The sequence below is a fragment of the Calidris pugnax genome, unplaced genomic scaffold (genome assembly GCF_001431845.1).
Source record: "Calidris pugnax isolate Ruff unplaced genomic scaffold, ASM143184v1 scaffold18, whole genome shotgun sequence".
Lineage (NCBI taxonomy): Eukaryota > Metazoa > Chordata > Aves > Charadriiformes > Scolopacidae > Calidris > Calidris pugnax.
In genome coordinates, this window is record NW_015090812.1 from 11,968,386 (window position 1) to 12,034,839 (window position 66,454).

Genomic DNA, 66,454 nt, shown 5'->3' on the forward strand with positions numbered 1-66,454 from the left:
ACTTGGATCCAGGTTTGTGTTTCTTTGTAGGCTCTGCCTGGTCTAATCCCTCCCGTGTTTTCCCGCAGGAGATGGAGACTGTAGTTTCAGCCCTCCTCAGCAGGGAAAAGCCTGGAATCCAGGTCTACCACCTCCTAAGCAAATACTCTACTCGGGTATTATGCAAAATGCCATGGCTGTGAATAAAAACTTGGCATGCATTAAGATTGCTCAAAGCATACCAAATAAATCAGACTCTTCAGGAGGGACAGCTAGTTTGTAAATCCCAAACAGCCTTTGTTGACAGAGAAGTGCTTAGATTGTCAGCTCAGCTTGGATTTTTCAGAATCTAGTGCAAAATCCCTTTGTGTCTTCAGTTTTCATTACCCCCTGAGCTGTGAGGCAGAGTATTCGTGTTTGGCATTCAGGATGAGGTGTGTTTCAGTGCTCTGCCTGTCCTGTGCACCTATAGTGGCTGGGACCCAGAGCCTGGTTTCTGTCAAAGGTTTTGTGCCCAGAAAGCAGGAGCAGAGAGAGAGCAGGAGCAGTGGTAGTGCTCTTTGAGGACACCAGCCTGGCAGTGTGCAGGACCCGGTGAGTCGGGATTCAGCAAAGGAGGCTGGTGAAAGTTTCAACAGGGAACGCGCAAACAGACCCCCAGTCTCCTTGTGTGTTCAAAAGCTGCTTCTGAAAGAAAAGGAGAAAAAAAAGGTTGTGCATAAAATAAAGAAGTTAATTTTGAAAGATCTGTGTGAGCACAAACGGGTGGTTTGAGTTCAGCTCTGAAATGAAATAACCTTTTAATACATACTTGAGCAGTTATTGTCTGAACCTTACTAGTTTCCCGAAAAGTGATGCCTGTTCCTTGCTAACTGAGTGCTCGGAGCAACTGCCCAGAGGCTGTGGCCCATACCTATGCAGCCAGGAAACTTAATAACAAGCAACAGAGACTTCTTTCGTACAGCTGTGCTGCACTTGGGTAACTGCTCAGGATGTCCTAGAAAATGACGTCTTATGTCAATAGCATAGGTTAGGCATTTGTGTCTTGTTTCAGAAATGTGAAAACAGAAAGCTTGACATGACTGTCCTGGGTACTGTTCACCTCTACTCAGAAAGTTCTTACTACACCGGCATATCTTTCACTAGACAATATTAATTCTCCAGTTGAGCTACACAATGGCTTACATATGCTAAATCTATTTATGTGTTCACAGTATAAACCTTGCCAGGCCTTATTTGCATTTGTGGTTTATAAAACCTGAACATGATTTCCTGAATGCATGACGATGCCATATATCGTCTCCTGATATGCTCTGAAAACCAGACTCCTAATGACTTTTAGCCTATTCCTAAGGCTGCTTACATTATCGTAATGTTGTTGAGTTACCTCTAACAGAGCCAGCAACTCACTACAGAGATTTCATTCCCTTGTGAGATGGCAGAGAAACTCTATTTCTCAGCTGCATTAGTTGTCTCACTGCAGATAACTCGGCCCAGATTTGCATAGGTGTTGAATGTCACAACTGCATGTCCCAGTGGCTGCAAAAGGCACTGGGGAGTGCTCAGTGCTTTCTGAAAAATGAGGCTATTCGGATTTCAAATTTACCACTGCAAATTAGAGGAGTGGAAAGTATGAGGCAATGAAGGATGGGATTTATTTGCATTCTCCCGATTGCAGTATACTGGTGTGACTACTAAATATATTTTGAGATCTCCTGAGTCTTTGAGAGCATGTAATATTTTTGTCTTAACAAGGAAAAGAAGAAAATGATGGATGAAATCGGATCATATAAATTTTATTTAAACACGCTGTTGTTGATTTGCATTTTATTTCTTGGTCCAACTGGAGCAGGAAAATCCTGCTTTTTCAGCTCTGCAAGTTCTATGATTACATGAGAACCCCCTAAAGAGCTGATAAAACAAGTGTGACAACTCAAGATAAATAATTGCTTCTGGCTAATTGTTTCCAAACTACAGATGCAGTCATATAGTCAAAAATCATCATGGCCAGTTCATGGAACAGCTGTTTCATATAGAAATGCTGTGATTCATTTTAAATTCCTGTCCATTATGTGCTCTTGGTGAATTTAGTGTAATTACATGTAGAAAAAGTTATTGCATTTTTTTAAGAAGGCATTGGAAGCTGCCATTTTTCAACAGTGTATTTCTGTGCTGTATTATTCCCCCCAACAAAAAGCAACCAGAAAGGTGTGTCAAAAAGACAGATTATTTTCAAAAAGGCATAGAAGGTGGCAGTCTGGTTTCAACACAGTTCTGTGTAATTTATAATTGTTTTCTGTCACGTTAACTGTTAACTGTCCTATTTGGTAAAGATGCATGTTGGTAGGAAAAAAATCCAAATGAGGAGTGACAGGGTATTCTGAAGAAAATTGCTTCAGAGAAATTTTGCTGGGCTGTTCCTTCTATAGCAACAAATACAAACTACCACACAAATAGAGGAGATTCTGCCCAAATTTGGCTCTCTACCCGTGGGAAAGGATGTGGAACTGAAGCTGCAGTTATCCTGGCTGTTAATTTTCCTGGGTGTTTGCTCTGTTATCTCACTTTCCTCCCTGTAAAATGGGATATTAATCCTTCCTTCTTTCAGAGAATTAGTTAGGTTTTGTACAGTCCTTTGGCACTATTAATGAAGGATTTCCTCTGCAATTTAACGCACCTCTCCCACTTTGCACAGATACTCCTGACTACACCAGGAACCTTTCTGTGCAGACTCAGATTCAGTGTTTTGCATTAGGAGCTGATGAATGTAAAGCCGAGATTTTCCCTGAGAATCTGGAAGAGAAGCTGCAATCGCTTCAGTGAAAAGTGAGCTAGCGTGGTGAGTTTTATATCCCTAAATTAGCACTGAAGAGAAGGAGAAAACTTAAGAAGTAATTTCACAGTAAAGCCTCAGTATGCTGGTGAGTAGGAAAATAAAGTATTCTTCATCCATGAATCATGCTCACTCCTGGGAAGGAGAGATAGATACTTATTGCTCTTGCCATTTACCCTCTAGCCAGCTGTCTGAGGAAGAGTCATGCACCTATAGCCACACGTTGAAAATATCTTCTCTGCTCTCTCGAGTTGTTATAATGGTTAGAACAGAGAGGAATCGTGAAGGACTTCATTATTCTCACCATTTAATTTTGCAGGATGCCCTTTGGTGCTTCTGCTCTGCAGTACAGCAGAGTCATCCTGATTGATGTATACATCTGGTGGACACCAAAATAAGGCTACCACTACTAAGAAATACTGACTTTGATGTCATGAATTACAAAAAAAAAAAAAGAAAAAAAAAAAAGGCACTAAGACCATTTTGGAAATATGAAGTAGTAACGCCTATTTATTTAGCAGCTATAGCACAGAAGGAGAACACCAAAAAGCAAATAAAAAACCCCTAAAGTATGGGAGTCTAGAGCTAGCAAGCACCAGTTCAGCCTTATCTCCTATGGATACAGTTGGACACAGCAGCAGGAGTGTTATTTTCTCCCTGCATGATACGAGTCACTTCCACAGGAGACAATATGCAATCCTAAGAGCTAAGCACTAGGTGTTTCATATTTGCTGAATCTCTCGCTTTGAGTCATTGATTTCTTCACATTGAATCTCATCTCTGGCCCAGTTTGTGAGCCATTAAGTGAGGAGTCTACTGTGTTGATGAAATAATAATTCTGTTTACAGAGCGCCTTCTCACCAAGGCACTGTAGGTGCAGCACAGTATCTGTTTAATTCACACTCTTTTAATAATTAAAGCTTTTCTACCTAATGCCTTTGTGAAAAACTGAATTCTTGCGTTGTCTTCAACCAGAAGCAATTGTAGAGAGGCTGCTTGGGGTGCAGTTCCTAGAAGGTTGCCCATTTGTTTGGCACTGTAGCATTCTTTCCTCTAGAATGAAAAAAAGCATTTACTTCATTTGGGGAAGGTGCTCAGGCTACATACACAAGCACATCAGCTGAGAAGCAGAATGCAGTGATACTCCATTTCTGCCATACTTTTGTTCCATTAGGGACCACCATACTCTGAAAACATAATTCACGTGACACCTCAAAGTGTTTTTTACCCTTCTAAAAATTTAAGATATGCTGAAATGATACATATATTGGTTTGTGGGTGGGTGTGATGTGGTGGGGTGTTGTCTTTTTTGTTTTGTTGTTTTTGTTTTGTTGTTGGTGGTTTTTTTTTTGAGGTTGGACTCGATGATCTCAGAGGTCCCTTTGCTGATTTGGTGATGATCTCACAGAATCCCCCTGGTGATTCTGTGATATCCCTTAAAAAGCAAATTGGCTGATGATAGCAGAGAAAGATACCAGAAACTTTAGGAAGAGTAAGGGCTAGGATGACTAGTTGCATCCAGCCCAATCCAGAATGGCAAGAGTTTACCCATCCAGCTGAGAATTCTCGTAGAAGGGACAAAATCTTGTTCATACAGTTTCAGACAATCATCTTCTACAGCACTCACTCTTTCTATCTATCTATCTATGTATCTATTTTTAATTCTCATATCTATACAGGGAAAGAAGGAGAAAGGAAGGAATTGTGGTGTGCTGGCTAAGCAGCCAATGTGCTGTCTCATCCCTTAATACTTACACACTGCTGACTTAACTATGACGAGTTCCATAGGTGCACTTGCACAACCTGTCCAGAGATTTACTTCCCCAGCCCACCAAAGCACGTTTTTGTATGCTTAGTGAATCCAACTCAGGAGACAATAAAGGTTAGTTACAAAGGTAAAAAAAAAAATAATTCTTTAACCATAAAGGCTTGGTTCTCTGTTCCCCCCCTCCCAGCCCAACATTCGTGAAGTCTTTGTAAAAAGACACATTAGGGTTCTGTACATAGCTTGTGTAGGTGTAAAAATAGCATACACACAGAGAGAGGATGTAAAGGATCAGAAGTCATAATCCTAAAGTGCTATCATTAGTGATTTGCATCTCTAGATCTGCTCTTGGGCTAATACAACATCATTAATTTGTTAGATTGGCTGGATACAGCTCTGAAGTGACCATCTGCAGTCGAGATGTGAAAAATGAACCTGAGAAACCAGCTATGACATGTGGTGACTCCTGAAGCTGGCTGACATGGCTTCCCTTTACCTGTGGGAAAGGGTCCTGGAAGCTAGAGATCTTGTAGCAGAGTTGAGGCTTTAGGTCACATTATTGTTTGTGCTTGAAATACGCTTTGAGCAGGAAGAAAGAGTAGGAGAGAAAAGATGGTAGCCTGTGTTGACAGGAATGAATTAATTTGCCTCTTGCACCCATACGAACACTGGCTTCGGGAAGTCGTGTCCATTACTATTACCATGGCACGTCCCTTTATGGCTGTGTCAGGGGACTGCTGGCATACTCAATATGTTGCACTGGTTAAGCTGAAATATCTTGAAAGTATCCAGCATTCTCTTTATGTGCTTGTATTTCTCTGCCCTCCCTTCCTATTTTTGAAAGGTTCCTGGCTAAGGAAGAGTGTAGAGATAGACAGTCATTTCAATTCACATTGCAGCATCCCAAGCAGTTTTTCTGAAGGTAACAGGCTGTAGTAGTAGATGAATAGTTCTGGTGGCATTAGTCCACTTCTGAGTTTCCTTAAAGCCATCATGTGCCTGGGTGCTGACAGGGCTGGAGCTCACGGGGGAAGCGTCACCAGACCCCAGGAGAGGTGGTGGCTGAGAAGAAATCATCATTGGCCAAGCTGCACCTGAGCAGCACTATCGCTGGTGTGAAGGCATGGGGACAACTAAAATTTACAATCTCCTCAAAGAATGCCTTTGAAAATGTTTTCCTAAGATTTTTACTTTGCTTCTGTCACAAAAAGCAAGACTGGAAAATAGTTTGAGAGCTCTTTAAGATAAATCCTTTTGTGCCTTTCCTACAGATGCAGGTAATTGCAGAGAGATTTGGGATCTGTCTAAGTCAGATGCTGCCCATTAAAAAATATATCTCAGGGTTGGATTTGACATGCAGTGTTGACATCCTTCTTTCTATAGTAAGGCAGATGATATGTTTAGCAGACAGCTACTTTGACAACTTCCCTTCTGAGGAGCTGAAGGAAAATGCTGAAAATTTCCTGTAGCTTCTGATATTTTATGTGCTTGCTGGGCTAATCTTTATAAAATCCTGACGTTGGGGGGTCACACTTACTGGTATCAGAGGCAGATGCAACTCCAGAGACGTCAGTGGAATTGCATCTCATTGCAGTTATGAAGCTGGACCTCCCTTTGAAGAAAAATATTGCCTTGCTACTATTAAGGGGAGAACAGCCTCACCAGCTTCTGAGCTTTGATACCAGTTCTGCAGACTTGTATGACTGCAGGATTTTTCCAAACCTATCATTTCTTTCCATTAGGAAAATCACCTGCACAAACCTTTCAAGAAATTATCAAAAAAACCCCCTATTTCCTCCTCGTAGTTTAAATTACATCTTGAGTTTTTCCTATGCTTTCTGTGTGTTCTTTACTTTCTTCCTTTCACTTTGTTACACTAGAAACTACATTCTGTATCCTAACGTTATGCCCATATTATGTGATAATGACTAACTCCAGAAACAGACCCTGAAGCCATTATAAAGAGCTATTGAACGAGACTTGAACTGCCAATGTGCTCATTCAGAATGAGATGAAAGCCAGGCAAGTGCCTTGTAGAGGGAGTCAGTGTAGGTGCTTCATTCTATCACCTCCTCCTTTAATAGGAGATTCCCAGAGTGGGATCTCAACAGTTCCTGGAAACCTTCCGACTGATTACTGTGACTGTATTTTTCAAAATAATTATTTTCCACAAGGTGAGATGTTTCTCCTTTGTTTTCACTTGTATTAGTTTGAATCATATCAAGATGTATACCAGATTTTCACTTGAATAGTTGGGAAGAGTGTTTGACTTGCATATTTACAATGTTTGTAGGGCCACATGTAGTGAAGTGGCAGTATTTTTTGGCACAGTTACAACTGTGAATACTTATATTAGTGTGTCTGGTTAGAAGATACCATTACTGCGTCTTTTCTAGAGGGTACAGTTAGACAAAGAGGTTTTTTTCTTACACAATAAGCCATAATTAAAATTGATAATGTATTATTGTAGAGAGATTTCTTTTGTATGAATGGCTTGGTCACGTTTGCCCTCTAGCGGCAGCGAGTTTCCAAACGGTGGACCCCCAGGAGCCGGGTGAGAAGGGCCCTCTATGGAGACCATAGCTAATGGATTTTTTTTTTTTAACTCTGTTTGATTTATGGTTCAGTCTATTTATCAGCCTCTACTGTGAGCATATAACTGTACAGGGAGGGCTTCTTCTCACCTAGAGGTCAGGGTGAAGTTTGCGTAAACCTGCTTTCCTGCTGCTCCGTTCCCTCAAAGGCAAGGCCATAGAGGAGATCACTGATTCTCTTATCTAGAAGATAAACGTGGCTGAAGCTGGTAGAACAGAGGGGGCTGCAGTTTTTCCTGGGGATTTGCTATAGGAATCTGTTCAGCTTGTTGAGACACACTTGATTACATAGTGCTTTCATTACGCCCCTGATTTCTGCCTAACAAGGGAAAAAATAAGCCCTACAAGTAGCATAATGAAGAATTCAGGCCAAGAGAAGAACTTAAAGTAGGAAAAGTCTTTTCATATGAAGGAAATCTTTTGGGGAGTGAAGGGGGTAATGAAACCCAGTAGCTGTGAAATTGCTGTGTGATAACCAAGTAAGCAACCTCTCAGTCTGCCATTCAGAAAAATTATTGCAGTTTTCGGACCTGAGTCATTGGAATAGTATGGCAGACTAGATGTATTTTATTTCTCATACACTGTTTTAAAAGATCTACTAACATTTTTGCAGCAGAAGAAACTTTCTATTTTCTTAGAGTGCCCGTTGATGTGGAGGAAAATGGTGAGGTTCAACAATTTCAGTGCAACTATTAAGGAAATGATTGAAATTCGAGGATGATGTAATGTGGAAATTATCGGGTATCTTCCTGGGGGGCCGGCCCTGGGTGATCCCACTTCATCTGTATTCCAAACGCCCACTGACTAGAGGCCGTTAGTTTTATAAAAGTACTATTTTTTCCCATATTGATTTCATAGGATGAAATGCTTGTAGAATGGTGGGAGTGTAATGAGAGCATTATTGGATGAAGGAGTTCCTGAGCTAAAATATGAGTATTGGCAGCTTGGCTAACCAAACACATTTACAGCTAGCAGTGGTGAAAATCTCACATTGTCTGTAGCCCAGAGTTTATCAGAGGTTATGCAAATGTAAACTGTTGTGGCAGCGCAATTCTTGTCTCGTGTTCTATATGAAACTGCAGTTAAAAGGGGACTTGATGACTGGAAGGGGTGGATACAATTACAGAAAATATTTATATTGCCATTATATATGGGACAGGTCAGACATACAGTTCTGATCACCTAATCTCAAAACAAATCAGTTGCGTGTATAAATCACTGAAAAAAAACCAAAATGTTTTAAGGGAGACTTTTAAGGAAGGAATGTTGTCCAAAAGGATAAGACAAGAGTTCAAGAGGAGCAAAACATACATTTCAACCACTCTTCAGTGCCATGCTGAAAACATGCAGTAGGTGAGTGAAGGTGACATTCAAATGTTTGTACCATTAAGGATTTAGCCTTAGAACTGGTGGTAGAGCTTTGAAAGAAATGAGAAATCCTTCTTAATTATATTTTATATTGACATGATATAAATCAATACTGTATTCTGAGCTATGACTCTGCCTTGGCCGGGCCAAGATTCTCTCTGTTGGTGTTAGTTCATGAAAAGCTGCAGATTTGGTAGGACTGAGTAGCGCACAAAGCACAGAGCTTTGCCCATGCCGGTAACCTAAATCTTGACCTTTAATTCAGCTCATCTGTGCCTACCCACCAAGAGAAAGCTGGAACAGGATGCCGAACGGTGGACAAAAAAATTAGTGCTTTGGGATCCTTTGAAAAATATAAAAGAAATAATCTCATTGCCCCACACCTGAAAAGCTCCTCTGTCCCCTGCATGAGTGAAGACAGCGAGGCAGAGAGCAGCATGCACACGCTGTGAAAAGGAACTGCATCTCAGGGGAATTTCAGGCTGTCACATTGTGTCTCACTCTGCGCAGGAGGGAGATGTCGGCATCCCGGCATTTCTCATGAGTGGAGCAATCCATTTTGTCGATCCACCAGCTGGCCAAAAGGTGGGGGGAGTGCCAGGTTCCCTGTCTGCCTGGTGCTAACCAGCTGGCCCTGGGCACGCTTAGGAGCCTGCAGAGCCAAGCTGAAGGTAGGAGGCAGCGCGGGGAAGCTGGCTGGTTGCTGGACTTGGAGCTGGCAACCTTACCTGGCCCAGGAAGCTGTGTAATCCGTGTGGCTGCAGCTGGGGATCTGAGGACTTGGCAAAGAGGGTAACCTGCCTGCCAGATTTATTTTGGTCTGTCAGGGAAGGTCACCAATTAATTCCTCTGGAGCATTTCAGTTTGGCTGCCTCAGGATTTTCCAATGTGAAGCTGTAGCATTATAGAGACTGATGCCCAGCTTCACAGAGGAAGGTAAAAGACTTAGGTATGATGTTGGTGCTTATACTCAAGTCTGAAATCCCTAATACTCCCTTCTATACCTTTAAATAGCAAAGTCTATCTCTGTCTAATTTTCACAGTCTGTGCAGCTCTCCAGCATCCTAAAGAACTGCCTTGCCTCTCCTCAGAAGGGCTGGACAAACCACGGGGTTCAGTCCCTTCTCACACATAAGATGTCAAATAAGAACATCATACAAGATATTCTTCCCTCTACACCCCTTAATCTCTATCAGTGAGCTGCACAAAAGCACAGTATCTGTGATTGTGCTCATTCAGTGATGCAACTAGGGTTCCCACTTATTTTCATACAATGACTTAATGGTTGAACAGTCACCTAAAATGTAAGACTTCTCCCCATCATCCCCCAGCTGTGTTTCAGAAGGGGCAATGTAGCTGCCAGAAACTAGAAAGTGATTTCAGGTATGGAAACTTGTTCCAAGGGAGCCCAGGACCTGCAAAATGGGATGTGTATGATGACCTCTTCAGCATTTCCTATTGAATAGTCTAGGTAGCTATCAGGCTGGAGGGGGAAGATAGCTTAGATCCCATCTAAAGTGCTTAACTCTCCTTAATGTAAGGAATTTAGTACATCACTCTGGGGAGAAGATTGTACTCTGGCTTCAGACACATGAAAGTCAGGTCTTATAATACAGTGAATCATAATATCAGAGACAATGGGGGCACTATGACTCATAGTGTAGAGATGTCCAAGGTGGTATCAAATGGAAGTGGTCTAGACACATTTCACAAAGAAGAAACACCATTCAGTGACACCAACGTATCTGCATTGAGTCTGAAGTAATGCAGGCAGGTTAGTGTCACGGTGAGATACACATTTGACTGCCAGTTCTCATCCCAGCCTGAGCCTGCATCAATCTCTTATGCCCATAGTGAATCTAATCTGTGTATCATCACCCACGTCTCACGGTCATGAACAGGTCTTGACTATTGATAGTTATGTTTTGACCACATAAGCAGGAATCTAAGTAGAATTCTAGCATGTTAGCTTATTCAGCCCAAAATCTTGGCTGTATTTCTTTTGCTACAATCATCTTTTTATCAGCTGGGAAGAAAAGAAAGCATCAGAGCAGTTCTAGCTGGAGTAAATTCTCAACCACGAGACACAGATATCACCACTGTTAAACAAGGCACTAAAATATTGTTTCATATAATGTCTGTAAAGAATATTTAGTTACTTCTACTTGCTAAGGTTAAGATGATGCATGGGGAAATAATGTAAAAAGGTAGTGGAGGTAGGTTTGAGGGGAGCTAGTCACAACATTTCAGGTGTTTGTCACCAAGGAGAAGATTTTGAGAGTCATGAAACTGCCCTGAATCTTCAGAATGAAAAGAAACTGTGATCCATTTTCCCATTGAGACAAAAAAAAAGATGTGGCAAAAGCCTGAGGATTGTTTTTTCAGCACCTTTTTTAGTACTGTATTTGATATAATGACCCTTGCAGAGTTCATGCAGGACTCATAGTCTGATGGTGCAAGTTTCCGATTAGTATTTTTCTCCAAAGCACTCACAATTTGCCTAGAGGCAAAATGCATCAAAAATGATGGAGGATGTGTCTATCCAGTAATAGGGCCCAAGATTACTTGGACTAACAGTATGTACGACCTGATGAATCCCAGTTAGCTGCTACTGTAAATATACTGATTTAATATTGCCTCTGTCATGCAGATGGCAATTGGCATACTCCAGGATAATCCACAGAGGTCTTGGATGCTCCAACTCCTTCTGGCCCTAACTCCAACCTTGTCTAACAGCAATAACCTGCCTTTACAGCTACTACTGTGTCACATGTCCCTGGCCCTTAGCCTGTTTGTAATCAGAGATGAGTGAAAGATGCTGCAGAAGGAAAGTAGAGGGAGGAGAGAGAGCAGGTTTGTAAGGCTCCAAGGGTTTCAGTGGGCTGATGTTTTAACATGGGGTGCAATGTGAATTTTGAAGCTGCCTGAATAACTTCCAGGTGGGGCATGGTGCTCAGCTGCAGGGGTGCCTGCTCCCCCCAGGAGCTGGGTGAAGGTGTGTGGAGGTGCCCATGTTTGTCCTGCTGAGAGAAGCTGAACATCCTAGTAGACACAGATAAACAGGGAAGGGGAACTGGGACATCAGGAAGAAACAGGCTACGGATAGTGAAAGGAAGTGCTGGGATCAGAGCTATCTGTATATAATTCCTGCTTCCCAAAACCCATCTGAAAGTAAACTTAATAATATTAGGACATGTAAGCGTTCACTGTGAATTGCAGCTAAGTGAACCGCAAGGGAAAACCAGATATTTTTTTGTACATTAAAGCATTTTCAGGTATGAAAATAACAACCTTCTCACACTGATTGAGGAAGAACTGTAAGTGCTATTTTTGAACAGCTTTGGATTTTCATAGTAAACTGTTCTCCCAGCCCTGCTTGCAATGTAATTACTGCCTATCCAGCAATAACAGGAATGAGAATGTCTTAGGCAATGTCTTTTTCCTCCAGAGACAATGTGAAATAGTGTTCAGAAAGGTACAGAATTGTAATGTACTTAGAGGGAAAAAAACCACATAGTAATCAAGTATAGAGGTTAGAGGGAAAAAAACCACCCCAAACCTTGATTAGAATTTATATAAAACTGCCTGGAATGTATCAGACCTATAAATAAACCGAGGAAAAAGATTTAAACCATTGTTAGTAAAGAAAAAAAGCCAGTAGATGGCATGAGAGACCTTGAGATTCGACACAAAGCTCAGATGGCTACTAATAGCTACTCTCTCCTGCAACCTTCCGTGCTGTCTCTGGTTTTAGCCCTAACTACTGTATTTGCTAGATTCCCGAGGTTTCTTATTCATCAGCTGCACTTAGATCCACACAGTACATTTATTTTTAGGGACAACTAAAGTTCGTTTAATAACTCATTCAAACATGCTGAGTAAAAGCCTAGCTCTGTTGAGCTTAACCATTGACTTCAGTAAGGTTACAATTGTACACGTTATATTTTTTAATGCTCGTGCTGTGAAGCAAGCATTTCATTTCCAGGAGGGGTCTGATATTAACGGTTTTGTCGTTTCCTATCATGCTGTAGCTGCTTTCTCTGGAACAGAATGACCAAGCTTTCCTGAGAGTCACTGTGTCATTTAAAATTAGTGATTCAAAAGAGCCAGGTCTGATGAACAAAAGGTTTGTTGTCTTTGTCTAGGATACAAAAGACTGTGCCTCCAATAGCCTTTTGCCTAACCCACTGTAATAGCGGGATCCAATTCTAGGCTTTTCTGAATAATCCACTAAGGTTTAACCAAAGCTGACCGTGAACAAATTAAGTACATTGTTTTGATTTTTTCCAAATGTATAGTTATTTTACAGTTGGATGAATTTGTAAATGAAAACCTTCAACTTAGCAATAAAATATACTCATGTGGTTAGGAGATCTAGTGGAAAAATTTACTTTTCATCTCTAGAATCACTGAAGAACTTGCAAAAGACATATGAGACTATAAATTCATAAGCATTTCTGACTCCATCGAGTAGGTAAGTAGTCATATCCTTCTGATGGAGAAAATGAGTCACAGAAATCCCCAGCCTCATGCAAAACCGCATTACAGAGCTGCAAAGGCAGGATTAGGACTCAAGCCTGGCCTATGCTTAGGCCTGCATCTTTTTTCTGACACTCATATTTTTAAACAATACTGGATACTGTAATTGCAAGGTCATATTCCTTGATTACTACAGTGAAGTCCAGAGTTCATTAATTCATATCATTGAGAAGCACTAGGAATGAAAAGTAGAGTGCATAAAAGCTCAGACTGTGAAGTACACATTTTAATACTCGGTAGACTATATAACTTTGGTTTGCTTTATAAAATAGGACAGGCATGATTTCTAAATGAGGTTTAAATCTGGACTGCAGATATCCTCCCAGATGGGTTGGAAATGTCTATGTGGTGCATTAGAAACTCCAGAAGGGCTTTTTCACACTTGTACTGCTAATGCTCTTAATTCCATTGGCAAAATGAGCTGGTTCGAAGTGTTTTGCTTTGCCGTGCCCACTGCCAACCTCAGGCTTTACTAACTTTCATTATATTTGGATTTTACAGCTGCAACATCAGTGGAGTCTTTCAGTCAGTCAAAGGCATTCAGCTGTCTCAGCAAGAGGGCACTAACGAACAGGAACTGGACAGAAATGAAAGCTGCCCCTTTGAAATGGAAATAATAAGAGCTGTGTCTCACCTGTGCCCTGCACACACCAGTGAAAGGAGCGTGCCTGGGCTTTGTGAGCAACTGCTTTCCCTCTGGCTGAGCCCGTTTGCCAGCGGGCTGCGTTACTGGTAGGGTAATGGTGAGTGATTTACCTGGCTGTGCCCATTGTGGGGCGTTTTCACCATTTTTTCCTTGTGTCTGGGATGGTGTGTGAGCTGGGAGTTTCTTTAGGACTTTTGGGCACAAGCTGTCACATGCAGCATCTTGTTGTTGGGAACTTTATTGTCCATGAACACCACCACCAGTGGAAAGTGCCAACAAAGGAGCTTCTCCTGGGGAAAGGCATATGTCTGTGGTTTTAGCATGGGCAGAAGACCTTCTTCCAGGCATGACAATTTAGCAGAAAGTGATGTGTTACTGTTCTGGTGGCTCCCTTTAATTGGGGCAGGATCCAAAGTGGGGCTTCAGCTGGGAAAGGCCTGACCTGGCACATTTGCTTTTTTTTTTTTTTTTTTTTTTTATTGATTTTTAGCCTCATTTCTTGGTAATAACAAGGTTGTGTACTATTTTAGGGAGGTTATAGGCAAATACTTTTTGCTTTTACTTATCTCTAGTTACTGCTAAATCAACTGTAACCTTCTTAAACTTGCTTTGAAAAGCTTTCCTTTCCAGCTTACCTCCTCTAGCTGTTCCTCAGTTGCTTGCCTGGGTGTCCTTTCTATCTCTTTGTTACAGTTTTCTGAAGGTCTTTTGTCCATATTTCCCCTTCATAACCAAGTCCCCTCTTCAGCCTAGGTCGGCTGACTCACTGGCTCTTCCTTAGTTTCTTGCCAAAATCTTTTATCTTTTTTGGGAAAAGCCTCGCCTGGGCCATTTTTTTTTTTTTTTTTTTTTTTTTTTAATGCTGTACAGTATATAGTATTATTATCTATTGTCATTGTAGAATGAACTAATTTAGTACTGCTGATCACTCTCTGCCTTCAAGTTTTTTCCAATGACTTTAAGTCTGTAAATTGTTTCTGGGAGAAGGCGTTTGCCTTTATGAGCTGCTTGTATTTTTTGTACTGTACATCCCAGCTTGATCATTGTTAATTAGTGTCATGCTTCTGGTAGATGACTGTGTTTTACTGCGAGCAGAATTACTTTTCTTACTAATGGCTCTTTGCTGTTACTAAATTCCTGTTCTAGTAGTTGAGCATGAAAGTTCATTTTTCTTCTCTCACTACATCTCTTCAACTACCTTTGTCTTATCTGAAGTGGTTGACTGGCAAAAGTTTCTCTTTTGTAAACAAGAGGATTAAAGAGAAAGGTGTTGTATTAAAGATGACAGTCTGATCCCATGAAAGTCAATGGCAAATCTCCCATAAGCCACAGTGAAAACAATACCAGGAAGAAAAGGCCTCTCCAGTTGTAATATTAGTGTGATTTTAAAGGAAAGCGGAATGCAATATTTTTCATCTCCCCTCTTGTTTGGGGCTACCCTTTTTGCAGTTTAGCCCTTCTGATAAGTTAGCAAAACACAGCTTTTATACAGGGATTTTGTGAATGCTTTATTATGAACAAAAGCACAGTGCAAGAACTAATGTTACTGGTCTTAGTTTGGACATACCTGCATGAAAAAAAGCTGTTGAATAGAGCACTGGCTATCTGCATGGTAGCCCTGTACATATGAAGGTTCTCAAGTATAACAAATAGACTACATTAAGGCTGGGGGAAGGGAAAGAGGCAAGTAACCTGCTTTTGCTCTCTGTAGGTTATACTCAGGAGAGAGGCTTAGGGGCAGAGGCAAGTCGGTCTTTTGTAATTTCAGGTTGATGGCAAGCTGGAACTTGAGAGAGAATGATTGGGGTATGATACATTACTCATGTTTCTGCTCTGGAAAGAAAACCACTGAGAAATATTATTCTGTAATTGTTCAGCTATTTAGTCTTCAATCGTTTTTTTGATAGCTCAGTTTTCAATTAAAACGTATTTCCTTTAGTGACAGTTTCCTGACAGCATTTGGGTTCAGCAGTACCTTGCCCATGCTAAGGATTCTCTTGGAAGAGCATGCTGGCTGCTATTGCCTGTTGTGGAAAACATATCATGGCTCACTGCACGGCTGACTCGCATACAAGGTGAAGGATATTGTGCCATTGCTCAGGGTTTGAAGGTGCCACCTATTCCTGGTCCCCTGGGGTGGGAAGGAATTGCCTTTCTGCGTAGGCCTAGTAAAAGCTGGCTGATTGACACTGCACTGGTTAAACACAGTCTAACTGTCCTGCTTGCACTTTATTTTAGCTTTAGGGTGCTATTGATAGTACATATTTTTCTATATATTACTTTTTTGGAGTATTTGGAATGCTACCTGATGTATTATTGTTCCCTGAAGTTTTTGAAGGCATCATTTTCATAGATATACAATAGGAGATGGTAAACCAAAAAAAAGTTGCTATTCATACTTCTAGCTCATGAAGCAAGAGCACATCCATTGAAATTTAAATGAAAATGGGGACTGTGTCACACACTATAGCTCTCTGGAAAGCTACAGTGGGAGTCTAGCAGTCCAATTCATTCCTTTGTAGAATGTACTAAGGCTAATGGTCTTGCTGGGAGTAAAATGTATTTTTTTGCAGAATGGTTCCAAGAACAGACTTTACCGGAAAACATAAAAGAAAACAAATGCTTACTGTGTCTTTAGTATGCTAAATATGAAATTCTTTGCACAATGGAATGTTAGCAGTAGCCGTAATCATGTTTTCCTTTCATCACCTAGTGAACATAATTTTAAGAGAGGACTGCTGTAATTATATTTCAGATAAAAGGAAGCAGAATTTCTGGATAATATTATAGTTGGTCTGATTGTTTTGTTGATAGGGAAAAATAAAGAGAGAGACCACATGAATACTTATTTAATGAACAATATATTTATTAAGCAATGCAGACTGTACATAATGCATTTGACTTTGGATGCAATGCAGTAGGCTTATTTTCTTCAAGCACATTTCTTAATATTTTACTACAGCTATTACGTTCCCTTCTTATCTCTCCAGCTATTCAATTATTTGAATAGTATGTCTATAGCACAACACTAAAGCATTTAGCTTAACTACAGTCGCCAGTGCAGGTACAATCAATGTCAGCATCCACAGGCTCCACAACATCCTCAGATGCAGATTTCTTATCGCTGCTTCTCTGCCATTCCTGCAGGCTTACAGCAGTATCTGTCAGAAGAGCGAAACCATTGTTAACTAACATCAAGCAAATTAACACATTTCAAGGAAATACTGTTTTGATGGCTGCCAACTCCCTCATCAAGTAAAGAATGAAATCCTGCCCGCACAACTGACATCTAACTGACTCACTGACTTGGAGCAGCATTTTCATCCATGATATAATTACTATAATACTTCCCTAAAAACAAAATGAATAACATTTCATGAAGCAAAAAGACAACAGACAGGAGGCTGTAAAGGTGCTGGAGGTAGCCACCATCAATGTGACTACCACGTACCAATACACATCAGTAATCTCTTTTTATGTTAGTCCTGCATATCACTGTGTATTTCAGCTCACTATTTGTCGAAGTTCGTTCTGAAGGATAAGCCCTTTGGAGAATTTTCAGAGGTTCATAAACTTCTAATTAAAGTTTCCCATATATTGTGAAATCTGGCAGAGCATTGTCAGTTGCAGTATTAACCTTACCACACTGCTTTATCAACAGCAGCTTGAATAAGCCATATCCCTTAATGCTGAAATAATCTAAATGGAATAATGATATTCGTCCTCCCAATAAATATTCTTAGCTAGTTGGAAGTTCATCATTGCATCTAGAAGAATATTAGGACATCCATTTAGATTAAGTTTGTATAATGAGAATGGGTAAAGCTTTCATAATTTTACCTCCATTTGTTTTATCCCTTAGTTGGACAATACATTTATAACATGCCATCTCTCATCACAGGGAAAGCTGGAGACTGCTCTATGGGTTCAGTTTTTATCAGTCACTTATCTCCTGAAATACTAACACTCTCCTTGGCTAAATTACTGTCTATCCTGAAGCTCAGGTTTTGCATAATAAACTGGGTAATATATATTTCCCAGAAAGGTGCTGGAGATGCTTTTGAAAAATATATAATATATTCTAGCTGTGAAATGTTATAAAATGTCTAAGTTCTGTTTTTATCTACATTTATATACATTAATTCTTATTATGTCTCTTGCTCTTGGGCGTACTGTGGGTCTGATCCCATTCATATCTGTGTAGGAAATAGTTGCCTTGGCAAACTGGATCATGGCTGAGTAACTGTGATCCCTATGGGTAGGGCTCGTGGCATGTTTGAAATGTAAACTGATATGTGGACTTAAACTTGGAGTGATGTCTGTGTCAGTCAAGATCCTAAGACTATAGTCTCACTGATTTGAGGACGACAGGGGAAATTCTGCACCCTTGTACTTCATTTTATCCTTGCTCCACTGGTGACAGTGATGGGGTCCCTCTCTTTTCAAATGGCAGACTATCAGGTCTGAGTTCTCATATAAAGAGCGGAGAAAAAGTCTCTGTCTAGTGTATGCAAATACACATTCTCAGCTTAAGAAAGATGAGGATTTTGTTTCTGCTGCTTCTCCGAGTCATTGAACAAAGGGAAAAAAAAGAACAGTTTTTAAGGGCTGGCCTTGTATTCCTATTGATCCTTAGCCTGAGGAAAAGCAATCATCTTGCTAAAAAACCACAAATGGCATCTTTTACTTTCCTCCTCCTCCTCCCTTTTCTCCTCCTTTCCCCCTCCTCCACCTCCTCCTCCTTCTCCTCAGGATAAATAAATAAAAAAATCTCTTGATTAGGAGTGCTGCTAGCAGACTTCCCAGTCTCTGGTTCAGTAAATGAACCAAAGAAGCCTGCCGTTGCTATAAAAGCAGCACTGGCTGCGACAACTAACATATCTTTTTTTCTGATTTTCCTCTTTTCTCACACATTTTTGTGAGAGAACGAGACAGCTTTATTATAGCCTAATATTCTGAGGCAGTGAGTGGCCTGGGGTGATGACATTTCGGAGATACAGACTTGGATACAGAAAAGAAATCTGTGAAATATGGATATGACAAGATTTTGGAAGGTTTTTTTTGTTGAGGGTGGGCTTTTCTTTTCATAAAAGGATGCATCTATTCACATCTCAGGGAGCCATCATAAAACTATTAGCACTCTGTGCTACTTGTTGAATAGGCTGTTGTAGATGGCTGACTATTATAGAATGAGACTCCTTGATTTTATGGGCTGGTTCAGCACATTGCAGATATTAATAACATCAGCGAACTGTAAAGTTCTACACAGATGTTGTTCAAAACCAGACATAAAATACTCTGTTCCTCTCCAGTATTGCTCAACACAGGGGTCCATTGGCTTCTGCGAAACTGCACTGGATTATCCCAGCTAACAATGGATTTGGCCAACAATGGTTAAAATAGAGAACAGACCACTTCAGTAGATACTCCCTAATGGAAGCTTTCGCTCTAAGGTATATGTGTACTGAGTAATTCGTTAAAAGATGTTGGAAGAAATGCACCAGAAATATCTGTAGATCCCAGGCTGGATTCTCCTCTCATGCCTTTATAACTTCAGTGTGAACCTGTGTTAGACAATGTGTCACATCCATGACAAACTGGCCTAAGTGAAAGGAGAAAAAGGCCCAGTATTTTTAAAAGTCTGGGTCATGAGTATGTGTGTATAAAATACCTTCAAAAACAAACCATTTTTTGGAACAATCTAGAGTGCATTTCAGTAATGTGTTTTTTGCTGATGTATTGCACAGTGGCATAGCATGGCAGCCTAATCACAGCAGTCATGTCACACTACTTGACTGACTTTCAATTGCCTTGCTTGCCCTGGTCTACACAAAATTGCAGACTGTAATGTGCATAAAAGGACTCGGTGTTGCTTATCTCAACTTTATGGAGATCTTGAAAAACGTGAAAAAACTTTTATCGATCACCGCTGCCCCTTTTATCACCTCAAATGTTTTTCTCAGATGATGCTACCTGCCATCATCTAAACTAGCTTTTAGCTGGCCAGTACTGTCAGTGGTTATAGCAAATACTAATGGGATTAAAAACAGCAGCTCAGAGAGGAGCTGGAGCAATACAGGTCTGTGCGTGGCTGTGCTGTGTTTTGTTCTTTTGCGTGCTCTGACAGAGCTCCTACAGTATGTGACACAGAGAAAGAAAAATATCATACCTTTTGGGAAACAGTGAAAGCCAACTTTAACTGAAGTTTTTTCGATTGGAGTACAGTCTTTCATACATTTCAGTACTGGGTCAACAGAGTAGCACGTAGATTCCTCTCCATCAATAGTAGGATTTCGATTCAGCTTCACATAACTGCGCTGCAGCTTGCACCCTAAGAGGAAAGAAAAGGTAGTTAAAATTGTAGAAATAAATCCCAATCGATCCTTGCAATAATAAAGGTCCATATTTTCTCTTCAGCTTTTATTAAAACACAGATGCCTGACAAACCATTTTCACAGTAGTGAGGTAATTGAGATAGGATGATAATAAGTTGGGGGATAGAGGAAAGAGTCTGAAAGGGGAGCTATTTTTAAAATCTAATTGCACAATATAACGTAAACGGAATCATGTATACCCCGTTTTTTAGAACTACATAATACACAGAAAATAACCTCTCATGTCTGAAAGCTATTAAGAACAGATACTGCAAGCACAATGGCTACTTCATTGCATTAGGAAAAATGTCAACTGTAGTGAATGGATAAAAAAAAGGCAGCATTTATATAATAACATCAAGGATAATTTTTGTATTGGATGATTTTTATAATGCTGCAATTATCTCACTAGAAAGGTACAATGTCACTTAACAGGATCCCAGCCATGACTCCGTTTCCTGACACACAGATAAGTACCATTCTGCTGCCACTGAAGTCAAGGAGAAAACAACCATTAACTTCAATAAAGTTATCTCAGGTCCAAGGTAAATGGAGACCTACAGAACAAAACTGTATTGATGTTATGGGATACCATCATTATTTTTCCAGCTATGTGTGAGAGGAAGCTCTTTTACCTTAGGAGCGTTCCTAAATATTTCCTTGAGATTGCACCCTCAGATGGTACAGAACAAAAATGAAATTTTGTGCACTCTGAAAATTTACAGAAACTTAAGATCTGGCACTGCATTCATAGGCTGCAACTTGTTTGATTAAATTAAGTCTGCAGACAACAGCTGAAACTGTTTTGATTCAGTGGTAAAAATCACTCTTCCTTCAGTGGGAGTAAGATTAGGCCTGATTTTGCCTCTCCAAGAAAAAAGCTACTCAGTGCAAGAAATTATTGTAGAATCAATTATTTAACATTGAACTGCACATGAGACAAAGACTTTTGCTGTAGTATATATTCTCTATATTCACAGGCAGTGTTTTAAACCGTCAGTGGTTAAGGAAATGAAAATGGATATATATTGCTATTGCCTTTTCTAAGTAAAAGGTATCTGCTGCTTTTAAAAAAAAAATATATATCTAGTTATTGGCAGAGGAAAAGTGAACTTGTATTCTTCTCAAGCATAAACTGTTTTCAGATCTACTTACCACCAGAGCAGGTTTCTTCTAGCAATACCCATGAATGAACAAAAGCAGAACAGCTGTGTGCCAGCTTATGATTTGGCATTAGGAGTTCATTGTGCTTTTCTCTGTCATTATTTCCACAAACTCCACAGGTCTTTCCTCTCATCCATGAAGCAACGGTAACCTATAAAATAGCACATCTTTGTAGTGAATACTGAAGTGTTGGTCTGTTACACTGCCAAGGTACTAAACAGAAAGAAAGTAGTAACCTTGAAAGTAAGCCCAATACCTTAAGGATCACACCATCAAAAGTCACATTCTTCAGTCCATGTGCTGGAGCTTCCACGATAACTGTTGTTCCATTTTTATAAATTTTAACATTGTCTGTAAAAAGACAGTGAACCATAAGGTGATCTGCTTAATTTCAAATTAATGAAGAAACTGAGTAGCACAAAATACACCATAATGCACTTTCCTTCACAATGGTCATTTTGCTGCTACAGTTGGATATTTTTTTTGAGAGAAAGAGAGAAAGCAAAAATAGAAGAAATTATCTCTTTATTTGTAAAAATATTTTACTGCTGTTCCCTGTAGTTGGAACTGATTTTTGTATCCACTCTGCTCAGTCTCAAAATGATAATGATATTGGTAGTGCTCCAATTAAATAGCTGAACTGAAGCATTTAACTGTGACTATAAAAGGTCTTTTTTTCTAAACTATCACCAACCTAGACATACCATATATATAAGAAAGGGCTTTATTTACCTGTCAATTTTGTTGGGGAAAAGTAAAAGTGTATATACTACAGAAAACAGGAATGTAAGTCAATACAAATCTTAAGAAAGTAAAGTGTCTAGTTTTTCCTTGAATTAATCCCACTTGTATTTTCTTTCCATTGAGATTATTCTGTGGAATTTATAAAAACTTCTTGAAGTGGAAAAGTGGGTATCACAGCTTACCTTTTTCATACTCAGAAACTCCGCTGTGTAATAAAACTGGTTCTTCATTGCATGCCACAAGGAGAGATGAATTTTTGGCAGGACAGATTGTGATGTTCCTTCAAAAAAAGAAAAAAAAAAACAACTTACAACTAGTGGTTAATTTAAAATGTAAAAGGTAGAGATATCTGTGACCCAGGCTATAGAACCAATTTGAATATCTGAATTTTGAATGAATGAATGAGCTGTTTTCTTTCCAAAGTGCAAAATTCACTGGGACATTGGGTTTTGAGATTCAACCTTTAAAGAAAAGGCAGTGGGGGGACTTAACAAGCAGGTTATCAGATAACAGTGCCTGTGAAATTGAAGACAAGAGCAACTAAACCAAAGAGTCTCAGCTAACGATTGCTTCCGAAAATTGCATCTTTCTCCAAATATTTGATTGCAAACCACTTTCACCTAAGAGCTAGACATCTCCCCTCCCCAGACCAACTGCCTGCAACTTTATACCTAATTCCTGAGCACTCAGGAGAAACCACACTTACGCTGAGGTTGTATTTATGTGAACCTGTCTTGAGAAAGACTGAGGATCAACCTTTCTTGTAGTAATGATGAACTTTGGGTGTTCAGTACAGTCTTGGGCCACTATCAGGTTGCAGCTTTTATTGAAAGAATATGTACGGCTCACGTGATCGAATGTTTTAAAATCTCCCTCGCTGACTTCACATGTGGCTGTAAAACAAAACCAGAAGAGAAATGGCAGATGTGACAGTGTCATGTGTGTTGCTGCAAATTATCTCTGTGAGACTGAACTACCTGGCAAACAGGAAAGGAACTTCAACATCTCCTTGGCAGAAGCTTTCAGTGCTGCCAGAGTCTGTAAGGACAGGATAGTACTACAGCATAACTACCAGATATAGACTATACTAGTATTGATTTTGATTTCATGCTAAACACAAACCTAAAGCTAATGGGGACTAAAATGTACCAAACTATTGAAAAGCTAAAAATAATAACCCCGATAAAAAGTAGTTCACATTTCCCACAGAGGTGCTAGACACCAACCAGCTAAGACTCACATGACTCCTTTTGGAAGAAAATAAACAGGGCAGAAAATATATGATCTGTCTTGTACCCATCATCTGATGCCTCTCAATGCAGAGATGGCACCTTCTTAGAAGGGGCAAAAGACAATCTCTGGACTTGCAGACAGGAGTGATTCCTGAACTCTGAATATTTACATCAGTTTGAAGTCTCTTCATTCACCTGCCAACAAACATGCTTTTAAGTCAAGGAATGAGCTGTTGAGAAAGCAGGGTTAGAGATGCTATTCTTCCCTAAAAGACCACTTCAAGGAAATGCAAAGCCCAGTCACAGCAGAGGACAGATCTACAAACATTGCTTATTCATGAGACAAGCATGTAAGTAATATTGACCTTGATCTTCTTGTGCTATTTGTGAAGCTATTTCAGGAAGTACATTCCAGGCAGTGATATCTCGAGTCTCGTAAGTTGGAGATGGGCCTAAGGGCAGAGTGAATGGGATTCGGAGTGCCTGATAGTAAAGTGTTACCTGAAAAATTAGAAATGAAAATACATTAAGATAAACTGAACTATATTCATATGACTGCAAACAAAAAAAAGGCTCTTGAAAAAAAATCTTGAAGGTGCATTTATACAATTGCAGTTGTGTTAGTCTCTCCACGATGCACCCAAGCCTTAAGCTTTTGTGAGGAATCATTTTCTTCTCTTCTAGTCGCACTTCTTGACTTTTTTGAGAAGTTATTAAGCACATTGGGAAGTAACCAACATAGATGAAACTTAAGCACTAATTGAGTGACTACTTAGAAAAATAAGGTAACAAGTTAAGTAACTGAGTAAGTAGATGGATGTGTCTGGAAAAGTGAACAGCATCCATTACAGGCAAAAAACTGGCATGATGAGCACTGACATAAGATCCCTCACCATAGCCACAAATTACATTTACCAAGAAAATAAAATTAAAGCTTAGTGTGCCTACTTCTTCATTATCATCTATTAAAAATCCTGCAATACTGAAGCACCATGGAAGGTTAAAGACACACTAATTTCTCTGTGTATGAATAGCTAGCTGTTATTAATTTACCAGAGATCCATAAGGGAAATTTTTCAAAGGGGTGCACAGGGATTTGGTGGACAAGGACCAATTAATCAGTGGGATTCTGCAGAACCAGACTGTGCAAGCTGCTCTGAGAGTGTAACTAGCAGCTCCAGTTTGGTTAAGGCAGAGTTGAATTTGTGGCTGTCATAACTTGCTCAGACCTGTCTCATCAAGCATGGTTACTCCAGATGTTGAATTTGAGTGCCAACACAGATGGATGTTGCAATGCAGTGCAAGGTGTCCTCAAGGCCTCCATTATCTGCTCCGAGACGGCTATACATCCCATAGAACTAGTTAAACTGGGTAAAATTAATAAAGGTATGAGTGCAGACCAGTCATACTTGAGACAATTTGGGCCTAACTGCTGTTCTCAGCACGGAAATAAGGTATTTGACTATTGAGTCTGATTTTCAACTTACTGCTACATTCCACTAAAGCAGCACAAAATCAAGAATACTCTTGTATGTATTTCAAGACCCACATAATGTAGTCAGGAGTACAGCAGCTTCTCTAAAAGGGAAAGTTTTGCTTTTTGTCTTTACATTAAGTATCAAAATGTTGTTAGTTGAAAATCCATTCAAGGTAAGGGAAAGGAAAATAAAAATTGACACATACCCCAGGAGCTTTAATTACTGTATCAATTGTACGTGGAGATGTCGCAGCTGCCCTTACTATAAATTCATGAGATGGATTTCTCTGATGTGCTTCTGAGAAGCCCAACATGAGTGCTGCACCAGGAAGGTATTGCATGAATCTAGAGACAAACAAGATGTCACAAACTCAGGCACATGAGCAAAAGCAGACATGGGAGGATGTCTGGCAGTTCTGAAAAATCAGGGAAAAAATGGGAGACCTGAAAAGTCAAAGAAATAATTCTTCTAGTCAAATTAAGTGGTTGATTTTATCCAGAGAAAACACATTGGTTTTATTTTGCTTATTTTAACTGGGTATTTTTTGAGACTGAATAGAAGAACATTTCAAAACAAAAAGCCATTTTGAACTGAAATATCAAATAATTTAATATGGAAAATGAAATTAAGCATGTCAAGTTTTTAAATATTTGGGGGGATATCTTTTAATATGAAACATGTGGAGGAAGTGGAACACATTTGTAAAATACTTTTGAGCCATTGAACTTGCGTTTTCTACCCAAAAAAACACCCCAAACATGTTTGGGCTGAAAAATTTCATTCACTCCTTTCAGTGTTTTTGTAAAACCAACTAGTATAAGAAATGCAACATAACAACTCAGGAAAGAGCAAGTTACATACGCTGTGCTTGTCTTTTTCATCCAGGATGGAAGGTTTCCCCATTGCACCTTCAGCTGCATGGCTGGCTTCTTTGCCAGTTGGCCTGTGGTAGCCATGGCTGCTACCCTGTAGTCCCGGCACTCCTTGCCCCATCTCAGTCTGGCCTTTACAAACAGGGAAGAAGTAATCAAAATTACAGAAAAGAATCACAGAACTACCCTTGACCATTTCAAAATGCAAGTTTTTCTTCTTTCCTGCAACTTCACATCGATTCTTTATGTTCCCAAGTCTTTTTTCTAGAAGAAGATTGCACTCTAATTTCTATTAGCCTTCCCCAATACCTCTTGGTTTGAACCCCATCCCACTTTTTTCAATTCTGAAATATGCTGAGTTTGGTAATTGCAGCTGTGAAAAGCAGAGGTTTGTAAATTGTTATGCAAAGATCTCTCACACTAAAAGGCACATGGGAAGTGCAGCACAGGGAGATGCGAAAAAAGAAAAGACCTGTTCTTTCATTTATGATGCTTTCTCAAGCATCAACCCATTTCCCAACTTTACTTTTTTTCCACCTTTTCATATAAATCCAAAGAAATACAACATTTCAAATATATTTGAGTCTTCTGAAAAGCATTATATAGAGAAAATAACCAGATTCCCAGACAAGAAAACTTACAGTAGAACAAATAATAAATAGGTAGTAATGAAGCAGTCAATTTTTGAAACATTTTTTTGTACTTCTGCTGGTCATATTATGATGTATCTTGAAAGTCAGCAACTTTTTTTTTCGCCAGATTTTGAAGTGGCTGATTTTTTTATATTTTATTTTTAATAAAATGGTGAAAAAGAATGGTGAAAAATAGGAACATTTCCTGAAATTTCACAAATTCTGTGAAACATTTCAAAATATGTATGCTTTCCCTGTTTGGCTCTCCTAATCAGCAGGTGCTCTGTGCTTATTTAAAAATCTCTGGGCTTTTTAGATGTCTCTCTGGGCAAAGCTGTCTGTGCTTACCTGTGCTTTCAGAGGCAGTATTACAGCATCAGCGCATGCTTTCCAATTGGTTTCAGCCAGCTGAACCACAACTAGTTGCACATCAGCTTTGGCAGCATCAGAACGAACATATGCTGTAGCTTGATAACCTTGATTTCTGTTGTCACTCCTTACTGCCTGTGCCACAATCGTAATGCCAGGTGGAATTACGTCTCCCAGGAAGTTGCGCTGAAAAACAACCCCCAACCATCTGTGCTTAAGTATTTCTGTGTATTCACTGAAGAGCCCACAGTCCAGTTTATGTGCACAGATAGCGGGAAGCAGCCCTTGTCCTTCATCAGTTTAGTTTGTTTTACGTATTTCTATATTGTCAATATTTAAGAATAATACTGGTTGGAATCTTGATTATTTTATCACCAGCAGGAATTTACATAGACGTGATTTTTTTTTTTTTGATGTGGATCCAAGACTCTTCCAAACTATATGCACTTAGTAAGATTTTGTGCAGTACGTCCTAGATATCTTCATAGCAGTATAAACATTCACAACGTGTTTTACTCTACTACAGCTCCTTCAAGCCATTTGATTATTTTGAAATCCTCTTAGTAGCAGAGTTCCCATAGACATTGCCTGCATTTCCAGAGCTAGTTGTTCTATTATTATGTAGATACCTTTACTTAGTACAATCATAGAATACTAAGTGTGCATAAAGACAAAGATGATCTGTGCTTAATGGGACTTTACATTTTCTGGTCAGTAATGACCATGGAGAGTCTGATTTTAGTTATACTCTGCATGCACTCATGACCTCAGGTCTACATCTAAAAATAATTAGGCTGACTTAAGCTAAAAAACCCCTTTACATACATTTATTTCCTCCTCATTTTGCCTTAATGCAATTTATTTTGCATTTTTGGGCTTTCATAGGAAAAATAAAATTCTTTCCCCTTTAACTTGCAACCCCACTCCCTTAAATTTTTCTGTCTTGAACATACTGCAAAGACCTTTAGAAATGAAGGAAAACATACCCAAGAAACCAGCAAAAAACCCCCACCCTTAAAGCAAAGGGAATTTGGAAAAAATGTTTTTGTGGAGGGACTATATCTCAACAGACTTTGACTTTCCATTTACAAACTTGACTTGCAGTGTACTTCCTGAACCTAATCCCACCACATCTACAGCCCAGCTGCCCCTTGGTACCACACAGGCAGCAGTAGTACCTCGCGTGTTTGCCTGGAACCATGGCTGTGGTGGATGCTGGCTCTGCTCACGTGGTTCCTCCTTGAGCTGTGGCCAGCATTTTCTCCGTGGCGGTGGCTGCTCCTGCTGCTGCTGTCGCTGCTGCTACTGCTGTTGCTGTGGCTGCTTCCCGACTCAGAGGAAGATGACGATGAGCTGCTTGATACCTTCCGATCTGGATGCTGTGAAACAAAAAATGGGTTAAAAAGCTATGGTCGTGGTCTCTAGTTTTACAATGTAGAAATCAAAAGCAGAGCTATCAGCCTCCCTCTATAAGTGACAGACAGACATATCTAGAGTGTTATTTCTATTATCATATGCAGACATGAAATATGTTGGACAGGAATGTGCCTCAAATCCACCTGGACCTCTCTGCTGATAGGAATACTGTGTAGACAGTGATTGTAAACAGCAACATCACGTTGACCAGGTCTAATTTACCAGGTTAAGGTAAATAAAAACTGACACTTAGTAAGTGGTCAAACATTTCTATATTTTTTAGAAATAAGATAGATTCCAATTTAATTAAAAACACTGTAAATCATCTTCCTCTTTCTTAAGCAGGGTATATAATAACTTTACAGGTAACACCTACAAAAGCCAGAACATTATTATTATTCTAATATATACTTAAAACACCTCGGTGCCCTAATACTTACTAAACCTGGCTTCTGATAAAATCCACATACATGATAATTGCCTAAACACTGGGGATATAGCAATTTCTATTGGAAGATCCTGCTGTTTTATAATTCCTCTATGGTCTTTGTTAACTTTGGCTGTGTTGTACAGATCTAGCCCAAAGGTGTCCTAACCAAAATTTGGGGATTGCAAGTGCTGCAATAAAAGAAAGATGTATTATACTAGTCGGTATTTTAGTAACAAATCTGCTTATTTTGGCCATCGTCAATGGTGATATTGGACAGTATAGAATGCTCAAGTGAAATGAACAAAAGCCCTTCAGGAATATGCTTGATCATATCGACTGTAGCCACCAGGGGAACGTGCATTTGAATTACTTACCCGATGGACGTGAGCAGACCTGAAACGGAGCCGGTATACTTTTGGAAGGTGATATTCCTGCAAAATTCCAAAAGAAGTTGTTACCTACAGCTCAGTAAGGATCACCTCCTGACAGAAGTCAAAGCATTAGAAAATTTTACCCATTCTGTAGAAATGTCGTAACCACTGTCACTGTTAAATTGGGAATTGACATGTTTTGGCTCAGCTTGTCTGTCATATTTGCTGTGGCGATGGGGAGCACCAATGCTTTCACTGCTCCTGCTGCTGGTGGTGCCACTACTGGTGCTTCTGCTGCTACTGCTGCTACTCTGTGTTTTACGCTTCTGCTCACGGACACTTCTGTCTCCTTCAGCGGCGCTGGCATGTGGAAATGATGTGGTCTTGGGCTGCTTCTTAGCCTTATGCTTTACACCAGATGCTTTGCTACTGCTGCTGCTGTTGCCTGCGCTGCCACTGCTGCTGCCTTTGCTGCTGCTTCTACTGCTTCTGCTGCTGCTGCCACCCTGACTGCTGCTACTCCTGCTGCTACTACTGCTGTCCTTGCTGCTGCTACTGCTTTTGCTACTGCTACTACTGCTTTTGCTGCTGCTGCTGTTACTACTACTGCTTTTGCTACTACTACTACTGCTACTGCTCTTGCTGCTGCTACTACTACTGCTGCTCTTGCTACTACTACTACTGCTACTGCTCTTGCTGCTGCTACTACCACTACTACTGCTGCTGCTGCTACTACTACTGCTTTTGCTGCTGCTACTGCTACTGCTGCCACTACTGCTGCTGCTGCTACTGCCACTGTCCCCAAAGGGGTAGAACTTCTTTCCTTTGGCTTTGGAGTCATTTGCTTTCAGCTTTATCTGGGTGCCTCCCTGGGATGCTCTGTTGTCAGAGTCGCTGCTGGAGGTGCTGCTCGTTGCACTCTCGGCACTTCCACTGGTGCTACTGGCACTGGACGATGAGCTTCTGGATTTTCTTGTCCCCTAGACAACAGTACCATTGGAAAGACAAAATTATTTTTGTTCTGTGTTCCTGCAGAAGGCTATAAGTAAGGTACAGAGAGCTCTGCATCTCTCTGCTGCCTTAGAAGACAAGATGTAGGCCTGATAGCATTTTTGCAATACATCACAATAAGCCTAATTCATAATAATGTGTTAAAACCACGCATAAGCAGAACAGTACCCCAAACCATTTTGGGGTAATGAACATGTGTAGAAATTGCTTATCACAGAATTATATGTAACTTGTGTTGGTAATGGCAGTGCTGTAGCTGTGACTATCTCAGGGTGAGTTGTGTAGGTAGGTGTCATATTTTTTTTGCTACAGTTGTAGTGGCTGGAAAGACCAGACTACCTTTTGGGCACACAGTAGCTATTCTGCACCTTACATGAGATTTTCAGAAAAAACTACAAAACCAACCTGTTCTTTCTAATGCCCTTCACCTGCAGAAGAGGTGAATGCAAACAGAAGACCTGCAGAAAGACTTGTGTATCCAAAGGCCTGACTTTATTTTCCAATATTTGTATACTATCTAAAAAAAAGGTGGCTATTTAAAAAAAGAAATATAAATAACTAAGCTTTTTGTAATGTCTCCCACAAATATAGAAGTGGATTTTTACATCAGTACCTGGTTGTCAGTATCATCAAGTATTTTCTTCACTCTTTTAATTGCTTCTTTGCTGGAAGATTCTTGTGACTCTGGATCTTCAAATGTTACTAAACGTACCATTTTTGTAGGAGCTTGGTCTCCCGCTTGAATTGTGACTTGTATTTTTTCAATAGGTGCCTCTGTGTGAACTGAAATTGCATGACAATTAGCATTACTGTTAGTATGAGCAACTAAATGATAGAGTAAGCCAATTTTTGCTCTAATTTATTTAGTTGTTCTTTCCCAAATGAAAATATAAATGCTTATTGATTTTTTTTTTTCGTATTGGGGAACTTAGTTAAAAAAATTCTGTAATACCTAAAGCACATACTAGGAATAACCAAATTTTAAAACAGTAGCAGGATACTAGATTCTTTTCAAGTCAATAAACTGAGTGATCAACAGATTTAAGTCAAGTGAATTGGATTGCTTAACTAGATAACACTGTGGGACAGAGAATTAGGCATCAGAAAGGAACTGAGGCTCAACTCTTGAATTGTAAAGAATGGTCCAATGGTTAGGCCATTAGTTTGATACTTAGGAGACCTAGATTCAGTGGCCTGCTGTGCTTTCACTTCTTATGATCATGGATTAAGACATTAAGGACTAGATCGTGGCAGGGTTAATCCATAATTCCTTTTAAGAGTCTGGCTTTTTAGAGTGCAGCTACAGGACACTGCATCAGATCTGTTGCCCATGTCCAATTGCTCTGTGCTTGCATCCCAAATCCAATGATTCAGGATGCATCAGACACGCTCTGCAGGCACAGATCAGCTCTGCTTGATGCTGGCCATGCTGAGTGGCATTGCTGGGAGCTGGGAAGTAGCTGCTCAGACGAGTCAGGGAGAAGGGGATTCCTGCTACAAACATAGTCTGTGGCCAAAACTGGCAGGGCTCATAGGTCTAATAGTAGTTTTAGTGGTACTTAAGATATGAAAGATATATATGTACATATACAAATATATATATGTGTATATACACACACCCCTACCCACTCACACGTTACTTTCTTTTTCATGCATGGTTGTATTTACCTGGCTTGAAGCTCATTCTAAGGGCGTGCTCTCCAACTAGGTAATAAAGAGGCACATTTTTGATAAATGCTGCATGTATGCTTTTCCTCTCAATGCACACTTGAACCCCAAATGTACTTGCATTGGAGCACATGGACTGAAAAAATGGCTCTTTTCGGGAAGAAGAGTGTCCAAGGGAAAAGGAATTTTCCGCCGAAACGTCTTCTGCCGGTTGTCTGTCCTGTTAGATAATACACATGTTGAGTTAAACTACACAACAGTAAAAGGAATATTTTCATGTTATGAGCCCTGTTTCAGCCACAGTTACATGTATTCTGCAGAAGGAATTAACCAGCTTATTTGCAATAGGAAGGCCATGACATAAAACAACTTGGGTTTCAATTGGACAAAATTATTAACTGAATGGCTTATTAAACTATCTAGAGGAAAAAGAGCTTCAGGCTATAAGAATGGAAAATTATATCACAAATTAATTCTAAATATTTAATTTTGTTTTTCTGAACTACTAGACAGTGTTAACAGGTTCTTGATAAATCTGAATGTGCTCTAGAGTGACTGGAGTTCTTTCCTTTCATTTCCGATTGGGTCAAACAACAGAACCTTCATCTATGTCCATGAATATTCTGTCCCAACTGATGTCTGACGGGAATGTGAGACTATATCAGTTAGATCCTCAAAGCATATCAGATGGTAGAAATTTCTGCTCAAAACTATGTCATTTACATGTGCTAAGCAATGCTTACAGAAGAACAAATTACAATTAATTACAATTAGAATCAAATCCATGAAATGAAAACTATGATTTCCTGCAGCAATGAAGCAAATAGCTAAAGACACATAATCATAAGCTTTCGTTTCACATGTAATACCGGTTGGAAATTCATTTTTTACTCAGTTTATCATGTCTCACAAAATTCCAAACTTGTATGAACCCCACTGGAAAATGGGAATTTTAATCCTAATCTTTTCTTTCCAAAAGAAATTCTAATGATACAAGGAATTGCTCCAGTTAATGCCATTTTTCAGTTTATGTTAATTTAAGAATAACTGTGGAGTGCTGAATTTTCAGGAAGGGCAGCACAGAGGCACAAAGCAGAACTTTGCTTTTTCTGGGATACTGGAAACTGCTCTCACTGATAGTATGTTTGCCTATTGACTTCTCCATAGGAAAGTGTTATACTCATCCTCTGTTAATCTCTTATTTTATCTGAAAACCTTTCAGAGTTTCAGGCCAACAATGAAACCAGAACAGGACAGTGTATTTCTTACCTCTGTCAGTCTTTCATTGAATGAATTATTACAGTGATGCCTTCACAACACTGCCCATCATAAAAATCCTGCACTTTTTTTTTTTACAGAAAACTGTAGCTCAGGAAGTCATTTGAGTTGACACACAAACTGCCATCCATCCTTGAATCAGGATGCTTATAATGATTAAATTTGGGTCTACAAGTTGAGCAATGGAGCATCCTGTGGAACATTTGTGGCTGCCCCAAGAATGTGATGCTTGCATAATGGTTGGAAAGTTGGCCTATCCTGTAGATGGCAGTGTAAAATTAATTACCAAAGAAAATGCTTTTGCTTTTAAAAAAGTGTTCCAAGTCTGATGTATCACACTCCAGATTTTAAAATAACGTTACTATAGGGCTATTTGTGTTATTAGACTGAACCTGACTTACTTTGAGCGAAGCAGCATTGGTCAAAGATAAATTGTACATTTTCCTATGGAGAAAAGAAATGGTCTCCTACTGATTAAAAGCCCAAAAAAAGAGTAGTCAGACACTACATCATTTACCCTGATGTTATCAGTTTCGCCTGATGCAGAATCTGAATCGAAGGACATCTTCATTATGTCAGGCACTGCTTCAGGTAGAAGAACTGGAGTCATCTTACTAGCAGCCAAATCCCCAATATTTCGTGTAACAGCAAATGTCTTAGACCTGCAGAATAAACATTAGAGGAAACCTGTATCGATAAAGCACTGCTGAGGAAAAGACCTGAATAATGCCTTGCAGCACGTACTCAGCAACAAGTATCATAGCTTGTAAATTGCTTTACAGATATTTACAGCATCTTTCCTGTTAGTCGTATTTTCAAGGACTGCTAAGAGTGAATAAAGACATGGACCAGTCTCAGGGGCAGAGAGCTCGGTTAGTTAGGCTTTTAGGATCATGTGTGCAGTTTAAAAGCATTGCAGTTGATGGGATCTCTGTATGCCTAACACCTTGAAGAACAGCCCACTTACTTAGAAGCCTGGCTGTGGTTTTACATTATTAAATTTTTGAGTCTCCTATTTTGATCTTCTGGACTTTTAAATTTTTAAACTCATCTTCTGTGTGTTCACTGCTAAACTTAGCTTTCATTTCTTTTGACATGATATTTGGGAAAATACTGGCATAACTTCAAAAATCAACCTGGGGCCTGGTGGCTACTGACTGTGGTTTCCCGTGCAACCTTTGTTGCAGAATTAAAGGAAGGAGGCCGAAATCATCAAAGTGTCTCCAGCTTGATCTAAATTCACTGGTACTCATGGCTTGGCAAGACGTCACAGAGATGTGCGTAGTTCCACTGTTGTGGACTCTAAGAGTCTTGGGATCTAGAATAAGTGATACAAGGTGCAGCATGAAGTTGAGACTCTCACAGCTAACTATCCTGACCACCTGGCTCCTTACCCCACGTTTTTCATAGAAGTTGTTACAGAGGTGTGGTAATTACGAGTTTTGTTTTGGGTCAGAGAAACATCTTGAATGCTGAACACTTTTGGGAGATTAAAACCTATTTCCCTCATCTATAAGCATTGTACTAACTCTACTTTATTAGCTGTTTATCAGCGCTGACATCCAGCTCAAAATTCTCCACGTGCTGTTTCTCAAGTATGAAGTTGATCTGCTTGCCCTGGGGCTTTTGTGGTCTGCCAGTGGAGGTGGCCTTTGTGATAGTGAATGGAAAGATGGTGTGCAAAACGGTCTCTATTTTAATATGGTCTACACTGTACTAGCCTGAGCAATTCCAATCTAACCTATTTGAAAGATGAATCTGTATTCATTTGATAGCCATCTCTTCCTCTTGAAGGCTCCTACCGTGCTGTGTGCACTGTAAAGCACACAATTGCTCTTCATGTGGAACACCTCAATAAAACGTGTGTCACCTGTGGGCTTTGTTTTCTTTTCCATCTCTCTCTTTTTTTAGATAAGGACATGACAGCAATGTTCCACGCTGGGTGATAGGAGAACCTTGAAGAATGGAATCTGAAATAAAATATTCTCCCTAACAAGCTGAGGGGATAAAAGAAAATAAAAATCAACTTGCATTTCAGATGGCTCATCTGGGTAAAGGGACAAAAAGGGAAATGGCTTTTATTTTAATCCCATTCAATAATTCAAATGACCAGTGAACTGCAGTCTGGGTTTCCAAGCAGAAAGCCCTGGGGTTTCTTTTCCAATTTTTTTTTAGTATTTTTTATGCCAATAGTCTACTCCTGCCACCTAATGAAAGTGGAGGATCGATTCCTCCCTGTTGAGCACAGAGAGCCGACAAATGTAGCTGCATCACAGGTGACACATGTCAATGTCTGCAGAATCACACAGCACAGTAAAAATAGGCTACAAGAGCCAGCTCTGGTGCTTTAACAAGAAAAACAGTCACAAAGAAGGCCTAAAGCTATGGTATGAAAGAATCTGTTCTCTCTGATCCCACACAAGGGAGAAAAAATAAAAAGGAGATTTTCCAATATGTATTAGTGTATTTTTTGGATACGAGAAGAAGCTGTGCTATAGTATAAGCCAAATTCACTGCAGGGGTAAGGGACAAGCAATTCAGCTGTGTTGGGCCCACAGATGTTTCAGTGAGTGTGGCCTTACGTACATCCCTAACATGGGGACAGAAGAGCTCAATATCTGTTTAAAACAAAAAAAATAAAATCAACGAAAAACCATTTTCCCAGGTTTTAAAGCACAGCATGACATCGTATCTAAATAAATGAGAAGCAAGAGACAATCCTCCAACCAGATATCTAGCTCTCTTTCTGCTGTGGTGAGATGAAAATTTCTGCCTTTCCTACTCATCATCCTTCTGACCTTGGTACAAAGGTGTTATAAAAACAGAGACTTGGAGTGCCAGCTATTTCCCTTCTCTGTCCCCAAATTCACCATGCTGCCTTTGAGCTCACAGCGTATGCTGGCTCCTCTACATTTTCTGCTACACATGCTGTGTACATGTTGCATACAGTGTTTTAATTTTGTAATTCATCTTATAAATAAGATGCCCATGTGAAGCAATTTCTGCTTATCCTATAGTTAAAACAAGCAAAAAGCCCTATGATACCAGCTCTATTCAAGATTATGTATATACTTCAGCAGCCTGTCATTATGAATATGTGATATATTTGCAAAGTGCATTCTCTGGCAGCTCTCCATATTTATACTTTAATCACAGGGCTCTAATTTTCCCTGAAATTTATTTGATTTTTACTTCTTCCTGTAAATTTTGTTTAAAAGTATGTTTAAGTAGCCATCTGTAATATACTAAATAATTATGTTAAAAGAGCCTTAAAAATAACTATTATTTTTAATTAAATTTAACTTGGATGGGATTGAATTGAAACACATGCTATATATTCTCTCTATGGTATTAATTATTTTGCTCTGATTTTTGCTATGGAGAAAGTCGAGTCCATATTGTGCTGATTTGTCTTGGGAATACAACCTCTCTATCACCAAAGTTTTCATTATTTTTTTCTTTAGAGTCTGCAATTGCTCACCTGAGTTTCTCTTCGGCTTGTGAAAATTTATATAAATCCCACAGCTGTGACAGGTTATAACCTGTACGGTGTGTAGGATATAACTGAAGTTAATGCTATTGAAGACTGTTTGCTTCCTGTGTCTCTGGATGTGAGAGATGAAGGGGAAAATAATATCACATCCTGACTAGCTTTAATGACATGGTACTGTAGAAGGTAACCCACTGACCATCCAAACAAAGTGCCCAATACCAAGATATTTTGAACAGAGCTCACAAACAAATGAAAGAGCAATAGTTTTCTGGAACTGTTTCTTTAAACGGGGAATTTAAAGCTAACAAGGGAATGTGTCAGAATATCTCTAAAATATTGAATTCAATAGGTTCTTTACTGTAGATCTATGCAAAAGGAAGGGAAAGTCTATGTTAAACTTTTTGACTCATTCTGTGTAGAATATATATGTATCCTTTTTCTCTCTATCATGTGTGCTTGTTTCTCTTTATACCTTTAAGATTTTACTTTGCTTGTTCTTTCACTTCCTCAGTGATGTGGTTCAATGCTACATTCTCTAGTTATTGCTTTGCCTTCACTTGTACTCATTGCTGTTTCATTGCTCTGTGTGATTTCCACTGACCATTTGTTTTGAAACAGTGAACAGGAATACTTTTTGGAGAAAAATTGATGGTGCTAGAAGTTAGCTAGTGAGTGTTAGCTTTCTCATCTACTCGGCATTATAGAGCCATTTCTGACTGACTACTTCACTTTAAAAATGATAATGCTGCAGGGTCTAGAGCAGGGCTTGGGTTGGAACTTATGGACTTCGCTGTAATCCCCTGCCTCTGGTACTGACTTGCTTTATGCTTTCTGGCAGTGCATTTAACCCTTTTTGTGTCTGATTTGATTTCCCCTCAAGTCAAAGGAGGAAAATATTTTTTATTTTGCTTTGCAGGGAGGATCCTTCTGCTAACATTTTTAGCTCTGCTTGAGGCTCTAGACTCTGTATCCTTGTCCAATATTCTCATTTCAGTTCAGCATCCTTATTGAGTTCATTAGTACCTGCCTCATCCTCTTCAACAGTGAGAGCTAGTGAGAGCAGGTGCCTGCTATCCCTGCCAACCTTGGGAGCAGACTGACCTGGTCTTCACAAAACCTTTGTGCTGTGGTGCCCCAGCAGCTTATACACAGCTAATGGGTGCTCTATGAACGGCTGAAATGCTCTCTCCTCTGCACGGATAACCTGATTACAGTCACGTTTTATGGAGCAGAGGAATCATCTTAGGGAGGAAGATCTGATGTCAAATGCCTAATAGAATGGTCTGTGACCATTGAAGGGCAAGAGAGAATAATGATTAGCCTCTGTGGTGGCTAAACTGAGGAGACCTGCAGAGCTTCTCTGGGCCAGCGGCCATGAATGCTAATTGCAGCTGGATCAAGCAACTGAGCTCTTTTGTTACGGCTGTATTCCTAGAGCAGAAACTTTTTAACATTTCTGCGGATTGTATAATAGCTGATTTCTTTTGTCAGTGATGCTTTTTCCTTTGTGATGAATTTTCAGCTCGTCTTTCTCAGTATTTTTTCATGTGTGTATGTGAAAGTTTTCTAAGCTTTGGTCTACTGCTTTGATTTCTTGGACATACTCTTTCTGTTTCCTCCCTCTCTTTGTGCTTGTATTTCCATCTGTTTTCATTTGTTTGGCATCTGGCTACAATAGTTTTCCAGAGTGTATTGTAATTGCATGCACTGATAATAAATCAACTAGACCTAACAGGCAAGAAAACCAAATGGCAGCCACAGGGAAACAAGGTAAAAACACAAGAAACACCAAGATCTCTATGCTTCAAGGCATCAAATGCAAATATGTATGGTTTATCTGTTATAACTGATAGGATTAAGCTGGCTTATATCTTACCTAGTGTCTCCAGTCCAAATATACATATCGGGATAGAAATTTTATGCCATGTGTATTTCAAATAGCATATGGATCTTAAGAACTGAAAAATGGCCCTAAAGGGGGTTTTCAGGTGAAGACCATGGGAAGTAAGGCATATTTTCAAGCAAAGCTTTGGTACATGTAATTTCATTTAAATTAAATAAACTACACCAATCATTGCCAGTTACCCAACCTGTCAGTCAAAGGCAAGATCCCTAAGCAAATGTTCTGTTTTATTTGGAAAGTCTCTGCATTGCTACACCGAAAGATAATGAGTGCTATAATCTTACCTTACTGTAATTATGTTAGTCTCATCTTTACAGGGTGGAATTTCAATTTTGATATTTTTTTCCTTCATATGGGCAGTGGCAACGACATTCACAGGTACATGAGCGTTCATTTTGGTGTGTGCTTCCAGCCCTGCCTGGATCATGTGTGTGTTGATCCCCATTACGAAGGTCATCTCCTTAGCCATGCTGAAAATGTAGAATGAGGTTAAAATTATGTTCATACAGCAAACAGCTGTTGAATTTTTATGGCCTGTGCCACTTGGAAATATGATTCTTTTATTTTATACTAAATATTTACCTTAGACTCATTTTGGATCGCAGCCTAATGTTGGCATTCAGTAACTCAGTCAATCTGAAATCAGACTTTGGAGAAGGTGTGATCTGTGCTTGAACTATTAGGAAGAAAGCAAAAAAAAGGTGTTAAAAATCCCCCCCCAATCCTGACAAGCATGTCTGTATTGCTCATCTTGAAATACGTTACCATTTCCTGCAACTTTTGTGATAGAAGAGTAATAGAAGCTGGTCTCCATTGGGAACCCAGTGCAGGTAGGCACAATATGACGGATCTCAGAGGACAGCAAAGCCTTGGTCCACTGCCTCCCTACACCACTTTGAAGGCTACTGATTATTCTCCTTATCGAAGGGATTTTTTCATCAGGTCCATACCATGCCTGCAATTACAGAATTCAACTTCTCTAAATAAGCAGAACTTGAATATCATGATCCGTGTCATTAACTATGCCTCAGGGGAAAGTCTGCCAGCAACTATTATAACTAATCCTGATCAAAGCTTGACCTTATTTGCCTTGATTAATACTAAAGACAAAAAACCCTCTTGAATTAAAAAGGTAAAAAAGGGGAGAGAATATGTGAAAGAAACAATATTTTAAAGCTTTTGATGCTTGGGTGGTGATGTTTTCAAAATGATACCTGCAATGCATTTTGGATGGCATTTTTGTCGAGTCCACCAAAGAACAACTCTTGGCCAAACATCTTCAGGTAGCCTGATGCAAAAGGTTTGTCACTGGAGAATGCCTTCCAGTCAGAGAGCTGTGTGAGAAGAGGAAGAAAGTCTGATTCTTTGTAACATTTGGGGAAGCAATACCTTAGAGATTTAGTTTTCCCTGAGAATTTACCGTTTTCAGGATTTCCTTGAAGTCATAGTTAGTCTCCCAGTCCCTGTCAGGGGAGTAACCTTTAGCAAACATCTCCTGCAGTCCTTCAACTGTTATTCCCACCTGTGGGAAGAAGCAAAGTGTAAATGCCAATTGGATGATGTTTGTAAGAAGTGATGAGAGGACAAACTGTGATTAGACCAATTACCTCCAAGGGATCAGCCACTCTTCCAAGGAAATGTGTCCGCAGCTGGGACATTGCCATTGTTGGAATTAAACTGCCTGCATTATTCAATACCAAATATTTAGCTGCCAGTCCACTCATAAGGATTTCTGAAGAGAAACAGGCAGTAAAACACAGCACAGTTAGTTTTTAAAACCACAGTGTGCAGATTGTATCAATTTACAAATTGCATAATCCAACAGATTCAGCATGATAGGAGAAAGGCCAGAAAACCCAGCTACAAAACTGATGTTATAAAACAGTCATAAACATATTCTGCATTTTTAAACTATTAATGAGCAAAATTACAAGCCCTCTGCTCATTGGATGGTGGCTATGTCATTTTTCCAATTGCTTTTGCTGTATCATTTACATCCGGTCAGATTCTGTAATGTCAGTTTATGAAATGCTTTTATGAGACATCATTTAGGGCAACTTGACAAAGGGGATCAGAAATGAAAACAGATTTGCCATCCTTTGCTAATAGTTAAGGGAAAGTGACATAGATGTCCTATAAGGACAGATGGTGAGGTGTAGATTTGTCTCTCAAATGACTCGGAGGCAATTTGATACATTTAGTTCCAAATGCTGGAACTCCTTACATGAAATGCACTAATTCTTAAGTAATTGTTAACTATTGAGTGAACTTTGAGCAAACATAATTCGTGTTTATTTATTTTCTCTACTTAAGATATATCATCCATAATGTTCTTAGATACAGATAATCAGTGCATAGCACAGTCATATATTCTTCCTGATCTTGACACAGGTTTATATAGTCCTGTTTTCTGAATTAAAGTAATACCAAGGCTTCTCTCAGGTTCCTTAGATTTCAAGAGGAACAAGGCTGATATGTTGTGCCTGACATGTGACAAGCACTGTTGCGCTTCCTTTCTTCCAATCCGCCTCTCTCTTCTCTTCTTACATTAGTTGGAGGAGAGGGAAGTATTTTAGGAGCCCCTGTATTAAGTTTCTGCTATCCTCATATTAATAGGCACCATATACTGATTAAATCCCAGCACCACCAGAAACCAGCTTTGGGAATATAGTACAGCCAGGCTAATTCCAGAGCCCTGGAAGATCCAGACCAATAATTTTAGTTCCTGCTCAGAAATGTTTGACGAATTGTAGGATATATATTTTCAAGCATTAGGAGAGGGAGTCTTTCAACTCCTTCCAGAAAAGAGATGTCTAAATTCTCCTAAATTATTTGGTCAAAAGATAAAGAAAAGATTATCGCTTGGTTTACAGATATGGAGCATTATGAATACTCATGCATGTATTACTTCTCTAGTGTCAGTCTCTGTGTTTCAGATATTATCTCATTTGTGAGTCAACACCTTCCCATTCTCTTTTGAATCCATGCATGCAGACTGGGGTCTGAATGGTCGTTTACCCTCGCTTATTCCTCACACTAAATGTTTTGTATCAGATTACTGGGATTGATTTAGATTTCTAATTTCTCAGGACAGATCCCAACTTTTCATGTATTTAAGGAACAGTCTGTTGGAAAAGCAATCCACTTTTAGTCTACTAAACCTGGCATTTTACTACATCACTTTCCCTTTTCTGCTGTATAAAGCTCTGGTGCTACCCATAGTGCTAGGTACTATCTACCTACAACATACATGGTTCAGTAACAGCTCCTACAATCAAAATACAGGTATCTATGCTACCCCACTAAGGGCAGAGGAATCAGTGGAGAACCTTTGACAGATACCAAGGAGGGATGACAAAAGCTCACATTTTAATGCTGTTCCTATAGAAAATAAGGAACAAAGCAATGCCACACTGGGACATTATTTATAAGCTGACTTGAGACTTGGAAATGTGAAGACTACTTTTCCTTCGATGAGCTTAGCCAGAACAGTCCTAGGTGTTACATTGACTGAACACTACAATGAAGTACTTTTAGTGATTTTGCTAAGGCTTTTTATTTTTTTGTGTTCTTACCTATGAAAAATGTTACTTAAACAACCATGGTACTTACTTATACTTAATAAGAAGTGTTGCTCATAAATGATTAAATGATTATACAGAATTCACCGACTTGAAGAGAGCAGGGATATTTTCCATACCTCAGGCGTTACATAGGTCTAATGCTCTAAGAAAATATTTACCAATGAAAAATTGTACTGAGAGTCAGATGATGCACTGGAGCCACTTCACTGTGAGAGTGTGATAGCCCCTGCATATATCTGCCTAAGTGTCTTGCCCCAGGGAAGAGGGAAAGAAAAATCAGTGATCAAAGGAAGCAGTCATTAGTACCTATAAACATTAGAACACATTTAATTATATGAACCTCTGCATAGTGAAAGGTTCAGATTCTGTCAGTCCTCAAATTGAGAAGAACCCGGGTCATCCCTTGATTTCAGTAGCAGTGTGTAGAGCATGAAGCACTATTTGTGGTGGCCGTATGTGACAGACTCCAGATTAGAGAGAGATTCAGCTGACATTATTGCCTATCATTAAAAATTCAGCATCTAGCACCACAAGGATCTGTGATGCTGAGGGCACATTTTTGTTTTTAGCAAGGAAATAGGTACTGCATTACAGCCGTCACTATGGTAACTCCTCCAGAATGGACTCATGGAAACACTTTTCATCTGTGGCTAGTGGAGACAAATCAAATCAGAAAGCTGGAGAACAGATCCTCCTTCCACACTGGTGTAATAGAGGATTGACTTCATTTAGCTAACTGAGTTATCCAAGTCTAAGATTAGCATGTGTGAGAAAAGGATCTTGTTCCTTATTCTTCAGGATAAGAGGTTTAGAGTTTATGTGTGCATAGTAACCAAATTTCTGAACAGTGATGTTCACCAAAAAGTAACAGCAATTCACTGATGTGCTGCATTGCCAGGCTACAGCCAGAGCAAAGTAATCCATTTCACATAGCCCTCTGCCAGCTACCCTCATGCATACTGCACTCTTCTATCTCACTGTGTGAAAATTCAGTTAGCTTCATTTTAAAAGCAAAACTAGGAGGAGAAAATGAATACCTAAAACTAGAAACACATATCTGCACATTACTGGAAAATGTATCTCTCCCTGAATGCATTTTAAATGGTAAAAAAGTTCATACAGTACGTATTAGGGACCGTATTTCTTTGGGTGCTCTCTGTCTGCATCTCTCAGGCAGCAAGCATGTTTATCATATATTACTGTGGTTGTTGTGGTATGTATTATATTTTTATTATAGAGCAGATTAAATGGTCATGTAAAAACCATATAACAGGGGCAGGGCAACAATAAGATCTTTCAAACCACTCCCCCCACCTCCAAAAAGAAGTCAAAAGTTCTTGTATACTTCACACTGTGGATTTCAGGTATTTCAGAATCTCTTTTTCTGTTGATTACTTTGAAAAGACTCTTTACATGTACCGGTGAATAACAATAGTGCTAAAAGCATCCAAGTCCTCCTAGGTAAACAGCATGTGTAAGGAGACTGTGTTTGTAGATATAATCTCCCTAGTCTGCCAGCTACATATGCCAAATCACTGAGGCTGTCATGGTCATTTACATAGGGGAGTTGCTTAAAAAATCCCTACTGTGAAAAAAAAACAACATACATGGAGAAAGGAAATGACTGCAGTTTGTCCCACCAAGTGCTGTCTTCTAATGTGGTCCTCCTCACTCTGACTATTTTTTTATGTGCAACTCCCATTGATGTAACTAGTCAGCCTCCAGATCCTACATGTGGATCTGCTCCTTTCAGTAAAGAGCCCTGATAGGAAGGTGCAAGAAAAATCTTTAGACAATGAGCCTGAGTTAGCTGGTCATGGGTGCAATGAATTATCACGTCTGAATGTTTTCAGAGTTTGCTGTCTCACTGGGCACTACTGTTGGGGTGAAGAGGATTTAGCACCACATTTGAATTCAGCAAGAGTTGTAGGTGTTCCGTACTGGTAGAAATTAATCCACTTCAGCAGTAATTTAGGTCCCTTCTGTTTGTTTGGTGCTGAACAATGTTATGAAATTGTTAAGCACCACTGAGACTACGGCATTTGATACAGGAGCATGTGCCTCACCGGGTAATGAAAATGGAGGGTTAGAGCCCCACAAGCCCTCTGGTAATTTGATGCTGGCAGTGTACAATGCAAAACACACAGGGATTTAAACACTCTCCAAATGGAGAGCCTGAGATTTTTTTTTTTTTCACTTAACATAGGAGAATATGGAGGAACAACATGCAGCTAACCAGCTGGCTAGGAGAATTGAGTTCTAATACTGTAAAATTTTTTTTCACACCTTGCCTTGTATATATTTCTACAAAATGTACTGAATCTTACCTTTAAACATACTGAAGCGGAAAACCTTGCTGAACTGATAGCCAGATCTGTCGAATTTGGGACTTAATACTCTGATAGCCATTCTGCAGGCAGAAGCCCTGAAAAAATTCAAGGGGGCACATTAACACCTCAATTAGTTTGCAACAAGTTTTTCATCTAGGGAAGGGATGCAGATTTTCCTTACATCACTTGAAGATCTGGAGCTGTGCTTCTACCCAGGGCCCTCAGATGAGAGTAGATGAAACTTGCCACTTGCATGCTAGGTTCCTTCAGCACAGCATCAGCTAATGTCATCAGTATTGGAAGACTTGGCTTGGTTTCAAGCAAAACCACTGCAGCTAGCATTCGGACCCGAGGATGGATTTTGTGATTCAGGAAAATCTCAAGGGTAATAGCCTGGACCTGAAAATAATAGATACATTCAAATTTACAGTATGTTTGAATGTTTATTTTGCTAATAACCATTCATCACCAATGAATGATCTCTTCATCACTAGTGCAGTAAAAATTTGCATTATTCAATTATTACGGCAACAGTGTTCCTGGTTTCATAGTCTGACTTTCCACACAAAGCCAAGTAACTTCACTGGATGACTTCTACATCAAGTCTATTATCTATATTTGAGCTATAGCAAAATACATCTGTAGCATAACCACTCTAGGTAAAAGACATTTCATGAATCCATCACACACCTGAGAAGTGGTTTCAGTCATCACTTATCCTTACCCATAAAGGAATGCCTTATTTCCAATCATTTGATCTCCTGGAGCCCTTTCTGCTAGAATAAAAACCAATTAACTACCAGAAATATCTATGTCATATAGACAGTTTAAACCTGAAAGTTTATGCAACAAATGTACTACTTTTGACAAATGTGTTTGACCCCAGTAATATTCAGTATCAAGATTAATTTTATACTGGGACCTTTCCAGTTTCCATGAGCTGCACTGAACCCTTTGACGGATGTGGACGGTGTAACACCGTTCTGGCAGCCCCTCTGCAAAGTCCTGTCCTGCCTGGGACAGTGCACATCCATGCTCCCTAATAAAAAGCCTGATCCAGAAAACTTCACCCAACTCTGGAAATGACCTGATGGGGTTTTATTAATTTGCCTATGTTGATTATCAAATATCAAGGTAAAAGTGGTGACAAGGGTGCGGTAGCCTCTTCCTAAACGTAACTACCTTTTCAAATTAAACAATAAAAAAGACAGACCATATATTAGGTCTGTTTAATGCAAATATGAGTGTGTAGCTAACTGCAAACCAGGCATTACACTGTTTTTTGGGCAGTGAAAAATCTGGCCACAGTCATTAACTTGCTACAGATGAGTTTTCTCCAAGGAAGATGCATAGAAAATGGAACTAAACAGTGGTCTCGGTCACATGTGCAGAGCTGGGCCAAAGGGCAATCGGAGACACAGCGTAGTTGTCAAACACCAGATTGGCTTTTTTCTTCCGCAGCAAATATCCTAACTCCTACCCTTGCTGTTCTCTCCTCCCCCCTCTGCTTTTCCCCATCTAGCTCCTGCACTCTAGTAAATTGTTTCTTTATTCTTTTGCTTAAAAGCATGCCCTGTCACACTATTGTCTCTGGATCAATATGTGCTCTCAAACTGGAAGTCATATGCAAAAAATAAGTATAATGGAAAAACTGATACAGATTAGTAGGGGACTAGTTAATGAAATCTTTTATTTTATATTAAGAATAGTCTTCTATAAAAAAAAATTCATTATGATGAAAAAAAATCTTGAAAATTCAAGGTTTCCTTTTAGAAGCAGATTGCTTTAAGGTGAAAATGATTGTAAAGTGATGTCTGTGGTGGATGAGACTATGCCTGTGTAACCATTGAATGTGATATCTAATCATTATCTCGTTCAGGGACAAAAGTCACATTTAGTAAATGTTCTGTTTATGACTTAAACCCACACAATGTCTGTAAATTTGTAATTAGGATGCAAACCTCTAGTATCTATTTACAATAAGATCTGGTCTTGAATTACGATTAGATGTGACACTCAGTATTAAATGTCAATTCTCTGAAAACCTTGTTTTGTGGTTCTCTCACATACCAAAGTTGAAGTAGCACTAAACACATTTTGGTCAATAATTTAGCTTTCTGTCTAATGCCCTTGGAAAATAAATATTTGCAATGGAAATACTGATTTGTCTTCAACAAAAGGGTAATGAATGTATCCTTTTAATGGGATTTTTGTTGCAGCCTGAAATATGATAGGTTAATATCAAATGGAATAAGACATGCCAACTAAGGAATGGTATTAAAAAAACCCCACGTATTACAGCTATATTTGACAAAAAGGTCTGCTTCTCCCTCATTACTTCATCACCAATTAGAAGCCTTGTATTGGGTTACCCAAAGTGCAAAGGGGGCAGCTTTGTTCCCTTACCATTTTGGGGTCTTTCATGCCTATGTTTTTCAGGGCCATCACAGCAGTTGCGTGGACCTTGAGTGGCAGGTCTGAGGCACCGGCTGCATATCCTGGCAAAAATTTCTTGATGTGCTTGATGCTGGCTGGATGTCCTACATTCCCAAGGGCTTTCAAAGCCAGGGAAATTTCTTCTGTGTTAGACTTGCTCAATGCCTCTCCTGCAAAACCATGAAGTAACTGAAAAAAAGAAAACAAATCTCTGTTGAGTTCAATTTCAGCTCTTATCTATATCCCATCCCCCAGCCTATTCTGAGGTTTGACTTCGATAATTTCAGTTTGTTCAATTCACTTATTTTAAATATTTTCAAATTCTTTCTGTCCTCATGAATAGGACATTTTATTCATAGAACAAGCATAACCAAGAAAGTTGCAATGAACAGCTGCTTCATCACTGTGCCTTGAAGTTATCAAGTACGATTTTTAAGGGAAAAAGTAATGGCTAGGACCTAGTTCCCACTGCCTTTCAGGGTGAGTTGGGGAATCTGCAATAATGCTGCTTGAATATCTCTGTCTAATGGTTGACAAGGTGCAAAAATGCAGATACAGTTAAATTCTTCAGACCCTTAAATAAGTTTCCTGAAGACATGGCTAGTGGTGGTGCTCTTCAGCTCTAACTGCCACTTTTTAGTGTGGATTAATAGCTGGCAATAAGATCACCAGGTCGTTTTACAGCCTTCATTGTAAGCAATGTAACAAGATTAGAAATAGTTGTCTGAAGGCTGAATATGAGAAAAGACTACATTCTAATAGAAAACTGCTTTTAATGCTAAACAATGGCTCTAAAAAAGAAACTGAGATGTTATAGAATAATTTCAATACAGTTCCCATGCTTAAAAATATCACATTTGAGATCCATTGATGGTGCAGAAACAGTGCATTGGACATTACTAATTGAATGAATGGACATTTGAAATGCATTGAATAAGCCTATACAATCATTTGCTTCAGCAAAGAATTTCCATTCCCTGGCACTGGGCTTCTCAGATTTAATTAGCTCAAGAGCATTGGTGGCAGTCGTAACACAGGAGATGCATATAGGAATGTCAGCCATGTATGTGTACTACAGGAAAAAAATCATGGAAGGCATACACTGTGTTGAGAACAACCTGCTCTTACTGGGGATGATGAACTAACAAGTGTCAAAAACTGGAAACACCTATTTCTCTTTCCCTCTTTATCACTGCGTGTGTGGCCACAACATGCATCTCTAGGAGGGGGAAATGTTATTTACTGCTTATTTAAATTGTTTTCAGCCCTGCTGATTAAAAGCAGTGCAGAACCTTATTAAAAGCTTATAGTCTATATGAATGACTGGGCTCTGCTTCTGGCTGAGAAATAGCTGGACTACATGACTTTGGGCAAAAAACTGGGCTTTTGTGTCATTTAGTTTATTTATAAGTACACATAAGTACCTATATTTAAAGTATTTCAGAGAAGTGCCATGGGACTTCATTAATAATTGGCAATAAAGCACTCAGAGATACTCAGATAGAAAGTGCTCTGAATTATATGCTTCTTCCTCTCACTCTCTTTCGTGTGTTAATCTAAAGATAAAATGCTGTATTTAACCAACTGGGGTTCCTTTCCCAAAGGAAACACTGTAGTGAAGTGAAATACAGGTTTCTGAATAATGAAGAAAGAACTCAAGGCTTAATTTTTCTTTTAAACGATAAATAACAATGTGGTTACCTGGAGACATTCAGAGCAGGAGTCTGATGAAGAGCACTGTTTGTGGCACAGTGATGCGTAGCTGAGATGGCAAACCTTTCCAAGTATGGTACTTGAGCGTGGGCAATGTTTTTTCACGATGAGCTGGGGAGAAAGCAGTTGTTCGTTACCACCACTAGTAAAGAGCAACGATATTAAAAAATATGTTTCTGCCAAATGCAAGGCAAAATCAGGCTTTTGATATTTTTGTATAGATGGATTTACTGCTAATCAGTTGATATTACTGTATTTGACAATGCAATTGTAAAGTAATTCCAAGTAACATCTGGAAGGCAGATCTGTTGCTTTAATAGTGTTTCAGATTTAAATTTGGCATAGGCTGTAATCCAAAGGGAGGAAATCACCAAGTTATGGAATGGAAAAACAGACATTATTCAAGAAACATTCATCATTGTTTTATAATTGCCTCAGCTATAGGTACAAAAAACTGGGGATGCATTGTGAATGGACCTCAGTCCTTTGGGCAGACTGGAATATTTCATATAAATGTAGGAGCTGACAGGAGGCACCAGCCCACTGCTTCCTTGAGTGGGAAGCAGAGCATTACCACACAGTGAGAGCCGGGCTGTCACAGCTTTTACAGAGGGCAAAACTCTACTCTGAGATTTGTGGTCTCTACTTTGGGTAGGCAGAGATAAGTTTCTACATCTGAGGGTAGAATTAGACCCTGCAGAATAGGAAAAAAAAAGTAAAAATCATTAGACTTTCTCCTACATGGGTTCGACATTGGCATAGTTCCCTTGATTTTGATAGATCTGCTCCAACTTATACCCATCCTGCTAGGTCAGTCTAGACAAATGCACTGATGTAAAAAATACATATTTCTTACTTCCTAGTCTTTGTAGACACTCAGTGAGAAATTTAATCCTGTGTAACTATAAAGTACATTAGGACGAAGGAACACTAGAAACCACTGTTTGCAGCAACAACCTCTGTCACTGAGGGGTATTTTACTCTTTCTTTCCTGTTTCGTTCTGGATTAATTTTTGCCCTTTTGATTTGCATTCTCCTCCCTTTAAGACAGCCAGGAAATAAACTCCTTTCAACCTCCTAGAGTATATAAAAACTTTATATTTTCAAGGCCTTTGCAATCTCATCAAAGGAATAAATATGACAGGTGTTAAAATCAGTAACAAGTTATTTGAAAGGGTTTAGAGAATCCTACCGTTGCTTCCTCCATCACATCCTGAGTTGGGGTGCTTGAGTGCAGAGCCACAAGCACTGTCTGAGCTGCTTCCCAGTTGGTGAGTTCTTGCCTTTCCATTTTGTGCCTCAAGAACCTGAGTGCACGGTGACTGGCAACTGCAGGAATTATATCCAAAATGTAGCGCCTGCAATGGGAAAGGCAAGGACCATTTTCCAGATCTGCATTTGAACATAGTCATTCCAGATGGTCTCCAACAGTTTATCAGCACAGGAATCACCACTTGTATTGCTCGTACCTGTACGCTGGCCGACTGGAGAACTGCTTCCATACTGACTCGTAATTCTCCTCATTTGCTGCACGGAAGAGGTGCATAAGCTTGAGGGCTTTTGCTGGTGCATCACTAGGAAGCTGTTCAGATGTGGTCTCTACTAGGTCTTGCAGGCTTTCCTCTATCTGTGGGAAGATTAAAATGCACAAGGTTCACACACATTGTTTCCCACATGCACCAATTCCAACCTCCAACAGTCTGTCCAGTTATCCCTGTTTGAGGTAAAACAAAACCAACTTTCTGTTCAGTAATTTTACATCTTAGCTAGGCTTCTTCTAACTCTCCAAATTAACAGCGTATCACGGAGAAAACTGTTCGTTCTCTGAGTGATAATACCAATGTTTGTACCTCGTGCCAAGGAAGGGTATGCAGAGAGGCTCCTGCTTATACTTATTGTTATAACAACCACCGTCAGCTAATTTTGTTATTTGCCCTGTTGGAGGGTTGGAAATGGAAGAGCGTAGAGAGATCCCACCTGTGGGGAGGAGCGGGCAGGACAGGTGACCCAAACCTGACCAACAGGGGTATCCTATCCCATCTGCCCCATGCTCAGTATAAAAGCTGAGGGGTCAAAGGGCCAGCCCTCTTCAGTGGCTGATGTCCGAGGAGGTCCCTGTCCATTCATCTGCCTTTGATCCTGATCCATGTGTTCCTGACTCCAGAGCTGGAACCCAGTTCCCAACCATCGCTGGGTGGAGTCTGGGACTTCCCCAATGCCTGCTGGTGACGTCATCCTGGGAGCTTGATATGGTTTTGTATATATTGTATCTATTTCATTGTTTCTTTTTTAATTTTAATATTAATAATATATCATTAGTTTAGTTCATTCTAAACTCATAAATCTCTTTATCTCCCCCTCTTTTTCTCCTGGAGTGAGAAAGTGTGGGGAGACCATCTGTTGCCGTCATAGGCCAATTTGGCCTAAACCACCACACCAGTGGCTGAACTTTACCTGGCTTTCCACATTTTTTATTCTGAATAAGTGGACAGGAAGCTGAAGCAATTCACTGCCAAACTGGTACTGGAGTGACCCACGATTCTGGAATTCTTTTGGTGGGACCTCTGCCATTTGCTTTTGCACGTCAGTCAAAGCAAGTTTCTGCCTGGAACAGAGGAACGCGAGGTGTTAACATCACGAGATGCAGCATGCAAACTGAAAAGAGAACAGTGTTTCTGCCTTCCTGTGTTGACATGTGACTACAGCTATTTCAAAAGTGTTTTGTTGTTGAGGGGCAAAGGTATTTACAAATAGATACATTTGGACATGATGCTCAGAACTGTATTATGAGAAGGCAAGCTGAATGTCCTGGGGACTGCAGAAGATAAAAGATTCTCATGAAGTTTCAAACTAGATTTCCCAAACAAAAAGAGCCAGATAAATTCAGGATTAGTCTTCGGAAAAGTACTCAAGTTTTTTGGAAATTTTTCAAGGAGCACCAAATCTTTGGTATTAAGAACAATTCCAATGAGAGACTGTCTTTGTAAACATTTTTTATCTTTGATACATTTTCAGCTAAAAGGATGCATTCTATCCCACCAATTATGTTTAAAATAGGTTGTTTAGGACACGTTATTAAAGTTAGGCATTTGTACTGAACAACTGAAAACATTCCAAAAGCAATATTGTTGTACTAAACAGTATCTCAAAATCTCTGTAAAAAATTGGCTTAAGTATTTTGGAATCTCTACGATGATCTTCTGTATCATTTCTATCCACTCCTTCCATATGGATTGTAGAGAACTGCTGCAGAAAATAGCATATAACTGCTCTGCAGACAAGCCACTGGAATTTGAATAGAAATCACTACAGAATCAGCAGAGACTTTTTCTCTCTTGAAATTTTATAAAATATTATTGAAAGGGCATTTGGGTCAGAAAGTATAACAGCATGTACACTTGGACAGATTTAACTCCCACTTCCAGAACATGAAGAATACATTATGTCTTTATCATCATTGTTTTGGGAAGAGATATATCTGCCTAGACTAGATGGGAAAATGTTATACACCAAACAGAAGAGCAAATGAATACTAAAGATAGGATTAAACCAGCAAAACAATAGTAAAAACTCTCTTGGCTTTGAAAGGTGCTGCAAAGAGGCTTATGCTGAACAGGTCTGAAACTCAGCTCCAAATGTTTTAAATCCTTGATGTTAGATGTTATTTTCTTTCTTTTTTTTTTTTTTTTTTATAAAAAAAAAAAAAAAAAAATTTTTTTTTTTTTGTTTTTTTTTTTTTTTTTTTTTTTTTTTTTTTTTTTTTAACACAATGTATACTGTAGAAATGACTTCTAAAGACTTGGGTGACAGACCTGCATCTTTCCTGCTATCTTATATTTGGCCCTGTCTGCTGGGCAATGCAAAAGATCTAGAGAAAATATGGAAAATTAAAGGCACTACCCTTTCTGGTGGCTCAGTACCTGAGGGAGAACAGTAAGGAAGACAGTCTATACAGGCTTGCAGGAAAGTTTAAATCAGCAAAAGTCCATTGACTCCAGACTAATGCTCACTCTCAACAAACTGTAATTTGATGAAAGCACTACAGTTGTATCTATCTTCACCTTGATTGCATGAGATAGCAAAGCCACTTTCAACTTTATTGTTCTCTTTGTTTGTTTTTTAGTCAAACTGAACACCCTCATATTAACGAAGTTAATCAGTGATTTATTGACATTAGCTTTCTGATGTTCTGATGTTGCAGTTTCTGAAACTCTGTATTATACCAATAGATTTGTGTCTAATTGCTAATGGAGCAATGCAAGATTACAGCAGCTGGAGTGGGATTGAGGTATATCTTCTGCACAGTGACCTTCATGCAAAAAATCTCTCTCTTTAGTAGGGTACCCCTGTCTAACGAGTCCATCACTAAAGTAAATCACTAAAGTCCATCACTAAAGACGATATTGAAGCAGATAAAAAAACCTCTCGAACACTGAAATTTTGGGGGCTTGAGCTAAAAATGAGCAGGGGTTTAATTTCTTAGACAACCATATTCTCATTTTGTCCCAAACTTGTGTAAGAAATATGCAAAATTTGCTGTGGAAAAGGAAATAAATTTTACATGTTTTGTGCCCAACCTTCTTGCAATAAAACCCAATTTCCGATCAAGAAACTCTTTGATGGGAGATTTGCAAGCAGCCCACTGTACTTAGGAAGTATATCGGAATCTGAAGTTCTATCTGGGTTTCTTGTGAACTAGTCTCCAGGGTCTCTTACTGCATTATTATTTTCCAGGGAACTCTCTTTCAGTGAGTAACTGTCTTTCAAAGTATTTTACTGCAAATATATTAGTTCACAATTTTTCAGATGGAATTACATTTGTTCTGGCTTTTATGACATAAATCAAATATCCCTGAGAAATAAAGTAGTCAAACCCTGCCAATTTTAGCTAACAAAATTTGGATAGTGATGTGCATGTTTCAGATTTACAACTAAAGGTGAAGGGGTTTTTTTATGAACTGTTTGGGATTTTATGTAATTAAATACTGGCAAACAATAGGCTGTGGAAGTAAAGGATTTATTTCAGTTATGGAGTTTGAGCAGATTACTGAGATGCTGATTTAGTTGCTGAATTAAAGACATATGTACATTACCTTGCTTCTAATATAGCATTTCCTCCTGTTATCTCATTGAAGGGTGCAAACTGGTGGATTTCCTCAACATCAGCTTGTGTAATTACAGCTTCATTACGTGTATATTTAATTTTGTAATTGTAAGTAGCAGTTGCCCGGGAATTCTTGTTTCTCTTTATAATGTAAAAAAAAGAAACAAAATAAATAGAAAATCACTGAACTTCTAAATTCTGTGACTAGAAGCTATTACATCACCCACTTCAACCCAGTTATTTTCCAGGGCTGTTTTGTTCATTGGCCATATGAGCAGTTTATGTGAATTCTGCGTGCACACTTCCATGGGAGAGGTCAGGCACGCTGCCTGGCCCCATTATGCTTACTGCTAAGAAGTGTTAGCTGTTTTTTCCCTTTCCCAAATATAAGTAATTGGTTATTCCCTTGAGAAGGAGACACATTTTCTGAGGAAAGCAGCAGTATAAGCAACGTGATTTCTTATTTCAAAGACAGGTTTATAATAAGATGCAGCAGTACCTATCTTGAATAGCAGAAACTGGACATCATGACTATCTTTTTTACTCAACAGAGTAGGTGAATTAACTCATGTTGATAATTAATGGTTTCCAAGCCAGCTAGTTTAAGCTAATTGAAGTGTGTCTGTGGTACATGGCAGTTTGTAGCACAGACCTCTGCTGCTCTGTGGATCTGATTTTCATACAGAAATAAAATGTTGATAACTAGATACAGATGATCTAACTCTTCTCTCATTTTAAACGTAACAAAGCAAGCGATATCATGGATGCCAAATGGCTCCCCGTATATCAATATAAAATATGAATATATAATACTACTCCAATTTACCTGCTGGCAGGTCTGGCACGGGTGAGTGTATGCTGAACCTGTGGCCATTTCAACTTTCTCTTCACAACTGTTCAGGTCCTTGGATTTGGTCACATAGACTAAGTTTGCTCTCTTGTTTTCCTGGATTGCATATGTCGTGTTGCAAATACCTCCGATCCCAGCCTGGCAAAAATGAGAATATGATCAGAGAAGTTCACGTGTACACAAAGCTTCATCAATTCCCCGCGTGGGCTTTCCTGTTTAATTCCGTATTTCCAAAATTCCTGATAGAAATAAATTCTTTTTTATTTATGATATTCTTCAGAAGGAAAATGGGGATGATTGTTACTTTCATTTCTTTTTCACATGTACAGGTTTCCAATAAGCCAAATCAGAGTTTCTCTGAGAACTAGAATTCTCAAGAGTTTCACTGAGACAAGATTTGGAGCCTTAGAAAAGGTGAGTAGCAATTTCCAGTTAGAGCTGTCGATTATGAAATACGATTTAAGGAATATTAATAAAAAGTGCCAAAATAATTTGATCAGTCAGAATAAAATCTCAACAGCAAAGTATTTTAAGGTTGGAGATGATATTCTGCCCTTAAAATTTGCTTTTATAGACAGCTTATAAATGCTTATGGAACAGGCCTTGCAGTATCAGATGATCTGTCACAATACGAACAGCAATAATTAAAAAGAATTTCAGGATGGCAGAGTTTTTATTGTGAGTTTTCTTGAGTTTGCGGTTTTAGCTCAGATCTTCAATAATATTTCAAGCGTATATATTTATAAGAGCTCTTAAATCTCCCCAGTCAGTGAGGAGGTTTTCGGAGAGGAAAATATTTGATTGCATTTTAGGAGGAAGGGTTATTTTCATGACTTTTTTATTGTTATTGATAGCATAGCCACTCCAGAGAGCAGCTCTGGGCTGTGTCAGAAGAGCAAAATGGTCATGTGGTGGCTGGGAGGCAAGACATACCCACTTCATCTTCAGCTTAGCAGTATTCCTGAAGAAACTGTGGCTTTTGTAAGGGCTAGAAATAAGAAATGTCCAAGTTTTCTGAAAGACTTGTACTCTGCAAATACAGGTGTGGTGCTCCTCTGCAGGATGTTGTGGGACATCAAGAATTCAAACTGGAATGTCGAGCCTCCCGGCTCAGTGGGATGAAGTAGCCTCCTGCCTAACTGGACTTCCTAGTCATGCAGAGTTCACAGCTAGCTCAGATACCTTTACCCTACACCCTGCTGGATGTTATGTAGACTTTCCCAGGTTTGTCCTTTAAACCTCTCTGCAGCTCAGATTTTGGGACTAATAACGCTTATCTCCCTTTACAGAGTGTCTTGAGATTGTGAAGCAAGGTTGCCAATGTTCATTAATCAGTTGCTGTCCAAGGAAAGAAAGAAAACTTGGAAACGAATCTAAGAGATGAAGTCACATATATTGCTCAGCAGCGAGAGCAGGACATATTGCTAACTGAATCAGAAAGAATGAAGATGTAAAACTAGATAGGAGGAAAGAGCATGGAAAAATATATGACACCACCCGCTGGGTTTTTATGTGCAACGAGCAGCGTGAAAATATTAAATCATATAGTATCTTTCCCAGAAACAACTCTACTTACATAAAAATAAATTTTTTAAAAATTAAAGTTACTCCAGTCTGCATTTTCAATAAAAATAACATGAAAGCATAATAATTTCAAGGTTTTTGCTGATCTCTGAATCGAATGTAGTCTAATCAATGTAAATATGGTTTTGCAAAAACTAAACACATTGCAATTTCTCTGGTGAATAGTAATATCAGATGATTTACCTTGACTAAGATATTAAAAGCTGAAAACCAGTGGAAATTCCAATAGAGCGTCAACAGCAACTGTCAAAGCTATTAAAGTAATGTCATGGCATATATACTGTTTTCCTCCTAAAAGAGGAGCTATGAGAGATTAAAGTATATATGATTGGTAAAAAAATCAAATTACTGTTGTTTTAGCTTTAATCTTGTGCTGTATGTTTAAGCTTGTTCTAATACAGTATTCAAATTTTATGTAGGCTTCAGTTTTCACAGGAGTTTACTTTCTCTAGAATGATAAGCCAGATTTTCTAAGGGTCTAATACAGCTAATACATTTTCTAAAACACTTTGATCTATTATGTTGTCCTGTTTAGCTCCAGTTCCATCAAATGTCACCCCATAAGAACAACTTAATCATGATTTCCTGAGCTTAGGCGTTTCTTGTTAGTGAAGTTTATGTCAAGGATGAATTCAGAAAATGAGGTAGAAGAACCTGAAGAGAAGACTCATTTATTTACAAAGTGACCTCAATGGCCAAAACAAAAAGCTCACCTCCTGTAAGCTGTATGAATGCTGCATCTTCTTTAGGCTTAGCTCCAGCACGTTCAGAATCCCTCTGTAGATGTTCAGACCATCATCCGAGACAGAATCAGGAGCCATAAGGTTTCCAACATGGCCATTGCTATACTCAAACTTGATGGGAGTACTAAGTTGCCCAGTTAGTACCTGGGTCAGTTTGAGTGATCGAGAGAATGAGCTGGTAGGCCAGACACCATTGTACTCTGCCGCTTCGATTGAGTGAATCTAGAAGAAAGAGGGAATATAATTTCTCTTTAATTTTTTAAGTTAACTTTTTTCTATGCACATAAGCATCTAGAGCTTTACTCATATAAAAAATACACTTTTAAGTAACGCAAAGCCTCTTCAAAGGGAAAACTTAAAAGTTGTCATTTAGCATAGTTAGTACCAATATACATATTTCCATATATGAGAGGAGATTAATGTAAATGACTGTGATATTTCCACAGTCACTGCACTCTGTTCTATTTCATAGATAATCCATATTGCCAAAGGTTGACTTGTATGAAAAAATGAGCCAGAGAAGAGCTGCATGAAGCAGGTTGCTACCCAAAAGTAGTATGGAAGGAAGTAGTAGGCAGGAAATTGCAGGGGAAAGTTAATGTTGCATAAAGCATCATTAACTCCTGTTGTGAACTCTGTCATCCCCCTCGCTGGGGTTGCAGAGCACAAACAGCAATTGGAAATGAGTAACAACATGGCTGCTGGGCCAGCCAGATAGTCACAATTAGTTTGAGCAGTGGAGAGCAGGTTACAAAAATTGTCTTTCCCTATACGTTTTGCTGGGGAGCTGAGGGCTTAGGCACTGCCCCAAACTCTGCTCTGCACTTCATACTCCAGCCTCAACCCGGGGCACATCCAAGCAAGTAGAAAGTTGTGCTAAACTATGCATAACTCGAATGGTTTCTACCCCATGGGAATGGATCATGTTTAGCTTAGTTTCTCAGAGGACCCTTCCCTTCTGTATATTTTGACAATTTAAAGAGACTTTTCTCTGACACCTCAGGCTGGCGATGTGATGCAAGACGTGGATTAATTTCTCAAAAAGCCACACAAACTAAATCCTCACACAGCAAATCGCTGGAGACTGCACTTTCATATTTATTTTTGTTATTGTTGGTGGAGATCACTGCCAACCCCAGTAACTGAAGCTTACAGAGGAGGCTCTTATGGAGCAAATCCCTCATGCCGCCTCTTGGACATGCTTCTGGCATATTGCATACGGGCAGGTTTGGGACTGCTCTGCAGGGTCAGGGCGAGGTAGTTCTCCCCAGCCCTTAGGGCCCCGTCAGGACTTATGCTGTCTGCTAGGTTTTGAACACAGCTGGCAATTCTTACTTGTGGATTTGCGATGAAAAAATTGTCAGCTGGAAACTGCCCAGGGAACACAGCTTTTTGCTAGGGCTGAATGCGAACTAGTAGGCTACAGATGAAAGATTAATTCCCTGAACCATCCCTCCGAACTGTCTAATTTAAATATAACAGCAGCAAAATAAACTTCTCCCAGAGGAGAAGGGAATAAATGTATCATTACCTTTCGCTTAGAACTTGCCCCCAAATATCGGGATTTTTTTTTTTCTTTTCTCTTCTTTTTCTTGTCTGAACTACTTTCTGTATTTATTTTTGGAAATGAAACTTTTTCCCAAATGCACAAGGGCAGGTGAAGCATTATTGGAAGGTTTCAGTGAATGGGAGTCAATGTTTGGTGAAGACTCACCCTGGCACACCAAGACCTACTTGGGCAAGAATGGGGTAGGTTGTGGGGTGAAGACAAGACTGCTTCTGCCTCCTCTCTGCCAGAGAAGCCTTGTACTCACCAGTGCAGACGTGTGGCTCTTATTTCCTTGTTGTTTTTTTTCAAAAATATCCAGCCATTTGCAAAGGTCATGGAAAAGCAATGTTTCCTGTCTAGATCTATTATAGTTTGAACTTATAAAAATACCTAGTAACAGAAGGCTAATTCAAGCTGGAAGGCGACAGCATTTACAAGCATTTATTAGACAGTCACCAGTCTTTTTAATCTGCAGTTTTCAATTTGCCAAATAAAAGCATTTAAAAAGATCATTTTTCTTTCACACATACACAAGACTAAGTGGAGTTTGTGTAAAGCAATTGAAGAGTGCGTTTCAATACATTCATTAGAAACATGTATAGGCTTCTGTTAAAGGCAAAAGTGTTTTTCACATAATCAGAACTCTTAGTAATTACTCAGCATGCAGTAAAAATATACAATTGAGGGTGAAAAAGAATGTCATTCGGGACTCTGCAGAAAAAGAAGCCTCCAGATGACATTAATTATGCTAAATATTGAATCACATCCAGCTACTGTCACATGTTTTATTGCCTTTCGTTTGCTGGTTACGAAATCAGTTGATTAAATAATCCTAGGTTGTACAGTTTGGAACAATTGGATTGATCCAGTAATAAATTATTGTGCATTTCAAATTACATTCCATTGTCTCCCTGACCACAAAGCAGAAGAAATCCTTCAAGCCCAAGGTTGGCTTGAGCTGAGAATTACCTGGCAAAGTGCAAATAGAATTTAGGGCACTGCATAAAAAATAATAGTGTTAGTTACATTCTCCCTGAGTAAGCACAACACATGATGAAACTTAATTATTTCCCAAAAGCTTAAAAGAGAAGTCAAGTATGAAGAGACTTTTACATTCAAATTGAATACATTTTCTTACCCTTATAAGACAAAGTTTTGGCCCAATACCACTAATTTCCACTTTACTTTTTATTCTGATTCCAGCTCTTGCAAGTCCTTTCTCTGGAAGTCCACTGAGAAGTATGCTTTCATAATTAAATGTATAAACTTTGTTTTCACTGAAATCAGGTTCTGCAAAGAAATAGTTCCCATAAAACATTACAGAGATCGTACAGAACATATTTAAGTACCTGTATTAGAATGTATGGGAAAAAAAGATGAATTTGTTCATTTCTTTATTACACCTGAACAAAATTAGCTGTTGTAAAATTATATTAAACATTGATATACTTTTCAGATTCTATTTTGAACTTCACTCATTATAATTATATTAGCTGATAGGAAAATTACTTACGGTAATTAAGATGCTGGCTCCCTGAAAGAGAAGGAAAAAAAAAAAAGAGTAATGAAATGACAAAGCAAAAAAAACCAACCCCAAAATGTTAATGTATTTTAGTATGAGAGGCTATATCTCATCGTGTACATATGGCATAACTCTTTCTAATTAACTTCTAGTTCAGCACATAGCGAAAAGCCTTTTTTCCCTAAACAACAAAAAAATTGACATAAAATATCTTTTTCTATACAATGTTAGAGTTCATGATTGTAATTGAACTATATTTAGATTCTGAAACCTCTTCCTGAATCTATCATTTTAAATTCATTGAAGCAGGTAAGATACTTACCCACCAGGGTTAAAACCAGGGCTAATATGAAGCCCCTCATGATGGGGATAAAGTAAAAGTGAACATGCCGGGTTCTCTTTTATAAAGGTATGTGCTATCACATGTTTTGTTTGGAATGTTGGTTTGACAAATAAGCGCATTTTAGAATGCATATTGATCAATCAAAAAATAAACATTTCTGAGGTCATGAATACTGACTACTTCCAATACGCTCATGATTTCAACTAACTTACTTCTCATGTGAAATAGAGATTTCATTTTCAAAACAACTTGCTTGCTGTTTTTCCCCATTTATCCACCTAGCAGTTATATAATAAAAATATAGTAACAAAATAATTAAAACGTAAAATTAAATAAAAATAGTTCCTCAGTCATAATTTAGCTTTTCTCCAATCATGTCTTCAGTCTCCTGACATTTTGCTCTTGCTAAGAGCCACACCTTTGGAGACACTTTGCTCTATCACATTGAAACTCTATTTTTAGAGGAGAAGTTATGATTGATCTCATAGATTTAGGATTGAGATACCTTAGAGCTCATAGATATGAAATGAGAAACTCCTTTCCATGGTATCCACCATGGCTGTCTTTCCAAGCATATCTTGTTACTCACACCTGGGAAGAGAGTTCTTTCCAGTATGACCTTCGCATTAGCTTCTGGCTAATGGTCAAAGTTTATATTATGAAAACAGAAGGGAAATTCTTTGTTTATGAGAAGAATCTACTAAAAAATGAGTTACCTTTCCAGAAGGATCTCAGTGAGTTGGGAGCATTGGGTCCTTCTCAGTGGGTTCTCACAGGGCTTTGGCTGCTGCCACTCTTGGGAAAATATATCCAGAATTTCCTACTTGCAGTAATAACATTTAGACCAATCCTTAGCAAAAACTAAATCAGGAGGGAGTTTGCTCCCTCACCTCAGTTATACATATTTTTTGCAAGTGTTTAACATTTACTTTGAATTTAAGCTTGTCTTTTTGGTCAAATGGTAAATTAAATATCACATAAAAACCCACCTGGGTACAAGGGTTATTGAAGGGGCAGGAAGGAGAAGCTCAGGAATGTATATCTGGTATTTCCTTGAGGCTGTGAAAGGTAAAACATGCTTGCAAGTAATGCACATAGTCAGGCAGCTAGACTCTATCCTCCAGGAGGAGAACAAGGTTTTCTCGGCTGTTGCTATTCATCAGGGAGGAGAAGGGTGAAACCTGAGCACGGGTCCTGAGGCCTCAATCATTGGGCCTGAGAATATATTTACTGCAGGCCCCATCAAACAGTCCCTTTACACAATTACTTCATTTACTTGGAGTGAGGCCACCAGACTGAGGAATAATGAAGTTTATTATGGCGGTGCCAGTGCACCTGAGCTGGAGTCAGGGATGCAGCAGGCTCGCTGCTGCTGCTCCCCACAGCCGTGCTGGCCGGGCACACAGGGGAAAGCCAGAAGTTGAAGGAGGGCTGTCTCCTTTGGACACCTTAGCTACTGATGAAAAATCCTCAAGAATTTTAATATTGCAGCTTGCTTTCATAAAGGGAAAGATACACAACTGGATGAGTAGTCAGATCTTCCTTGAAATGAAATGTGTGTCTAGGAAAATATTTACAAATATATGATAGAGATATGAACCGTTACAAGAGATTAATGATTGGGGTGTTGGTTCACTGTGGATTCAGATGGCGAAAAATTAAGTGCACTTGGATTTTCCCTGATGTTTTCTTCTAGGGTGCTAACTAAAGTGTGAGATATGACAAGATGCACTACGTTTGCAAGCCCTGTGAAATTCAGCAGCATGCCTTGGCTGGCAGATAGGCACTGTCAAATGCAGTTAGACATGCCTTACGAGCAGTCACATTATTTGCAGCCAGAATGGAAGTAAATGCACGGCAGCAGTGTTACACTGTAAGTGGTAACATGCAAAATCCTCCCGCTTCGGTCACCCTGCTTTTATGGCACTGCTCATCAGTGCCACAGCTTGGTCTCTGCAGCAAGATTGTGCTGTCGTGCTCAACTAGACACCCTTCCACAAGACAGAATTTGTAAGAATATCTATATATCTTATAGAACTATAACATATATACACAGAACTATATAAGTGAGACTATTAATTTAACATTGTTATTATCAGCATATTGGAATAATGTCTAAGGGACACATACGTATTAAAATGGAGCTATAACATTTTTCAAGTTTAATATAAGGCTTTATAATTAAGGTGTAACATGAACAGTTTTGTGCTAACTGGGTAGGGAAAGTAGTGCATTTCTTTTTTTAATGGGGAACACTGAGTCTAAGCTTGCAATCAGAATGTAGGCAGCTGTTTGCCAGACAGTTAGCTAAAATAATTAAGATTGTGCTGGCTGCCATGTTCTCTTCACCTGCAGCACGTCCTCTCTCTTTTTAATAGCTCCTCTCTGCCCAGGCTTGTTTTCTTGGGGATGAGGAGAAAGCGATCTCAGAATTGTTGTACCCATTATTACTTTAAAGGGACAACCTAATAAATTCACTAAGTGGAAAGGAGACACAGCTAGAGTTTGAGGGTCACAGTGCTGGGCTATAATCCTTTCTCCAAAGCAGCCGCATCTTTCCAGCTAGCTCTGAGGGAATAAACAGGCAATCTATCACTTTAAGGAAATGGATAAAAGGAGGAAAAGTGAGAGCCACACTTTTTAAAGCCAATACAACTTTTCTTAAACATTCAACATGTCATGTTAGTAAGCAAGAAAAGACATTAAAAATAAATAAAATGCAATTAAACAGGCCCTCCACAAACAACTTCCAAGTGCCTAATTTGGTTGTGGAGGAAGGAAATTTAATGTGGGTATGGGCTTTATACATAATCTGTATCTTTTCCTTTCTTTTTTCTATTTCTTAGCCATAAACAACAAAGAAAAGGAATTCTTAAAAAAGCTATGGGAAATATCTTGGGATTTTTTTTTTAAAGGAAGAAAATATATGGTGTTGAGTAGTACAGAAAGCACGATGGCTGTATAGGGAGTACAATAAGATGAGGTAGACTGCTTTGAATTTACAGGGCACTTGCACCATAAATGAAACATGAATACAGCCTAATTAACCTGATTAGAGCTATTGCTTCTACACTGCAATTGTCTTTACATAACACATTCTGCTTGAGTAACAGAGTCTTATTATCTGCTGTTGTACTGCTGCCGCTAGCTCTGCACTCTCCTTGTTCTGTATTCATATTGCTGAATTATGGTGCAGTGATGCCATTTCCATCCTGCTAATATATAGCCTAACGACAAAGCAGGGATTAGCAAAACAGCTCCCAAGCAACCATAGCAGGCTAAAATAGATATAATCAGTTGGCTAAGCTAAGTGATTTTTAGCTTTCAGTTTTCCTCATTTCTAAAGATGAAGGAACCTTACTTGAAAAATAATAATAATAAAAAAATCACACCTATTTCATATTTAGCATTCACTCATTGAGTTTTTTTTCCAAAATATTCAGCATTTGCCATTGTAGCATAGCTTCCGAGATAATGTTCAATATTCTCTCCAGAGACCCTGGACATTGTATAATGAATAAGAAAGTGTTCTGGGTTGGGCTAAATTGCCATATGCTGATTCTAGTACATTCACAAAGGGATTTGGTTACATTAGCTTGCTTCAAAAGGTGCTTTTTGGCTTTTTTGACTTCCATTCCTGTTACTAGAAAGAAACCAACAGGCCTGATTCCCTGCTGCTATCCCAGTTTGATGCTGGCACACCACCAATGGAGTGATAACAGTGGGAATTGGATACAGGGTTTGCCAAATTAAAGAGGTAGAAATGCTATTTGTATTTTGTCTAGCTTTTGGAGTTTGCATAGTTTGAAAGATGTTGTTCATCTAGATTTATAGTATAGCTGTAGAGTTTTGTTTTGATAAATTTGTTTTTTGTTAATATATGCTGTTAAACCACAGCCACGCTTTTGTGCATTTTAGTGAAGTAGTCAGCGGGACTGTTCCTAACACCTATCATGGATTTGCCTGTCATTTAAAAAAAAAATAAAAAAGATACTAAGACAGAGAGTGAATGTGGAATCTAGCTCTGCCATTCTCAATCTGAAAACAGATCATTTTGATATAACTTAGCTTTACTAAGATGTTCAAAGGGTTTTATTTCTGTTCAAATATGGAAAACACATTCTGAAGCCTAACACTCCACCGTTGTTGCTATCATCACTGGCTCATCAATCAGCATACTGATTAAGTGGCTTCAGGATTCCACCCCCTCTATTCAGTATATACTATTTCCCAAGCCATTCAGTATGGTTAAATGTTAGACAGCTTGCCACCTGAGATCTGAGTCATGTCATATTTGAGGACTGGTGTTTGCCATGTAATTCTATTGCACTAGAAGATAACTTCTCCAAGTTTATCTTAACCCTAACTTAGACTTCATGGTCACAGAGTGATTAGCTGCTGTGGCATTTGTACTAATGGGAAATGAGGTAGCCCTGAAATCTGGTCTTGTCTTGACTTGTCTCCACCTCAGTCACCTTGGGGATGAAATGGTGACTCCACATATAGGACACTGGAGAGCTCTTTGCACCGCATTAAACGATGTTCTACTGTACACCATGCTTGTAATTGCATGCTTGGTTAGAGCTATCATGGCTAGTAACTTATCCAGAGAGAAAAACACTTGTGTAATTTATTCTAACATACTCCGTCTGTATAAAGTGTGGGTACTACAGCAGGGAGGTGAGGAGATTCCAGGCCATCCCATGTGCCTTGGTATGGACAGCTGGAAGTGGGACCATACCTGTTTTAGCAGACTTGGCATCAACAACCATCACTGTAAGCACATAAACAAGTTGCCACTTCAGAAAAAAGCCCACTGTCCTCTGTAGTCCTCTGGGAGGATGCTTTTCTATTCTTGGAGGAACAAGGCCTGAGTCATTGGTAGGAGAATCTGAGAAAGAAGAAAATTCTCAATTCTTTCTCTTTCTTTACTTCAGGCCTAGTATGTTAGAGCTGCAAAACTTCAGACTCTCCTAAGAAAGGAATCTGGTTTTTTTTTGGTTTTTTGTTTTTTGTTTTTAAAGTGTAGATTTGTACAAATATTTAATGAATTCTCAAAATGGCTAAGTATTTTGTGGTTCCACCAAAATGTGTGAGAGTCTTTATGAATGAAGAGGAGAGCATTGACTTTTTTTCCCAGAAGCCAATATTCTCAAGCATAGTGATGATTATTTTTCTGTTTTATAGACCTTCACCTTAGTGACTTATTCCCTTATACCACAGAGCCACTGCAAGAACATGATGGATCTGGATCATCACTTTCTAGTGTCAGAGTACCAGATAAATTTATAGTATCAGGAGGAAGCTCACTATGAACTTACTCTCAGTACAGAATATATGAGGTCTGTGATACCTTAGCTTCACAGCACTGGGTCACTGTGACATTAGGTCATGGGTCAGATAAGATAAGCAGTGCATGATTCCCAAGGAAGGAGCAGATAATACTCTGCCAGTTCAAACAACAGGCATTGACTTTACCCTCAAAAAAAAACCAACAAGGCAGAAAAAAGTGCCAAATCACCTACCAGTATTTAATCAATGCCTTTGACTTCCAAAGATTAAAAGGTCTCATCATATAAAAATAAGAACATAATTTTGTTTTTAAGTTACTGTGAAAGTTAGTTCAGTAATAAATCGAGCACCATATGTTTCATTAACTTGAAAGAAAGTTGCTACATGATTATTCCCACTATAGCATGTATTAATCATAATACCATTTTCTGTATAAGACAATTAGAGTTTAAAATATTAAACAGAACACTGATGTTCATAACTGCTTATCAAGGAATGTACACTCCCTACAGTGCTGTTTCCATATTGCCCATAAACATCAGAGGACCAACTTAACTCTTGAACACACCTTTGGCTAGGACTATGAAGAACTAATTTCTTCCGCCTAATATAAAGAACGAAGGCTGAAAAAATTCCTATATGCAGGAGATGTGGGATCTGGATGCAGATCCAGGCCTGCAATTTTTAGCTGACTGGTGTCTTGCCCTCTTACACAACTGCGTTTTCTCCCATCTTGCAGAAAATTTCTTACCCATCTCACTGGGAAAAATTCTGACTTCTTGTGATAAAGACTGTCTTGCTGCAGGAATTTAACATGGCCAGAACACAACAAATGCTGTTCTCCATCATGATGTCTGCAGCCTTCTTGTTTAACTGCTCAAATTCTATTTTCAAGGCTTTTTAGTATGAATATAGGCAAAACACAATACACTCTCAACCCCTCACTGAAGTTAATGGTATCTGTTCACGGAGTTTAACCAGAGCTATATCTAGTATATACTGACACTAATTTGCTCTTTGAGTAATCACAGTAACTTCAGTGCAAACACTCAAGGAATAAAATAGTTCTCAATATGAATAGGGCTTGAAAAATCTGCTCTATCACAGGTACCTCTCATAACATTTAAAAAAGTTCTTTAAGACTTTATTTCAGAAACCATCCAGTTTCTTATCTCTTATTTATTTTAAGTAATATCTAAATTAATTTCCTCCTGCTCATCTCTGGAGAATACACTAGGAATATTG

General features: G+C 39.0%; 1 protein-coding gene across 1 annotated transcript; it reads right to left on the reverse strand.

Moving 5' to 3' along the window:
• Nucleotides 1-16,703: 16,703 nt before the first annotated feature.
• Nucleotides 16,704-59,936, reverse strand: LOC106886242 (vitellogenin-1-like). Its single transcript, XM_014939000.1, has 36 exons — nucleotides 59,897-59,936; nucleotides 59,566-59,586; nucleotides 59,191-59,342; nucleotides 56,474-56,725; nucleotides 54,153-54,314; nucleotides 53,316-53,467; nucleotides 50,677-50,827; nucleotides 49,692-49,849; nucleotides 49,415-49,580; nucleotides 48,211-48,333; nucleotides 46,480-46,698; nucleotides 44,255-44,472; nucleotides 44,071-44,168; nucleotides 39,767-39,891; nucleotides 39,580-39,681; nucleotides 39,374-39,493; nucleotides 38,925-39,114; nucleotides 38,742-38,835; nucleotides 38,444-38,629; nucleotides 33,281-33,425; nucleotides 31,486-31,705; nucleotides 30,431-30,600; nucleotides 29,375-29,786; nucleotides 28,950-29,272; nucleotides 28,810-28,866; nucleotides 27,768-27,968; nucleotides 26,569-26,775; nucleotides 25,578-25,720; nucleotides 24,922-25,060; nucleotides 23,604-23,739; nucleotides 22,713-22,899; nucleotides 22,189-22,286; nucleotides 21,519-21,613; nucleotides 21,254-21,413; nucleotides 19,894-20,055; nucleotides 16,704-16,885 (listed from the first exon to the last, which is right to left on the reverse strand). The coding sequence occupies exons 1-36, from the start codon at nucleotides 59,934-59,936 to the stop codon at nucleotides 16,767-16,769; spliced, it is 5,703 nt and encodes a 1,900-aa protein (XP_014794486.1). The 3' UTR covers nucleotides 16,704-16,766.
• Nucleotides 59,937-66,454: the final 6,518 nt, after the last annotated feature.

What these genes read in the sequence shown, in the direction of transcription:
- LOC106886242 (XM_014939000.1), bottom strand. Translation starts at nt 59,936, where the DNA reads ATGAGGGGCTTCATATTAGCCCTGGTTTTAACCCTGGTGG. An exon ending in TTGATGATACTGACAACCAG is followed by an intron (nt 29,787 to 30,430) that starts GTACTGATGTAA and finishes ACTGTTGTCTAG; the next exon opens with GGGACAAGAAAATCCAGAAG. An exon ending in GTTCCAGGCAAACACGCGAG is followed by an intron (nt 26,776 to 27,767) that starts GTACTACTGCTG and finishes GTTGTTTTTCAG; the next exon opens with CGCAACTTCCTGGGAGACGT.